This window comes from Ranitomeya imitator, chromosome 3, assembly GCF_032444005.1.
Source record: "Ranitomeya imitator isolate aRanImi1 chromosome 3, aRanImi1.pri, whole genome shotgun sequence".
In the NCBI taxonomy this organism is placed as follows: domain Eukaryota; kingdom Metazoa; phylum Chordata; class Amphibia; order Anura; family Dendrobatidae; genus Ranitomeya; species Ranitomeya imitator.
Genome location: NC_091284.1, coordinates 656,284,330 through 656,356,418, shown reverse-complemented (window position 1 = coordinate 656,356,418; position 72,089 = coordinate 656,284,330). Strand labels below are relative to the sequence as shown.

Below are 72,089 nucleotides of genomic sequence, written 5' to 3'. Positions count from 1 at the left end.
GGGAGCTTTCTAGGAAAGTTCCCACGATCTAGGAACAGCCAGCAGAGGGCGCCTCACCGCAAATGCAGGTAAATATAGGTCAATGACCTACTTTACCTACATTCTCCGGGGTTTGCAGACATGAGCAATGTTGCATTAGCAAAGCTCGTGGCTGCAAAATATTTTAACCACTTCAGATGGATTTACATCGTTGGACTTTACAGATCTGCGGAAGGTAAGGATATTGTTGGTTTATTATGTTTTTTTTGTTACAGAACGAGGGTCTTCAGTGATTGGATTGGGCGTTAAATAAAATATTTAAACAACCTTTGTTTTTATTTCACTAAAATATTTTTTAATAATGCGTTTGTGTATTTTTTTAACCCTTTACTAGTATTGGATTAATAATGGAGAGGTGTCATAATTGACACCTCTCCATTATTAATTTGGCTTAATGTCACCTTACAATAGCAAGGTGGCATTAACCCTTCATTACCCCATATCCCACCGCTACACGGGAATGGGAAGAGAGTGGCCAAGTGCCAGAATAGGCGCATCTTCCAGATGTGCCTTTTCTGGGGTGGCTGGGGGGCAGATGTTTTTAGCCAGGGGGGGGGCCAATAACCATGGACCCTCTCCAGGCTATTAATATCTGCCCTCAGTCACTGGCTTTACTACTCTGGCGGAGAAAATTGTGCGGGAGCCCACGCCAATTTTTTCCGCCATTTAACCCCTTAATTTACTAGCTAGAACGGGCAAATTTTGCACATACACACTACTAACATTAGTAGTGTGGAATATGCAAAAAAAAAGGTGATATGAGATGGTTTACTGTATGTAAACCAGGTCTCATATCATGTCGGGTTTAGGAAGGAGAAAGCAAAAGCCGGTAATTGAATTACCGGCTTTCTGCTATATCGCGCTGGATGAAATATTAATATATATACATACAGTTAGGGCCAGAAATATTTGGACAGTGACACAATTTTCGCGAGTTGGGCTCTGCATGCCACCACATTGGATTTGAAATGAAACCTCTACAACAGAATTCAAGTTCAGATTGTAACGTTTAATTTGAAGGGTTGAACAAAAATATCTGATTGAAAATGTAGGAATTGTACACATTTCTTTACAAACACTCCACATTTTAGGAGGTCAAAAGTAATTGGACAAATAAACATAACCCAAACAAAATATTTTTATTTTCAATATTTTGTTGCAAATCCTTTGGAGGCAATCACTGCCTTAAGTCTGGAACCCATGGACATCACCAAACGCTGGGTTTCCTCCTTCTTAATGCTTTGCCAGGCCTTTACAGCCGCAGCCTTCAGGTCTTGCTTGTTTGTGGGTCTTTCCGTCTTAAGTCTGGATTTGAGCAAGTGAAATGCATGCTCAATTGGGTTTAGATCTGGAGATTGACTTGGCCATTGCAGAATGTTCCACTTTTTGGCACTCCTGGGTAGCTTTGGCTGTATGCTTGGGGTCATTGTCCATCTGTACTATGAAGCGCCGTCCAATCAACTTTGCAGCATTTGGCTGAATCTGGGCTGAAAGTATATCCCGGTACACTTCAGAATTCATCCGGCTACTCTTGTCTGCTCTTATGTCATCAATAAACACAAGTGACCCAGTGCCATTGAAAGCCATGCATGCCCATGCCATCACGTTGCCTCCACCATGTTTTACAGAGGATGTGGTGTGCCTTGGATCATGTGCCGTTCCCTTTCTTCTCCAAACTTTTTTCTTCCCATCATTCTGGTACAGGTTGATCTTTGTCTCATCTGTCCATAGAATACTTTTCCAGAACTGAGCTGGCTTCTTGAGGTGTTTTTCTGCAAATTTAACTCTGGCCTGTCTATATTTGTTATTGATGAATGGTTTGCATCTAGATGTGAACCCTTTGTATTTACTGTCATGGAGTTTTCTCTTTACTGTTGACTTAGAGACAGATACACCTACTTCACTGAGAGTGTTCTGGACTTCAGTTGATGTTGTGAACGGGTTCTTCTTCACCAAATTAAGTATGCGGCGATCATCCACCACTGTTGTCATCCGTGGACGCCCAGGCCTTTTTGAGTTCCCAAGCTCACCAGTCAATTCCTTTTTTCTCAGAATGTACCCAACTGTTGATTTTGCTACTCCAAGCATGTCTGCTATCTCTCTGATGGATTTTTTCTTTTTTTTTTTCAGCCTCAGGATGTTCTGCTTCACCTCAATTGAGAGTTCCTTTGACCGCATGTTGTCTGCTCACAGCAACAGCTTCCAAATGCAAAACAACACACCTGGAATCCACCCCTGACCTTTTAACTACTTCATTGATTACAGGTTAACGAGGGAGACGCCTTCAGAGTTAATTGTAGCCCTTAGAGTCCATTGTCCAATTACTTTTGGTCCCTTGAAAAAGAGGACGCTATGCATTACAGAGCTATGATTCCTAAACCCTTTCTCCGATTTGGATGTGGAAACTATCATATTGCAGCTGGGAGTGTGCACTTTCAGCCCATATTATATATATAATTGTATTTCTGAACATGTTTTTGTAAACAGCTAAAATAACAAAACTTGTGTCACTGTCCAAATATTTCTGGCCCTAACTGTATATGTGTCTACTGACATATATATATATATATATATATATATATATATATATATATATATATATATATATATAGACAGTATATATGTTTTGGTTTTTTTTGACACATGGATCCCTTGTATAGCCGTATGTCGGTTTTGCAAGCCTGCGATAAAAACACGCAGTACGGATGACATACGGATTACATACGGAGGATGCCATGCGCAAAAAACGCTGAAACACCCTGCCTACGGAGGAGCTACGGACCACTATTTTCGGGACTTTTCAGCGTATTACGGCCGTAATATATGGACCGTATTTTCATACGCTGAGTGTGAAGCCGGCCTTATGCATTGTACATATCATTACAACACAATTAAAACTAGAGCTTTAGTTACAGAGGAAAGGGCAATATGTATTAAGTATTCAGATATCTGGAGCAAGTCTGATTGTGGTGTAAAGTCGAACCAGATAGAACTGTCATTTCTGGTATTGAGACTTACTAAAAATTGCTCTGGCTCATTAAAAACATTCAAAAACACTTGCTGAATACACTTTGTATGCAATTTTCAGTATGTCCGATTTTCAGAAATGATAGGTCTACCTGGTTTGGCTTTACTTTACACCACCATCAGACTTAGTCCAGATATCTGAATTCTTGCTAGGAGTTAGGGAAAATTATTTTTGAGGGTACTATTGGCATGTGACTAGGGATGAGTGAACGTGCTTGGTGATACTCAGATATCACTTGAGTATCTGGATGCTGGGATGTGCTCGCCACTCAATGAGCATTGACTGGCGCTCGGATTTGAAGTTCGAATTCCTGCCCCACATTGGCACCTGCTAAGTAGCCAATAAACGTGGGGATTGCCTGCCAGTCACTGTAATGCAATAGCCATCTTAGTAGTGGCATTACTGTGATTGGTTGGCCGCATTATCTCATCAGAGGTTATGAAATTACAGGAACCACCACTCTTGGTTCACTGGCACCATTGCACAGCTCAGGGACAGTTCTTATTAGAAGAAGAGAGTAGTTATCCAGAACTGTGTGTGCACAGCTTAACTAATCAGAATCCTCTAGTGGTGATACTGGTGCTGATGATGAACCATCATACTAACAGCTTGCTAAGGGCTTATCTTATGCTTTGCTGTTTTTATATACATTCACATACATTCAGGACAGTTGCAGGAGCAGGGAGAGTGGTAGAATACTTCCTCTAGGCAGGGCTTAGGGCTTTGCAGTCCGTTGCTAAATTTATAATCATCTTATTCGGACTTATATGTAGAAATAGCCAAAACGTACAGATCCAGAATAAAATAAAATTATACAATGCTTTATTAATAAATAATTAAAAAATTACAACAATGCAGTATAATACAAAAGCGCCCTATCCAAAGGTGGGATGCTGAGTAACTATATTCCGTTTTAAAGACCCATATCAAAATCAAGTATATTTCATTTGGTAAGTATTACAGTCTACGCTATCTGCCTCATTGCAGGCTACCTCAGTATGCACAAATACATTGAATATATATATATGTAAGCAGAAGCAAAGACCAGATGAGTAGGTACCTTGCAGCAAATACAGCGTCCCACCTCACTCCAACGCACGTTTCGCAACCAGCTTCTTCCTGGGGCGAAACGTGCGTTGGGGTGAGGTGACCACATTCTTATTTTGGGGAATGTGAAAAAATTGACTATATTGTCATTCACATAGTTTAACGTGCTTAGTGTTACACTATGGTAATATATAAAACTCAAAAAAATTCAAGATTTTTTTGTGGATTGAATTAGTCATCCATAGAGCTTAGCGTGGTTAGTGTTACATTATGGTGGTATGTAAAACTCACACAAAAAAGCAGTACTGCAATTTCATATATTTCATGTGTACATGCCATAGCATTAGAAAGTGCAACTTTATTTGTTAGTTTACTATGGATATAGAGTCTCTTTGGCATCTCCCACAAACATAGCATGGCCGCATGCCAATATTACCTTCAACAAATAATTATACTAAAAAACAGCCATACAAAATTATCAAGTTTTTGCATTTCACAGGCGCTGAGCTGCAGTGTCCGGAACTCCCATAAAATTGAATGAGAAATGAAGTAACACTCGGCTATTTCTGTTGCACCTCTTTCTGTGGCTGGTAGTAGACACTGTTATTTTTTATGTTTGTGTTTTTACAATTTACATTAAAATTATTTATTATGCTTTGCTCATATGGCACCATCATTCATATTTTACAGACCTTATTGACACTGTCCTGTCCCTAATGGGGCTCACAGTCTAGATTCCCTATCAGTATGTCTTATGTCTTTGGAGTGTGGAAGGAAAACGGAGAACCCAGAGGAAACCCAAGGAAACAAAGGAATAACCATACGAACTCCTTGCAGATGTTGTTCTTGATGGGATTTGAACGCAGTACCGCAGCGCTGCAAAGCACCAGTGCTAACCACTGAGCCACTGTGTTGCTCATATACAATGCTATATTGAAGATTTAAATATACATTCTGTATAGCATTAGTTGAAAAAACAGAAATGAAAGAAAGCATAGCAATATTAAATGAATGCTAAGCTGTCATGTGTTCTTCTGTTTTACCATTTGTTTTTGTATCCTATTAGGTATTACCTGCATAGAAAGAATCTCAATCTTTCTACAGGTTGTATACCGCAATCATAATAAAGATGGAAAATGCCCCATTAAATTTATTTATAATTGTAACACAAAGTGTCATAGTTGGATTTTGTATTAAAATTTCAATAAAACCATTCTAAATGGCTGCAGAATATTTGTTATTTAAGCATTGACAAATGTTACTCGTACACTAAAAAAATCAATTTAACGCCTTAGTGACCGAGCCAAGATTGACCTTAATGACCAGGCCAAATTTTTAAAATCTGACCACTGTGACTTTATGTGGTAATAACCCTGAAATGCTTCAAAGGATCCCACTGATTCTGAGATTTTGGTTTTTTTTGTGACATGTTGTACTTCGTGTTGCAATTTTCCTACTTTGAATTCTTATGCCCTTAAATCAGAAAGTTATGTTACACAAAATAATTAACAAATAACATTTCCCAAATGACTATTTTATATCTGCATCATTTTCTAAACATGTTTTTTTGTTAGTAAGGGTTAAAAGTTGATCAGTAATTTCTCATTTTTCCAACAAAATTTACAAAACCAGTTTTTTTAGGGACCACATCACATTTGAAGTAAATTTGGCAATCTATATGAAAGAAAATACCCCAAAGTGACAGCATTCTACAAAACTGAACCCCTCAAGTACTCAAACCACATACAAGAAATGTATTAACCCTTCAGGTGCTTCACAGGAACTAAAGAAATGTAGAAAGAAAAAATAAACATTTAACTTTTTTCAAAAATTTTGTACTTGAGCCCAGAATTTATTTTCACAAGGTTAACAGGAGAAAGTGGACCACAAAATTTGTTGTGCAATTTCTCCTGAGTATGCCAATATCCCATACGTGGGGGAAATCCACTGATTGGGAATACGGCAGGTCTCGGAAGGGAAGGAGCACTGTTTTTCAACACAAAAATGGCTGTAATCGAGAGTGGACGCCATGTCGCATTTGGAGAGATCCTGATGTGCCTAAACAGTGAAAAAAAACTACAAGTGACCCCATTTTGGAAACTAGACCACTCAAGGAATGTATTTATCATTGTGGTTAGCACAGTGAATCCCCAGGTGCTTCACAGATGTTTATAACGTAGAGCTGTGAAAATAAAAAAAATCACATTTTACCCATGGAAATGTAATTTTAGCCCCATTTTTTATTTTGCAAGGGTAACAGGAGCAAATGGACCCGAAGACTGGTTGAACCATTTCAACTGAGTATGCCAATACCTTATATGTGGAGGAATACTTCTATTTGGCCATATGGCAGAGCTTGGAAGGGAAGAAGCACCGTTTGACTTTTTGAACGCAAAAATAGCTGGAATCGAGAATGGACGCCATGTCACATTTGGAGAGCCCCTGATGCTCCTAAACAGTGGAATTCGCCCACAAGTGACCCCATTTTTTAAACTAGACCCCTAAAGGAATGTATCTAGATGTGTGCCGAGCACCTGGGACCCCCAGGTGCTTTACAGAACTTTATAACGTAGAGCTGTGAAAATAAAAAATCATACTTTACCCATAAAAATGTACGTTTAGCCACCATTTTATTTTCACAATGGTAACAAGAGAAAATGGACATGAAAATTTGTTGTGCAATTGCTCCTGAGTACGCCGATACCCATTTGTGGGGAAATACTATTATTTGGGTGCACAGCAGGTCACGGAATGGAAGGAGCACCGTTTGACTTTTTGAATGCATAAATGGCTGGAATCGGGAGCAGATGCCTTGTCATGTCTGTAGAGCCCCTCATGTGCCTGAACACTGGAAACCCCGCAAAAGTGACCTCATTTTGGAAACAAGACCCCTTGAGGAATTTATCTAGAAGTGTGGCGAGCACCTTGAACCCCCAGGTGCTTCTCAGAAGTTTAATACGTAGAGCTGTGAAAATACAAAATCACATTTTACCCACAAAAATGTACTTTTAGCACCGTTTTTTTTATTTTCACAAGGGTAACAGGAGAAAATGGACCCCAAAACTTGTGCAATTCCTCCTGAGTACGCTGATACCCCATATGTAGGGGAATATTACTATATGGTTGCACAGCAGGTCTCGCAATTGAATTAGCATCGTTTGACTTTTTTAATGCAAAAATGGATGGAATCGAGTGTGGACGCCATGTCGCATTGACAGAGCCTCTGGTGTACCTAAATAGTGGAAACTCTAGCAAAGCATTAAAGATTGAGGGCACCATCGTCAATAATACCCTATGTGCTCAACCCGTGGCATGTCAAATTCTAGACAATACAAAAAGGTAAAGAAGACATGCACACACGCAGGGATCGACAAAAAAATTTACAAATTTTATTTATCCAATGTCATTCACCAAACACCATAAAATTTAAAAACATTTAAAATCACCAAACACGAGATATACCCAAGAAATGAGTCGGGGGAAAAGGGTAGGGAGCATAAGTCCAGTCCAAATATTACATCATAAGCAATATAGCACACAATATCTTATCTGAGTGATTAAATTCAATTTATACCAGAAAGAGACTATAACAATCCTATTATAATAGATTGGTACCCAATATATAGATAGAAAGTGCAAGATGCAGTCTCTGTAGCAGCCTATGCAAACTAAATATCCTAAATGCACAAAAGGTAATCAATGCCCCAAAAATTGAGACATTTTAGCAATGGTAATCACAATCAATAGATGAGCCAGCTATTTTTCCAAAAAAGGAAATTTACAATAAACACCTAATGGACATGCTCACATAGTGCATTTAGCTGTATATACTTACAAATTATGAAATTCAATACAGCTGCAGCATGAGAGCACGCCAGGGCAAAGAGCACTAACATACTGATCCCATTAGATCCCGGAAGTAGTGACTTGCTGTCTATTTTACTTTTGATGGTGTCTGTATCGCTGCGCCTTTGTAAGAGGTATTTGTATATCTTAGTATGCTAAAAAGTCTAGCACTTCGAGGAGTGCTGGGCTCTTATGCCTTCATAACCGCTTGGCTAGTATATGTTCTTAGTAACAATTAATAGTTACTTCAACCTCTGTGGTTATATTGCTCGCCGCATCTGCGCAATGGAGTTGACGCTGACTTACTACCCTGGCAACCATTGCAACCATTGCCCATGCGCACTGGACAATTCCTTGGCCATTTACCCAGCGACTCCCTGTCTGCTTAACTCTTGAAGATGCCCGGCCTATTTTGCCTGTGCATCATAATAGATGCCGCCTTTTTCTCATGCAACTGTCTGGTTAGTATGCGCTCTTAGCAGTAGCTACTTTAGCTCCTGTTGTTATAGGATTCGCCGCATCTGCGCAATGGAGCGGACGCTGACTCATTACCTTGGCAACCACTGCGCATGCGAATTGGACTATCGCTTGGCCAGCAGCGCAACGATCTGCTGTTTGCTTGATTCTGCTTCTGTTTCTATGGCAACTGCTGGTCATGCGCAGTAACTACTTCCGGGATCTAATGGGATCAGCATGTTAGTGCTCTTTGCTCCGGCGTGCTCTCATGCTGCAGCTTTATTGAATTTCATAATTTGTAAGTATATATATACTCCACTGTTTTGTCAGTTTACCACACTACTCTGCCCCTGATGAAGTCACTGAGGTGACGATATGCGTTGGGTTGGTGATATGGGAGCTGGGTCTTGATCCTTCATCTTACCTTCTTCCAGCTAAACGCACTATGTGAGCATGTCCATTAGTTGTTTATTGTAAATTTCCTTTTTTGGAAAAATAGCTGGTTCATCTATTGATTGTGATTACCATTGCTAAAATGGCTCAATTTTGGGGGGCATTGATTACCTTTTGTGCATTTAGGATATTTATTTTGCATAGGCTGCTACAGAGACTGCATCTTGCACTTTCTATCTATATATTGGGTGCCAATCTATTATAATAGGATTGTTATAGTCTCTTTCTGGTATAAATTGAATTTAATCACTCAGATAAGATATTGTGTGCTATATTGCTTATGATGTAATATTTTGGACTGGACTTATGCTCCCTACTACTTCCCCCCGACTCATTTCTTGTGTATATCTCATGTTTGGTGATCTTAAATGTTTTTAAATTTTATGGTGTTTGGTGAAATGACATTGGATAAATAAAATGTGTTAATTTTTTTGTCGATCCCTGCATATGTGCATGTCTTCTTTGCCTTTTTGTATTAAATAGTGGAAACTCCTCACAAGTGACCCCATTGTTATCCATGGCAGGAGTGACGTTTTGGAACACATACTTTGATGAAATGGTCTGCGGTCTGTTTGGAGAGCCTCTGATGCACCTAAACAGTGAAAACTCCCCAAAAGCTACCCTATTTTGGAAACTACACCCCTTAAGGAATTTATTCAGGGGTATAGTGAGCATTTTAAACCCACAGGTACTACACAGAATTTGATAACATTAGGTCATAATATTGAATATTTTCATTTTTTTCATGAAAATGATGTTATAGACCCAAATTTGTAATTTTCACAATGAATAATAGGAAAAAATGGACTCCATAATTTGTGGCGCAATTGGTTATGAAAGCGACGAAACGCCATATGTGGTCCAAAACTTTTGCTTGGGCACATGGCAGTGTTAGGAAAGGAAAGAGTTCTATTTGCCTGGGATAGATTGTGAATGCCATGTCGCATTTGAAGAGTCCCTAACATGTGAGAAAGCAGAAACCTCCCACAATTGACCCCCCCATTTTGGAAACTAGACCTCAGTGAATTCATCTAGGGGTGTAATGAGTATTTTGAACTCATATGTGCCTCACAGAATTTTATAACATTGAGATGTGAAAATATGACATTTTAGTGATGAAAATATTATTTTCGCATTTGTTGCAAATTTGACAAGGGTTAATAGGTAAATATAGACCCTACAATTTATTTCTCCCGAATGTGCTGCTGCCCCATATGTTGTCAGAAATTATTGTTAGGTGACACATCAAATGTGTGAAGGAGAAGGAAGGAGCACTATTTGGAGCACAGATTTTGCTAGAATAGTTTGGGGGTGACAATTGAGGAGTCATGATGATGCCAGAACAGCTGAAAAACACCAAAAGTGTCCTCATTTTAGAGATTGCACCTCTCAATGAATACATCTATGGCTGCAGTGACTATTTTGTAACATCCAATCCAGGCTTTTTTTTTTCTATACTTCTGGATCGCCCCCAGACACAGGGCCACGTGTTTCGGTATCGGGCCTCTCTGGTTTGGTACTGAGGTTGACCCTGCTAAGGGGCGTCCAATAAAGGTGGTGGTTCAGTCTGTCAGGGGTTCGTGACGTCACCTGTGGTGTTCGGTCAGGGTGACCGATGCTGCTATGGGGTCCGCTGGGGTGATGGAATGGCAGCTGGATGGTATACCTTCCCACAGGTGAAGTATGTCCCCAGGGCTTCCCAGTGGTGTAGGTAGCGATGGTGTGAGGTGCAGGTAATAATGAGGACACAGGGTTGCAGTCTCTTTACCTCTTTACTGAAGACTTCAGGATCCTCAATCCAGAGCACGTTTAACAGGGCTATCAGAGACAGGCCGGTCTGATGGGCACTTCCAGAGTTTCCCTTGCAGATGGAAATCGTTGCCTACCACTAGCGCCTGTGTGTTGTAGTCCTACCCTGCTGAGCATTCGGTATAGTCCTCACAACTGCTGTTCTCGTTCGTTCGTTCTCTACAGCTCTCTCTCTCTTTTGTTCCAGATGTTACTAGTTTCTCGTCCCCCAGATATGTTTTGGCTAGGACGCACCCGTATGACGGGAAGGCTTGGAGGTCTTCCGGGACCCTAGAGATGCCCCTCTCCCAATGTTGCCCCCTATGTCTTCTTAGGAAATTTAAGGTAGACAGCCAACCTATAATTAACTGTCCTGCGGAGTTCGAAGTAAGGCCTGAAGTCAGTTACTCCCGCGGTGTTCCGGCCACCGGCTACGCGCCTCAGTAGGATGTTGCCTCGGTCTCACGGCATGACTCCTACTGGTACTCCTTTTTGCTTGATCTCGTTTACACTGTTCCACAATATCCTTCCCTTTCTTATCTCTTTCTTAGGATACCGCCGCAAGGAAGTGCAGGCGCGGCTCCGTAACGTTCTGTTCTGTTCGCTAGGCTCCGGCCAGGTTCCCACGCCTGACAGGGACCCCCTGTGTCTTCTCCCCACAACACCCCCTGCCACGGGATGTTGCCTGAATCCAACCCAGTCAGCTTCTGACTAACTTCCTCCCCAGCCCCTAGTTTTACCAGTGTGAGGAGTGGCCCAATAAATAAAGCCTTTTTCTCCCCCTAGTGGCCGGAGTGTGAAGTGGAATGTGTTCTGGTGATACCTGGTCAGGAGAATTCCTTCAGTGCCATCAGACGTACCATCACTCCCCTTAGTGGCAGAGTGTCATACTGCAACGACCAGATCTCTGGGGCACTGCACTTCCAGTGACAGATAACGAACCTGAATGGGGGCTGGTTTTGTACGGGATAAATTAGGGTTTTTATTGGTAACATTTTGGGGTACAATATATTTTTCGATCGCTTCCAATATATGCTGGGATCACATTCTTGTGTTCTACGCTGTGCACTTACGTTGGCGTTTCCGTGTAAATCCCACAAAATGAGATACAGATGAAACCTTCAACAACACCCCCACCATAATGCAGATGAAAACACTTCATACTCTGTTTGGTGTCTGCTTCAGAGGTATCCATCCTTTTAGGCGTGCACAGACCTGTAGTCGTCCACACTTATGCACAAAGAAGATGCCGAAAATGATGGGACACCGCCGGAACAGAGACCAGCCAAAAGTGATCAGTCCAAGTGAGTGGTTCCATCTGGGTTTTTTTTTTAACCGTGGTTTTTGGGGAATTTACACCAAAACCTGGATGTAAGCGCTCAGAGGAGAACTCAAGATAAATGTGAGCTGAGCCTTATTCTGATTGTTTTGGAGGTAGAATGAACATATACACAGCGGTACAAGAATAACTCTTTGGGTCGATGTAATTACAGTGATACCAGATTTATATAAAGTTTTTTATGTTTTGCTGCTATCACACAGTGAATATACTTTTTTATAAAATGTAGTTTTTTCATTGCCACATTCTGAGAGTTTGTATTTTTTATTTTTTGTGCCATTCACCGTGTGTTAAAAATGATAAGACCCATTTGTTCGTTGGGTCAATATGATTACAGCAAAACCATATTTATTTTGTGTTTTCTATGTTTTGCTATGTTTACAGACTAAAAACAATATTTTACAAAAATGAATTTTCTTTTTGCATCGTCATAATTTGAGAGCTATAACTTTTTAATTTTTTTGCCATATTAGGGCTTGTATTTTTTCAGGACAATTTGGCATATTCATATCTACCATTTATTTTTACATACAATTTTTGATCATTTTTTATTTACTTTTTGTGAGTCACTGTGATGAAAAAGCTACATGTTTTTTATTTATTTTTTATGGTGTAAACTATACTGAATAAATAACATTCCAGTTTTATAGATTGGATCGTTCAAGATGCGTCAATGCCAATTATGTATACTTTTTTTTGTTTATTTTTGTTTTATCACAAACGCTGCGTTTTGAATGGCAAAACGGCTTTTCATGATTTGTGTGCATTTTTTTCTGTGTTTTTTCACTATTTTACTTTTTTTTTTAGCTTTTTTACATTTCCACTTACCGTAGTTCCACTGTGAGACATGTATAATTTTCAGTTTGATCACTGGTCTCATACACTGCAGTACTTGTGTACTGTGCATTGCATGAGACTGTCAGTGTCTCACTGACTGTGAATGTGAAACCCAGCTTATAGCTGGATATCACAGGCCACCATACCCTGGAGTCAACACATGACCTCAGGGTACCATGGCAACCATCGGGACCTGCGATTCTCCTGTGACCCGCTTGTAACCACTTAAATATCACTGCCACGATTAACAGTGGTATTTAAGGGGTTAATCAGCCGGGTCCGATACTGCAGGCTGTCAGTTGGCTTATACAGCTGACACCCGTGAGAATTGCTGCTGCCGAGTAGCACTATACTCTTATTCCTCAGCGCTGTTAAAAAGCATCACTGAGGAATAAGGCCCCTTAACCACCACTGTTAAAAGGCGTATCGACGGTCGTTAAGGAGTTAAGGTAGTTATGCTTTACTTTTCATTATATATTCTAATTTTTTTCATTGCAACTCTATTGATGTATAGCCACATTCTGGTTAGGAGATACATGTGCTTATCACAAAATTAGAATATCATCAAAAAGTCAATTTCTTTCCATTCTTCAATACAAAAAGTGAAACTCATATATTATATAGAGTCATTTCAAACAGTGATCTATTTCAAGTGTTTATTTCTGTTAATGTTGATGATTATGGCTTACAGCCCATGAAAACCCAAAAGTCATTAGCTCAGTAAATTAGAATACTTGATAACACCAGTTTGAAAAAATTATTTTAAAATACAAAATGTTGGCTTTCTGAAATATATGTTCCATAAATGCACTCAATACTTGTTTGGGGCTCATTTTGCATCAATTACTGCATGAATGCAGTGTGGCATGGAGGCGATCAGCCTGTGGCACTGCTGAGGTGTTATGGAAGCCCAGGTTGCTTTGATAGCAGCCTTCAGCTCGTCTGCATTGTTGGGTCTGGTGTCTCTCTTCTTCCTTTTGACAATACCCCATATATTTTGTATGGGGTTAAGGTCAGGTGAGTTTGCTGGCCAATTGTTAGGAGTCAAGTTTCCTCTGCTGCACAGGGGGAATCTCGATCCGTGTCTGCTGCGGTCTCCCATGCTGCATTGGCCGCAGTGAAGCCTGCTCAGCGGAGACGTTGGTCCCAGTGTCTCACTGAGACTGATACTGTGCAGAGGGTTACTGCTGCCTCTCCAGGCTCTGCTATTGTACCCTGCACTGATCTGCGGCGAGCAGGCTTTTCTGGGACTAAGTCCTGCTTTGCACACACTGAGCATGCCCAGGGCAAGATCTCTCAGTGGAGATCTAGGGTCACATGCTCAGATACTGCAGCAACTTCCTTTGGTCCTTCTTGGAAGGTCTTGTAGGTGCTAGGACTAAGTCCTGCTTTGCACACAATGAGCATGCCCAGGGCAAGATCTCTCAGTGGAGATCTAGGGTCACATGCTCAGGTACTGCAGCAACTCCATTGGTCCTTCTTTGAAGGTCCTGCATGTACTACAACTATTTAAGGCTCGCATGGCCGCACAGCCATGCGCTAGTATCTTCTTAAGTTATGTGCTTTGCGCCAGTGTGGTCATGTGTTTGTATGTGTTCAGGGACCCGGCTGAAATAAGCCCCTAGAATGCTGGCACCTCCGGCGAGGAGATTGTGTTTATGTGGGTTCAGGGACCCGGCTGAAATAAGCCCCTAGAATGCTGGCACCTCCGGCGAGGAGATTGTGTTTATGTGTGTTCAGGGACCCGGCTGAAATAAGCCCCTAGACTGCTGGCACCTCCGGCGAGGAGTTTTGTGTGCATGCATGACCACTGACTGCTCTCATTTGGGTAGTTAGCCTGTGCCTCTGTGAAAGTCTAACAGGGCACAGAGCCTTGCTTTCTCAGCTGCTGTGTGAAGCTTACAGAGCTGGTTCATACCGCCATATAGTGGCGCCATTTACTTAGCAGCAGGTTCTTTCCTGCACGGTGGATCCTGGGTTGCGAACGCACCAATCCCATCTAATAAATATATTCGGTGTGTTCCGCCAACCCTAACACCAATCAAGCACAGTGATACTGTTGTATTTAAACCAGGTATTGGCACTTTTGGCAGTGTGGACAGGTGCCAATTTCCATCTCCAAAAAGCTTGTTGGCAGAGGGAAGCTTGAAGTGCTCTAAAATTTCCTGGTAGACTGCTGTGCTGACTTTGGTCTTGATAAAACACAGTGGACCTACACCAGCAGATGACATGGCTCCCTGAACCATCACTGATTGTGAAAACTTCACACTAGACATCAAGCAGTTTGGATTGTGTGCCTCTCTACTCTTTCTCCAGACTCTGGGACCTTAGTTTCCAAATTAAATTTACTTTCATCTGAAAGCAACACCTTTGAACACTGAGCAACAGTCCAGATCTTTTTCTCCTTGGCCCAGGTAAGACACTTCTGGGGTTGTCTATTGGTCATGAGTGCCTTGATTCAAAGAATTCCACACTTGTAGCCCATGTCCTGGATACATCTGTGTGTGGTGGCCCTTGAAGCAATGACTCCAGTAGCAGTCACTCCTTGTGAATTTCCCCCAAATTTTGGAATGGTCTTTTCTTAACAATCCTTTCAAGGCTGCAGTTATCCCGGCTGCTTGTGCACCTTTTTCTACCACACTTTTTCCCTCCAATCAACTTTCCATTAATATGCTTGGATACAGCACTCTGAGAACAGCCAGCTTCTTTAGCAATGACCTTTTGCGGTTTACTCTGCTTGTGGATTGTGGTAATGACTGCGTTCTGGACATCTGTCAAGCCAGCAGTCTTCCCCATGATTGTGGAGCCTACTGATACAGACTAAGCGACCTTTTTAAATGCTTAGGAAGCCTTTGCAATTGTTTTTTTTATTAATTATTTTAATTTTCTGAGATAATGACTTTTTGGTTTTTATTGGCTGTAAGCCATAATCATCAACATTAACAAAAATAAACACTTGAAATAGATCACTCTGTTTGTAGTGACTCCTTAATAATATATTAGTTTCACTTTTTGTATTGGAGAACTGAAAGAAATTAACTTTTTGATGATATTCTAATTTTGTGAGAAGCACACTAAGGACCAAAGTACAGGACCTCAAACTATCAAATCAATCAATGACACAAGTGAAAATAAACTTTGTAATATATCATATTATATATTACAATATATTAATATATTATATTATTATATCATATATTCATGGATAAAATCTGTCTTCAGTGAATACAGACTTTCAATTACTGAGATAGGAGATGATGCTTGGGGCTCATAGGATTCTATGGAGAAATGTTATCTGTCATTTCAGTAGAACTAGCAACAGAATGTCTATGACGGGTTCTAGTCCCACCATATCCATTGAATTTTAAAAAGTACCAACTGCAATCTCCTATCTCAGTAATGGGAAAATCTGTATTCACTGAATACAGATTTTACCCATGAATTGATACTGAAAGATCAATCCAGATGGTGAAAGAAGAACATTTCTCCCATAAGACATATTATAAAGAGGCTTACTTTCATGTCTTGTATTGATTTATAAAATAAAAATTAAAACAATTGTTACTCTAAATCTATTTCTAATTTGTAATTATTAGGCTTTTTTTTCATTCATGCAATCATTTGTATGATCATTGACCCCCCCACCTCCATAAAATTTTCACAATAGTTGGAGATAGGTGGGTATATTTGGTGAAGGTGAGAGGTCGATCTTGCAAGGTTTTCAGCTCAGGATGAAGATGAACATTTTGAAGACAGCCTTACATTGTACAAATCAGAGGTGCATCGAGGTTTTCTGGCACCCGGGGCAAGAATTCAGTTTGGCACATATGTGATTTGTACACTTAGTCAAGTGCCAATGAGCTGCTCTCCCTAATTCTCTCAATGTTCAGTGAAAATCTGAGAGAAGCAGGAAGAACACCTCATTGTCACATGACAGCAAATATGAAAATCACATATGAGTGAAGTGGCCATGTGATGGTTGCTGGAACCTGAAAGCAGAGCTTAATCCTGACAGTTAGGATATTACACGTTGTTTGGACTGGCTACAGGGCTTCATTTTATAATTAAAGGGTGCGTCCAGGTTTGAGATGAAAGTCTGCAGTCATTCTATGTGACTGCAGGCTTCTGAATTCTCACAGCGCAAGCACTGCACACTTTCAGGATTCTCCCTTGCCGGTGGCCAGAGTGGACGGTCATGACAGCACAAGTATGTGATTTGGATACTTCTAGCCACATTCTAACTAGACGTGTCCGGCCTCAGTCAATTCATTTTCATTGAATGAGGCCACACATGTCTAGTCAGCACGTGACCACATGTATGTAAATCACCAACATCAGAGAATTATGATAGCAGTGTGCACTGTGAGAATTCAGAAGTCTGCAGTCACATAGTATGACTGCAGACTCATCACAACCTTGGACATCCCCTTTAATGTTCCTAACAATTTTAAAATGAGAATTAGTATCACAAAAAAAACACATTTACATCCAGGTACCTGATAGATGACGTTGTTTGTGGAGTCGCCTCTTTCTTTTCATCTTCACCTTGTCCAGATGCCATGATGACTCTTCTCATCCACCGGCAGAGCTCGTTTCTGCAGACTTCCATCTTCTCCTGTCTTCTGCAGCACATCCCGACACAACACCCTTAAAGATAGCAGTGTTATTATAATGCTCCGGAATAACAATATCTGCCCTAGGCTGAGCCCCTGAGTAAATAATTGCCCCTCACTTTATTCCCAGCACATAATATGACCCTCACTATCCCTCTTATGGTACATGCCATCCACACTGCCCTCTCTCTTTTCCATACTTCACACTGCCTTCTCATACTGTGTCCCTACTAGAGAGCCCAGTCTCTCTACTGTGCCCCTTCATTACACTCCTCCTACTTGGCATACTGTCTCTTCCTGGCTGTTACCCTCACACTACTCAGTATCTATTCTGTATCCACTCACACTTTCATCCCCCCATACTGTCTGCACACATTTCTAATTGCCTCCTCATGTACATCCCCCCCTGCTAACATACCCCTTTGCTCTCCATATTTCCTCCTCACACATTCCCCCCTCACACATTCCCCCGACTCCCCATACTGTCCTCACACATTCCATCACCGTTGCTCCCAATACTGTGTCAGCACACATTTTTCCCCTCGCTACTGTGTCCACCCCCATCTCCCCACTCACCCCCACAGAATATATCCACTCCCCTTCCGATAGAATAAATCCATCCCCTTCCACACAGAATAAATGCACCCTGCCCCACACATGCTAAATAAATTCCAGCCCCCCCCACGTACACACTGAATAAATCCCACACACTGAATAAATCCCCCCCAAACACACTGAATAAATCTCCCCCACACACACTGAATAAATCCCCCCCACACACACTGAATAAATCCCCCCCACACACACTGAATAAACCCCCCACACACACACTAAATAAACCCCCCACACACACACTGAATAAACCCCCCCCCCACACACTGAATAAATCTCCCCCACACACACTGAATAAATCCCCCCACACACACTGAATAAATCCCCCCCACACACACTGAATAACCCCCACACACACACACACTGAATAAACCCCCCCCCCCACTCTGAATAAACCCCCCACACACACACTGAATAAATCCCCCTCACACACACTGAATAAATCCCCCCCCACACACACTGAATAAATCCCCCCCACACACACTGAATAAACCCCCCCACACACACTGAATAAATCTCCCCCACACAGACTGAATAAATCCCCCCCACACACACTGAATAAATCCCCCCCACACACACTGAATAAATCCCCCCACACACACTGAATAAATCCCCCACACACGCTGAATAAATCCCCCCACACACACTGAATAAATCCCCCACACACACTTAATAAATCCCCCCACACTCTGAATAAATCCCCCCACACACTTAATAAATCCCCCCACATTCTGAATAAATCCCCCCCACACACGTAATAAATCCCCCCCACACTTAATAAATCCCCCAACACACTGAATAAATCCCCACACACACTTAATAAATCCCCCCACACACTTAATAAATCCCCCACACACTCTGAATAAATCCCCCCACACACTTAATAAATCCCCCCACACACACTGAATAAATCCCCCCACACTTAATAAATCCCCCCACACACGTATTAAATCCCCCCACACACTTAATAAATCCCCACACACTCTGAATAAATCCCCCCACACACTTAATAAATCCCCCCACACACTTAATAAATCCCCACACACACTGAATAAATCCCCACACACACTTAATAAATCCCCCCACACACTTAATAAATCCCCACACACTCTGAATAAATCCCCCCAAACACTTAATAAATCACCACACACACTGAATAAATCCCCACACACACTTAATAAATCCCCCCACACACTTATTAAATCCCCCCACACACTTAATAAATCCCCACACACTCTGAATAAATCCCCCCACACACTTAATAAATCCCCACACACACTTAATAAATCCCCACACACACTGAATAAATCCCCCCACACACTTAATAAATCCCCACACACACTGAATAAATCCCCACACACTTAATAAATCCCCACACACTTAATAACTCCCCCCACACACACTGAATAAATCCCCACACACACTTAATAAATCCCCACACACACTTAATAAAACCCCCACACACTTAATAAATCCCCAAACACACTTAATAAATCCCCCCACACACTTAATAAATCCCCCCACACACTTAATAAATCCCCCCACACACTTAATAAATCCCCACACACACTGAATAAATCCCCACACACACTTAATAAATCCCCCCACACACTTAATAAATCCCCCCACACACACTGAATAAATCCCCACACACACTTAATAAATCCCCCCACACACTTAATAAATCTCCACACACACTTAATAAATCCCCACACACACTTAATAAATCCCCCCCACACACTTAATAAATCCCCCCACACACTTAATAAATCCCCACACACACTGAATAAATCCCCCCACACACTTAATAAATCCCCCCACACACTTAATAAATCCCCACACACACTGAATAAATCCCCACACACTTAATAAATCCCCCCACACACTTAATAAATCCCCCCACACACTTAATAAATCCCCACAAACTCTGAATAAATCCACCCACACACTTAACAAATCCCCCCACACACTTAATAAATCCCCACACACACTGAATAAATCCCCCCCACACACTGAATAAATCCCCCCACACACTTAATAAATCCCCCCACACACTTATTAAATCCCCCCACACACTTAATAAATCCCCACACACTCTGAATAAATCCCCCCACACACTTAATAAATCCCCCCACACACTTAATAAATCCCCACACACACTGAATAAATCCCCCACACACACTTAATAAATCCCCCACACACTTAATAAATCCCCCCACACACTTAATAAATCCCCACACACTCTGAATAAATCCCCCCACACACTTAATAAATCCCCCCACACACTTAATAAATCCCCACACACACTGAATAAATCCCCACACACACTTAATAAATCCCCCCACACACTTAATAAATCCCCACACACACTTAATAAATCCCCACACACACTTAATAAATCCCCCACACACACTTAATAAATCCCCCCACACACTTAATAAATCCCCCCACACACTTAATAAATCCCCACACACATTGAATAAATCCCCCCACACACTTAATAAATCCCCACACACACTGAATAAATCCCCACACACACTTAATAAATCCCCCCACACACTTAATAAATCCCCCCACACACTTAATAAATCCCCACAAACCCTGAATAAATCCCCCCACACACTTAACAAATCCCCCCACACACTTAATAAATCCCCCCACACACGTATTAAATCCCCCCACACACTTAATAAATCCCCACACACTCTGAATAAATCCCCCCACACACTTAATAAATCCCCCCACACACTTAATAAATCCCCACACACACTGAATAAATCCCCACACACACTTAATAAATCCCCCCACACACTTAATAAATCCCCACACACTCTGAATAAATCCCGTCAAACACTTAATAAATCCCCACACACACTGAATAAATCCCCACACACACTTAATAAATCCCCCCACACACTTATTAAATCCCCCCACACACTTAATAAATCCCCACACACTCTGAATAAATCCCCCCACACACTTAATAAATCCCCCCACACACTTAATAAATCCCCACACACACTGAATAAATCCCCACACACACTTAATAAATCCCCCCACACACTTAATAAATCCCCCCACACACTTAATAAATCCCCACACACTCTGAATAAATCCCCCCACACACTTAATAAATCCCCCCACACACTTAATAAATCCCCCCACACACTTAATAAATCCCCACACACACTGAATAAACCCCCCCACACACTTAATAAATCCCCACACACTCTGAATAAATCCCCCCAAACACTTAATAAATCCACACACACACTGAATAAATCCCCACACACACTTAATAAATCCCCCCACACACTTATTAAATCCCCCCACACACTTAATAAATCCCCACACACTCTGAATAAATCCCCCCACACACTTAATAAATCCCCCCACACACTTAATAAATCCCCAAACACACTGAATAAATCCCCACACACACTTAATAAATCCCCCCACACACTTAATAAATCCCCCCACACACTTAATAAATCCCCACACACTCTGAATAAATCCCCCCACACACTTAATAAATCCCCCCACACACTTAATAAATCCCCCCACACACTTAATAAATCCCCACACACACTGAATAAATCCCCACACACACTTAATAAATCCCCACACACACTTAATAAATCCCCCCACACACTTAATAAATCCCCCCACACACTTAATAAATCCCCACACACACTTAATAAATCCCCACACACTCTGAATAAATCCCCCCACACACTTAATAAATCCCCCCACACACTTAATAAATCCCCACACACACTGAATAAATCCCCACACACACTTAATAAATCCCCCCACACACTTAATAAATCCCCACACACACTGAATAAATCCCCACACACACTTAATAAATCCCCCCACACACTTAATAAATCCCCCCACACACTTAATAAATCCCCACACACTCTGAATAAATCCCCCCACACACTTAATAAATCCCCCCACACACTTAATAAATCCCCACACACACTGAATAAATCCCCACACACACTTAATAAATCCCCCCACACACTTAATAAATCCCCACACACTCTGAATAAATCCCCACACACACTTAATAAATCCCCCCACACACTTATTAAATCCCCCCACACACTTAATAAATCCCCCCACACACTCTGAATAAATCCCCCCACACACTTAATAAATCCCCCCACACACTTAATAAATCCCCAAACACACTGAATAAATCCCCACACACACTTAATAAATCCCCCCACACACTTAATAAATCCCCCCACACACTTAATAAATCCCCACACACTCTGAATAAATCCCCCCACACACTTAATAAATCCCCCCACACACTTAATAAATCCCCCCACACACTTAATAAATCCCCACACACACTGAATAAATCCCCACACACACTTAATAAATCCCCACACACACTTAATAAATCCCCCCACACACTTAATAAATCCCCACACACACTTAATAAATCCCCACACACTCTGAATAAATCCCCCCACACACTTAATAAATCCCCCCACACACTTAATAAATCCCCACACACACTGAATAAATCCCCACACACACTTAATAAATCCCCCCACACACTTAATAAATCCCCCCACACACTTAATAAATCCCCACACACACTGAATAAATCCCCACACACACTTAATAAATCCCCCCACACACTTAATAAATCCCCCCACACACTTAATAAATCCCCACACACTCTGAATAAATCCCCCCACACACTTAATAAATCCCCCCACACACTTAATAAATCCCCACACACACTGAATAAATCCCCACACACACTTAATAAATCCCCCCACACACTTAATAAATCCCCACACACTCTGAATAAATCCCCACACACACTTAATAAATCCCCCCACACACACTGAATCTCCCCAATACACACTGAATAAATCCCACACACACTTAATAAATACCCCCACACACACTGAATAAATCCCCCCACTGAATAAAAAAACACTGATTAAATCATGACTCCCCCAAACAATGAATAAATATTCCCCAAAAACGCGCCCCACGCTGAATCTTCGGTGTCTTCAGCTCCACAACTACAGGAGCACTTACCCCCAGGTCTCTTCTGTCTCCTGCGCAAGTCACATGACTTGATCACGCTGCTGGCGTCGCTCTGACCCAGCGGTCAGAGCCTCAATTGTACTGGCAGCTGGTAAATGTCTGTGAGTACAATTGATCTCCGGGAGCCGGCGCGCTGCAGCTTCTCTGTGCCGGCAGTCAGCTTGACAGTCGGCACAGAGAACAGCTGACTCCCAGTGCGGGGGCGGCAGAATGCAGCCGCCGGGGGAGACACTTTGGACCGCCGCATTAGGCGGCCCAACTGCGCCCCCCTGCCGGCTGCGCCCGGGGCACATGCTCCAGCTGCCCCCCCCCCTAGATACGCCACTGGTACAAATCGCAGTAATAAATTTGTTCCTATGTGCACTAATTTTTAACAGTTACATTTTTATTGCTCTTTTTAATAACATGAGTGCCAAGCCAAGAAGATTGTAAGAGGACTTGTCAATTGCTCAAAAAATCAAGTTAAATACCTTGTAAAAATCTCTAAACTTCTCTCATTCAGGAGCTTTTTTGTTTTTTGCACTTTTTCACTTCAATGCAGCGATATTGCTTTTGGAGCGCGGTATGGGAAATTTCTGCTTATATTTTAACTAAACATTTCTTAAGAATCTTCTCTGGGGGGCGTGCGCTTTCACCCCTCCCTCCCAAATGCTGCCAAACTACAGTTCAGTATGCGAGACTGCTAAAGTGATAGATCACCTGTAATTGGCAGTGCCCAGGAGAGAAGACTTTAAAGTAATGCGCAACAGAACTGCGCTCCAAAAGTAATCAATGTGAATATCTCTGCAATTGAGTGATGTAGCACAAAAACAAGAAAAGAAATGCAGAATCAGAGAAGTTCAGAGATTTTTCTAAGGTATTTAGCTAATAAAAACTGCAGCAAGTGAAAGGTCCTCTTTAAGTAAGATAAAATACTTACCGAAATAAAGATAAGTAATTAAATGCAAAAAAAATGGAGAAAAATGGATCAGAAAACTACAATAAAGTTTATTAGATTACATTAAACATCAAAGTTAAAAAGGATCCAGATAGTGGAGCTGTAGATTATATACATATACTTAAATAAATACACTGATTACAAACTTATTTAGCTGGGCATGATTCATAAATAAGATGATATACAAAGTTCATAAGGTGCCGCCTTAAGTAAGTAGAAAACTGTTGTGGCGCTGCTTCATACAGAAATAGTAAGGGTAAAATTGTTTCTTTACATTCTAGTTAGACATTTTATTATGTTTATTCCAATTAGTTCATTAAAAGGGATATATGGCCTTATGTTAAAAGTCTGCAGTCACTCTATGTGGCTCTGGACTTCTGAATCCCATGCTCGGCCTCATTCCATTCACTGGTATTGAGTGAGGTTGAACACGTCTACTCAGAATGTGGTCTGAAGAATGTAAATTGCGTGACTGCTCACTCTTGCCGGCAATACCAGAGAATCTTGACAACGTGCAGCACACATGCTGTAAGGGTTCAGAAGTCTCCAGTTATATGCAGGGCAGCACAGTGGTTGGCACTTTATGCTTGCAGCGCTGGGCTCCTGGGTTCAAATCCCATTCAGGACAATGTTTGTATGGGTGTACTATAATTTCCTCCTAAAAGCCAAAGACATACTGATAGGACGTTTATATTGTGAGCACCAATAGGGACAGATGGTGAAATGCACTTAAAAATTAACAGCGCTATATTAGCAAGCAAAATAAGTGAGTGATTTCAGACTTTTATTAGAACATAATAAATACTGTTAACTTTCTTGTTTTATGTCAGTGTAGAAACTTTGTATTATTACTTTGCACTTTAGATATAGTCCTCCATACAGTATTATGGTCACCACATAGTGCTCCATACAGAATAATGAGCACCATGTATTGCTCCATACAGAATAATGAGCCCCATATAATGCTCCATACAAAAAGGATGAGCCCTATAGTGGGGAAAAAAGTATTTATTCAGCGACCAATTGTGCAAGTTCTCCCACTTAAAAAGATGAGAGATGCCTGTAATTGACATCATAGTTAGACCACAACTATGAGAGTCAAAATGAGAAAACAAATCCAGAAAATCACCTTGTCTGATTTGGCAAGATTTATTTTACAAAATATGGTGGAAAATATGTATTTGGTCACCTAAAAACATGCAAGATTTCTGGCTCTCACAGACCTGTAACTTCTTCTCTAAGAGGCTCCTCTGTCCTCCACTCATTACCTGTAGTAATGGCACCTGTTTAAACTTGTTATCAGTATAAAAGACACCTGTCCACAGCCTCAAACAGTCACACTCCAAACTCTACTATAATGAAGACCAAAGAGCTGTCAAAGGACATCATACACAAAATTGTAGCCCTGCACCAGACTGGCAAGACTGAATCTGCAATAGGCAAGCAGCGTGGTGTGATGAAATAAACTGTGGGAGCAATAATAAGAAAATGGAAGACATACAAGACTGCTGATAATCTCCCTCTATCTGGGGCTCCACACAAGATCTCACCCCATTGAGTCAAAATGATCACAAGAACGGTGAGCAAAGATCCCAAAACCACACGAGGGACCTAGTGAATGACCTGCATAGAGCTGGGACCACCGTAACAAAGGCTGCAATCAGTAACACACTACGCCACCAGGGACTCAGCTCCTGCAGTGCCAGAAGTGTCCCCTTGTGTAAGCCAGTACATGTCCGGGCCCGTCTGAAGTTTGCTTAAGAGCATTTGGATTATCTAGAAGAGTATTGGGAGAATGTCATATGGTCTGATGAAAACAAAATAGAACTGTTTGGTAGAAACAAAACTCATTGTGTTTGGAGGAGACAGAATGCTGAGTTGCATCCAAAAAAAACATCATACCTACTGTGAAGCATGGGGGTGGCAACATCATGCTTTGGGGCTGTTTCTCTGCAAAGGGACCAGGACGACTGATCCATCTACATGAAGGAATGAATGGGGCCATGTACCGTGAGATTTTGAGTGCAAACCTCCTTCCATCAGCAAAGGCATTGAAGATGAAACGTGGATGGGTCTTTTAGCATGATAATTATCCCAAGCACACCACCAAGGCAATGAAGGAATGGCTTCGTAAGAAGCATTTGAAGGTCCTGGAGTGGCCTAGCCAGTTTCCAGATCTCATCCCCATAGAAAACCTTTGGAGGGAGTTGAAAGTCCGTGTTGCCCATCGACAGGCCCAAAACATCACTGCTCTAGAGGAGATCTGCATGGAGGAATGGGCCAACATACCACCAACAGTGTGTGCCAACCTTGTGAAGACTTACAGAAAACGTTTGACCACTGTCACTGCCAACAAAGGATATATAAGAAAATATTGAGATGAACTTCTGTTAATGACCAAATACTTATTCTCCACCATAATTTGCAAATTTTCAAAATAAATCTTGCCAAATCAGACAAGGTGATTTTCTGGATTTGTTTCCTCATTTTGACTCTCATAGTTGTGGTCTACCTATGATGTCAATTACAGGCCTCTCTCATCTTTTTAAGTGAGAGAACTTGCACAATTGGTCGCTGCCTAAATACTTTTTTCCCCCACTGCATATATTGTTCCATACAGAATAATGAGCCCTATATATTGCTCCATAGAGAATAGTGAGCCCCATATAATGCTCCATACAGAAAAATGTGCCCCATATAATGCTCCATACAGAATAATGAGCACCATATATTGCTCCATATAGAATAATGAGCACCATATATTGCTCCATACAGAATAATGAGCCACATATATTGCTCCATACAGAATAATGAGCCACATATATTGCCCCATGCAGTATAATGAGCGAGAGAGAGCTGTAAGTGATGTGTGACTTCTGCAATCAAGTTAGGTGCTGAAACTGTTCACCATTAACATCCAGACACTTCTGATCTTGTTGACCTACTGCACAAATAACTTTAGATAGCGTCCACAGGGATTGCTCTGAGTGACTTTTCAATTTCTTTGATTCTCCTGAAGGCCACATGCGGGATCTAGCAATCATGCGTTTACATATATCTTTATAATATATATACATATATGGATCTACAGACTTTATATACAGATTAATGAAAGTACACTGTACACAAACAGGTTGCATAGTAGAAGGTATATAGCATTTAGCTTATAATGAAATTGTGTATCTTTAGTCCTTCTGATTACGGAGACAGCTACTACTTTATAGATATGAAACAGATTTGTGTGCCAAAATTATTCCCATCCCGAACATGGGAAAAAAATGTGTCCGGGTGGCAGGAGGTGCAGAGTGTGATATTTTGACTCTTGTCTTCTATGGTATCATCCTGAATATTCTGTGGTAAAATGCCACCACGTTCCAGTAGGATTCTTCAGGGGGAAAAAAGAAGAAGAAACAAAATCAGATGAACGAGACCATTCACTTTATATTAGCTTTACTTTAAAGTTGATCAGTATGAATTAGGGTTGAAAGGAAACTGACTGTCGTGCACCTCTTATCACGGGAGTGGCACTGCTTGGTTAGCCCATTATTAGCCCCTCTGCATTTCGTACAATACATACTTGATAATTTAACTGTTTTTGTGTACCTTGTATTGTGCTCTACTAACATAATAATGTCAGTTGCAGAAGACTTGAGCTGCAGGGGGAGCACTTTGCCCAAAACAGCGCATGTGCAGCTCTGTGCGGGGCGCTAAAATTTGTTGTCCTATTCTGCTAATATTTATTAGCATATTGAGTGCTATACACTTTATAAATATAAATTAGCAGGAATACTGCATAAATTAACTGCAGACTTGTGAGACAGATTAGGGACAAAATGTTTTATACCCTTTGTATGTAATCTAATTAATTGAAATAAAAGTTACATTTTATCGTCTTCTAGTGAAGGTTTATTTGGGGTTCTCACCAATTTGGAAATTATATATATATATACAGTGGGTACGGAAAGTATTCAGATCCCATTGAATTTTTCACTCTTTGTTTCATTGCAGCCATTTGGTAAATTCAAAAAAGTTCACTTTTTTCTCATTAATGTACACTCTGCACCCCATCTTGACTGAAAAAAAACAGAAATGTAGAAATTTTTGCAAATTTATTAAAAAAGAAAAACTGAAATATCACATGGTCATAAGTATTCAGACCCTTTGCTCAGTATTGAGTAGAAGCCCCTTTTGAGCTAGTACAGCCATGAGTTTTCTTGGGAATGATGCAACAAATTTTTCACACATGGATTTGGGGATCCTCTGCCATTCTTCTTTGCAGATCCTCTCCAGTTCCATCAGGTTGGATGGTGAACGTTGGTGGACAGCCATTTTTCTCCAGAGATACTCAATTGGGTTTTGGTCAGGGCTCTGGCTGGGCCAGTCAAGAATGGTCAAAGAGTTGTTTTGAAGACACTCCTTTGTTATTTAAGCTGTGTGCTTAGGGTCATTGTGAACCTTCGGCCAAGTCTGAGGTCCAGAGCACTCTGGAAGAGATTTTCATCCAGGATATCTACTTGGCCGCATTCATGTTTCTGTCAATGGCAACCAGTTATCCTGTTCCTGCAACTGAAAAACACCCCCATAGCATGATGCTGCCACCACCATATTTCACTGTTGGGATTGTATCGGGCAGGTGATGAGCAGTGCCTGGTTTTCTCCATACATGCTGCTTAGAATTATCACCAAAAAGGTCTCATCAGACCAGAGAATTTTATTTCTCATAGTCTGGGAGTCCTTCATGTGTTTTTAGCAAACTGTATGCGGGCTTCAATATGTCTTGCACTGAGGAGAGGCTTCCCTCAGGCCACTCTGCCATAAAGGCCCGACTGGTGGAGGGCTGTAGTGATAGTTGACTTTGTGGAACTTTCTCCCATCTCCCTACTGCATCTCTGGAGCTCAGTCACAGCGATCTTGGGGTTCTTCTTTACCTCTCTCACCAAGGCTCTTCTCCCATGATTGTTCAGTTTGGCTGGACGGCTAGGTCTAGGAAGATTTCTGGTGGTGGTTTTTGGAGTCCATTGTGCTCTTAGGAACCTTGAGTACTTGCCACAATTCTGTCTCTGAGCTCCAGTTCCTTTGACCTCATGATTCTCATTTGGTCTGTTGTGCACTGTGAGCTGTGAGGTCTTGTATAGACAGGTGTGTGTCTTTCCAAATCAAGTCCTATCAGTTTAATTAAACATAGCTGGCCTCCAATGAAAGAGTAGAACCATCTCAAGGAGGATCACAAGGCTTGAGAAAGGATACTATATCCGAAACGTCGCCACGCCATTCAGGCAGTAAAGTCCACTTTTTTTCAAATTATTTGTCCTGCTTTCTCTTTTTTTTACTCTTTTTTTACTCTCTCTCCCTATATATACTAGCTGAAGAGCCCGGCGTTGCCTGGGCATAGTAAATATCTGTGGTTAGTTATAGCACCTCACGTCTTTAATTTTCCCATCATGCCTCTCATTTTCTCCCTAACACCTCTCATTTTCTCCCCTACGCCTCTCATTTTCCCCCTCACTGCTCTTATTTTCCCCCTCACTCCTGTCATTCCCCCTAACACTTGTCATTTCGACCTCACATCTGTCATTTTCCGATCACTCCACTATTTTCCCTCACTCCTCTCATTTTGCACTCACACCTTTTCATTTTCACCTCACACCCCTCATTTTCACCTCAGTATATACATGTTTGTCATCTCCCTTATATAAAGTATACACCTGTATGTCTTCTCTTGTATATAGTATATACCTGTATGTCATCTCCCCTGTAAATAGTATATACCTGCTGTATGTCATCTCCTCCTGTATATTGTATATACCCATGTGTCATCTCCTCCTATATATAGTATATACCTGTATGTCATCTCCTGTATATAGTATATACCTGTATGTCATCTCCCCTGTATATAGTATATATCTGCTGTATGTCATCTCCTCCTCTATATACCTATGTGTCATCTCCTCTTTTATATAGTATATACTTGTATGTCATCTCCTCCTGTATATAGTATGTACCTGTAAGTCATCTCCTCCTGTATACAGTATATACCTGTGTATCATCTGCTCCTGTATATAGTATATACCTGTGTCATCTCCCCCTTGTTCACATCTGGCAGCTGTCAATTTGCCTCCAACACTTTTCCTTTCACTTTTTCCCCATTATGTAGATAGGGGCAAAATTGTTTGGTGAATTAGAAAGTGCGGGGTTAAAATTTCACCTCACAATATAGCCTATGATGCTCTCGGGGTCCAGACGTGTGACTGTGCAAAATTTTGTGGCTGTAGCTGCGACGGTGCAGATGCCAATCCCGGACATACACACATACACACACACACATACACACATTCAGCTTTATATAGTAGATATTAGATATATCTCCCTTCAAAGACCATCATAGTTCCTCCACTATTTTCGCTATCTTTATCTATTTGGCTTTATTTTAAAAACACATATGACATGCTTAACATGGCTCTTTTAAAAGAATTTTAGGACAGACCATGAATATTTATTCGGTGCATGTACAACTTGTGGCATCACCAATCAGCACAATAAAGGACCTGCTCATCCAACACCAGGCTTACCTGAACTACATCAAATCTAAAAATCAACGTTAAAACATGCATAGCAATAACGTCAAGGACAAAGCATGATGTAGTAGGCACAGGAAAGAGAAACACGAACCTTAGTTTAATTTTGAGCACAGAAGACTTAACAATGTTCTCTTAGCTCAATAAAACATTTTTTCCCTGGAGAACTTTGGACATGAATTATTGACACTGGCTAAAAATATAGCATTCTGATTCCTCCCCTCTAGTACATGACCCATTTACAGCAGTTTTCTGACACTGAAGGGAGCTTAAACTTGTTAGTGTTAAATACAGAAACATTCCGAATGTATTTCCTACTAACTCAGTTATCTGCATAAAGCAGTAAAACATTATTGGTCATTCCTTGTGCATCTACCCAAGTTCCCTTGTTAATGTATAATATTTTCACTATCCTCCCTTTTCATGGGAATTATAACCATGTGTTGCTCTAAAACTACTATATACAGTAGCTGAAGCCACCAGTTCTGTGTAATAAGGCTGACATAATGATGAGCAGGACCATTTTTTTGTTGTTATCTATCTGTAGGGGCAGAGACCCTGAAGCCAGCGATGTGTCATTTACTGAGCTGCTTGGTGCAGTTTTGATAAAATCACTGTTTTCTCTGTAGATTTAGCAGTTCTTTGAATTCTGGCCTCACACCACTGATTGGCAGCTTTCTGTTTGCCCTGTACATTAGCAGAAAGCTGCTAATCAATAGTAGGGGCGGTGCTACACAAAGCAGGTGACTAGAAGGCACAAGACACTTAGTCCTATAATGATAATCTCCTGCTTATAAAACACTGATTTTATTGAAACAGCAACACATAGTCCAGTAAGTGAAACATCTTTGGATTCAGGGTCTCTTCCCCTACCTTATGCTGCTCTCAGATTAAATAGCAAAAACTTGCTGACAAATTTTTTTTAAGGAAAATCACCTTTATCTGAACAATGCGGTTAATTTGAATACATGAAACAAGGACTGACTTACCGTGTTGCTCTTCTGATATCAACATATGGATTTGGGGACTCAAATTGTCGCACACAATAGGGGTCAATGTCATAAAAGGCCTTGGCTTCCTCTTGTGTTAATGTAAAGCAGCATGGTCCAACAGATGGGCCCAGGACTACTAGGATGTCCTTCACATCACTCCCGTACTCTGATATCATGGCGTTTACAGTGGCCATAGAGACTCCTAACAAGGTGCCTTTCCAGCCTAATAAAAATACACACAAGTTTTGATTGTAGTTATATGAAGAACAAACACTTGACATTTCCTATGCTCTGCAGTATGTTGCTGGTGGTGTTTTTAATTAATGATCAAAAACTGATCTTTATACCAATACTAGATATGCACTATGCAGGCAAGAGTATGACACGCTTTATAAATCAGCATTTATTCTGCCAATATCTTAGGCAGAGTAAGCTATATACAAGTACCGGCTGTGTACTTCTTTCATTGTCCCACAAAACAAGCACATTAACGTGCCCAAATAATACAATCATAAGTGACTATATAACCTTGATGTGTGATCGAGGGCGCAAGCGTTGGGTCCCTAAGTCATTAGGGTCAGTGGCATCTCAATGACACAATAAGACAAGCTGCAGACCCAGGACGAGCTCTGTCTAGAGATAGCACACTGCTTCCCTCTTAGGGTACCGTCACACTAGACGATATCGCTAGCGATCCGTGACGTTGCAGCGTCCTCGCTAGCGATATCGTCCAGTGTGACAGGCAGCAGCGATCAGGCCCCTGCTGTGATGTCGCTGGTCGGGGAAGAAAGTCCAGAACTTTATTTCGTCGCTGGCTCTCCCGCTGACATCGCTGAATCGGTGTGTGTGACGCCGATTCAGCGATGTCTTCGCTGGTAACCAGGGTAAACATCGGGTTACTAAGCGCAGGGCCGCGCTTAGTAACCCGATGTTTACCCTGGTTACCATCGTTAAAGTAAAAAAACAAACACTACATACTTACCTACCGCTGTCTGTCCCCGGCGCTCTGCTTCTCTAGTCTGGCTGTGAGCGCCGGGCAGCCGGAAAGCAGAGCGGTGACGTCACCGATCTGCTTTCCGGCCGCTGTGCTCACAGCCAGACCAGAGAAGCAGAGCGCCGGGGACAGACAGCGGTAGGTAAGTATGTAGTGTTTGTTTTTTTACTTTAACGATGGTAACCAGGGTAAACATCGGGTTACTAAGCGCGGCCCTGCGCTTAGTAACCTGATGTTTACCCTGGTTACCGGCATCGTTGGTCGCTGGAGAGCTGTCTGTGTGACAGCTCTCCAGCGACCAAACAGCGACGCTGCAGCGATCCGGATCGTTGTCGGTATCGCTGCAGCGTCGCTTAATGTGAAGGGGCCTTTAGGCTAGGTTCACACATTGCGGGTTTTTGTTTTTTTTTTCAGCTTTTTTTATGCAAATTGAAAGCAGTTTTTCACAGTACCATCAAAAGCTATGACATTTCAGAAATCTCATGCACACACTTGTTTTTATTTCAACTGAATGAATGGGAAAACTGCAGCATTTTTTTTTATATCTGCAACATGGCAGTTCTGCCAGCGTTATTGCAGCAATTTTTTTCACCCATAGAAGGTAGAAAACGTTTTAAAAAAACACAACGGCGTTTTTCACAGTGTTTTTATGACATTTTGGTGAATAAAACAAATTTCATAAAACATGTACTCTAGCTAAAACACACATGTAACTAGTTACCAAAAACACTGTAAAACTGCATAAAAAGACTTCAAAAATGCTGAAAAACAGGAGAATTGAACACAGCTTTTTTACTGTCAATCGAGACGGTTTTCACTGCAAAAATGCTGCATGTGAACATAGTCTCATAGACTTCCAGGTTGTTACTTTTTTCTATAATATACATTTTGATATTTTACAAAAGAACAAGGGGTAAGGTGTCTCCTTGTGGAGAGTGACATACCAGCTACTTCCAACAGGTGGTGCTATAGAGTTCAAGTCCTCTTTTTCTCTGAAGAGGCAATTTGCATATTACAAAAGAACATTACATTATATCTATGAAATCTCATATTGCAAACCTTTAAATTAAATTAGACAGTGGTTGACGTGGAGTATAAATACTTCAGACTCTGCAGTATACAAACTGCAGCCTAACATCCCCCAAGTAATGGCCTTAAAAAGTGAATATTCCTACAGTAAGACAGAGCCTTCCATTGTGACTTCGTCATTGTGCAGATAGTTCATTTAGCTTCCCAACAAACCACAGTACATGGGCCCATGTCTACATTTATTTTACTTACATAGCACCAACCTAATCCACGGCGTTTTACAGATATGAGAGGCATTGATTAAAGATTTCCCCTGACCTGAAGTGGTGCTGAAGTGGTGTGTGGTTTAATGGACTCAGTGGAATGCAGAGCAGTCATCAAGTTCCTTTACTTGAACACAACAAAGGAAACGTTCTATGAGATGAAAGAGGTTTTTAGACTTCAGTGCAAACAGCTCCAATTCGAGGGCGACCCCACTCTGTTGATGAACACGCCATCCAGCAAGTGGAGGTCATCATTTTGGAAAATCGTCAGGTAGCCATTCGCCAACTAGCCCAAAATGTCAAGATTAGTGTAGGGTCTGTGGAAAAAATCATCCAAGACCATCTTCACATGCATAAGGTATCGGCTCGCTGAGTTCCCCGGCTGCTCACACCTTTCCAGAAGCAGGAATGAGTCAAATGCTCTATTGACGATGTGCCATGGAAAGCAGGAGGACTTTTTCAACTGACTGATCACACAGGATGAAAGCTGGATACCTCGCTACGATCCTGAGACTAAAGTCCAGTCGATGCAATGGAAGCATCATGACTCAACGCCTCCAAAGAAGGCACATGCCCAACCCTCGGCAGGCAAGGTCATGCTCACAGTATTTTGTGATCAGCACGGAGTAGTATTGATGGATTTCCTAGCAAAGGGTACCATGATCACTGGGGCATACTATGCTTCACTGCTGCGGAAATTGCGAAAGGCCATCAAAACCAAGAGACGTGACATGCCCACCAAATGTGTCCACCTTCTGCAAGACAATGCAACAGTTCACAACTCACACTTTACCCAAATGGATGTCTGCTCCCGTGGCTTTGAAATTCTACCGCATCCCCCTTATTCATCCGACCTCGCACCATTGGCATTCCACCTCTTTCCAACAATGAAGTTATTTTTGAAGGGCAAGCATTTTCCAGATGATGCGACTCTAAGTTTCGAAGACAAAACGTGGCTTTTGGAGCAACCTGTCGACTTCTACAAGCGAGGAGTTTACAATTGCTTAAAGAGATGGAAGAAGTGTGTGTCCTTAGGTGGCACCTATGCAGAGAAAGACTAATAACTGTGCCAAGTTTCATTGCTCTCAGTCCACAGGAAGTGGGTCAGGGGAAATCTGTAATCTCCTCACTGGGCTTTACAATCTAAATTTCCTATCAATATGGCTTTTGAGTGTCAGAGGAAACCCACAGGCAGATGTTGCCCTCGGTGAGATTTGATCCCTGTACCCCAAAGCAACACTGCTAACCACTGAGCCACCATGCTCTTCTGAAAGAAACCTCTGCTATGGTGACTGAATGTGTATTTTAAAGCACCACTCCAGCAGAGTTTTTTTTTCAGTGCTGAAGTGGCGCTTTAAATGTAAGCCTTGTGCTCCCTGTCATATACTCACCCTCCAGCATCTTCACTGTTTTTGGGCACCGTACTTGTCCCGCGAAGCCATATTGTGAGCGCAACTTCTGACTGGCCGGAAGTCAGAAGCTATGTCACAAACTCTCAAAGCAAGTTTGAGAGCGAGAATGAGGCTCTCATAGAGATGTATTGAAAAGTGACCCGAGCGCACTTCATGAAACACTAGAACAGCCGGCAGGTCACTTTTTGCCAGAGACCGACGGAAGTGATGCTGGAAAATTATGACGGTGGTGGTAGGTGAATATGAGACTGAGGCAGGGAAATTACATTTAAAGCACCACTCCAGTGGTGCAAAACAGGAAGGAAAAAACGCTGGAGTGGTAACCAGAATTTACATGTCCAACATTTTCAAAACAGTTGTACAGCGGCAAGCAAGCTTACAAAATAATAAGCAAAACACTACTTTTATTTACTCTTTCTTCAACTGCCACCACTCCAGCTGTTATGGTGCCTAAGGCTGGTTTCACATTTGCGTTTTTTGCCGCTGTGTTTTAGCGCAAAAAACCTCATGCGTTTTTTTTCTATACTTAACATTAAAAACGCATGCGTCTTTTTGCATGCATTTTGCCGCGTTTTGACGACGCATGCGTCATTTCTATGCTTGCGTTTTGTTACAGAAATGCAACCTATAGTAATTTCTAGCGCCGTTTTTTTGCGGCAAAAAAACGTATTGCTGTCTATGTAAACGCATGCGTTTTTAAACACATGCGTTTGCATGCATTTTTAAACGCATGCGTTTCAATAGAAAAACGCAAGAATAATAATAATAATATAATAATAATAATTTTTATTTATATAGCGCCAACATATTCCGCAGCGCTTTACAAATTATACACACTGAATACACGAATACACACTGATAAGCCACCCCCCAACCCTAACCCTAACCCTAGGGATCCTAACCCTAACCCTAGGGATCGTAACCCTAACCCTAACCCTAAGGGTTAGGATCCTAACCCTAACCTAAAGGGTTAGGGTTAGGATCCCTAGGGTTAGGGTTAGGATCCCTAGGGTTAGGATCCCTAGGGTTAGGATCCCTAGGGTTAGGGTTAGTATCCCTAGAGTTACTAGGGATCCTAACCCTAACCCTAGGGTTAGGATCCCTAGGGTTAGGGTTAGGATCCCTAGGGTTACTAGGGATTCTAACCCTAACCCTAGGGTTAGTATCCCTAGGGTTAGGGTTAGGATCCCTAGGGTTAGGGTTAGGATCCCTAGGGTTAGAATCCCTAGGGTTACTAGGGATCCTAACCCTAATCCTAACCCTAGCTATTTCTGTTTATAGTGGGTTTTCTAGTTGATTTTGATGATTGGCAGCTGTCACACACTTCTCATCATGCGTTTCATAAATGCAAACGCAGGAAAAAACGCATGTAAACACGTCAAAACGCCGTGTTTTTTTACCACATGCAAAAATGCATGCGTCTAAAAATGCAGCGTTTACATGCGTTTTTTGCACCACCTGCGTTTGCGTTAAAAACGCTGCGTTTTTTAACGCAAATGTGAAACTAGCCTAAGACAAAAGCTAGGATGAACCATGCCCAAAAGTGGGCCTTTGGTTGTGCTGGACTTAAATGTTCCCAAATTTCTCTCATATACATTGGTAAGTATGAATTACATCACATCCATTGGTCACATGATCGCAACAGCCAATCACATGCCTGAGCAATCACATGCTGTAAACGCAAGTGTCACCACTGAAGCCAGTTATTGACAGCAGTCATGTGACCACTGGATGTTATCTCTTCCCTGCAAGACAGTTGGAAATCACTGGAGCAGGACAAGTAATATTATTCTATAGCAATTCTTGCTATTGGACACTTTTTTTGACAACCCTTTTGTGACAGATGGAAGCTGCATTGTTGATTTAGAATCATTCATCAACTTTAGGGGTTAAAATGGTTATAGAAGACAGGTAGTGGTTAGCTCAGCCCCAGGGGATATTGGGAAAGTTGTTATTGTGTCCTGGACATCCAAGATGAAGGTGTGTGATAGAGAGTCTCCAGTCAGACTGAAATTAGACAAGCTGTATAACCCAGTTCTTCCTGGGAAGTGATTGCTGTAGTCATAGAAACAGTCAGGATAGCCAGGAGCATCTTTATTACCTCAAGATAGAAGATAGACCTGAGAGAGCTACAGAACAAGACTCATCCCCCTCCTCCCACCTCAATGCATTAGAAATTTACAGTTCTGCTTAGGTTAAGACAGTGTGTGTGAATAAAAGTTATCTGTAAAGAGACTATCATATATGTTGATGAAACATTGCATGAAGAGAAGTGATTTTGTGTGATGAAAAGAAGGTTGAATAAAACCCCGGTGATCGACTTAATCTCTGAACTGTGTCATAGCTGTGTGCCTGTAAGGTGTTACCTTACCTTTACTGTGAAGAATTATAACTAATGGTTGTCCTGAGTAAGATTTCCCCAGAATTCCAAAAATAACTCATGTTTTCTTTGTATCGTCTTCAAATACTGAGTGGCGTGCATGCAACATTTTACTAGAAGAAGTTCATGTTCATTTTCACCGCCAGTAAAATGACTTTGTGCTAGTTTTGGTTACAAAAACATCTTGTTGAGATTATGAGTAAACATGATTCATGCAAGTTTCCAGGATTCAGATCCAAAAGAAACATTCAGATTATTCATCCTACAAGATTGTATTGGTGAGAAACATATACTGTATATGGTCAGGAGCCCAGTGATCATATGGATGTGTGCGCAATGTAAAGAATCCAGGAGACGGCAAGTCATACATGTTGTGTATCATAGCTAGTAACAGGGAACTGAAAGGCCATCAAACTGCATTTGCACATCTATAGCGCCACCTACTGTATGACCAGATGCTGCACATTTACAAATGAAATAAAGAATATTTTACGCTGTGTTCTGTCAGACCTACATGGATTTATTTCAGTTCTCTGTTATTTTTAACCTTTGTCTTTGAGACTAGTTCTATAACAGAAAATATTCTAGCAGTGTAAAAGACTACAGGTCGATACATCAAAATGGAAAAATTGGCGTAAAACACTTTTTAAAGCTGCAAAATTTTTGCACAAAGTGGAGTTGCACAAAAAGTTTCAGGTTTTGGCGTTTTCAGTATGAAGCAGCTCTACTGAAATAGACATAGCTGGGGAGGATCCAGGGTGGGTTACGCCAGCCTGTCAAATTCAGCAAAAGGTCAGGCGTATCTTACACTAAAAAAGTTGCTCCAGTACCTGAATGAAGTAACGTTTCTGGCGAGGTGCACAGAGCCGCATGCCACTGAGAAGATGCGCCAAATTAATTTAGTGATGCGCCCCCTCTTAATGAATTAGACGCATCTTGTTACTGCACGCACTTCATTATGACTTGCGTATGAAGCACCAATCTTAAAGAAGCGGGGCAAGAGTAAGAGTGGAGCGACACAGTGACATTGGTCATGGCACACCTTGCAAAACCAGACATCATAGTATGGTCATCCTTTATTGCAACATAATAGAAGTAAATGTCACTTTGCCACAACCGTAAGATGGCACATCCTGTAGGTTTGGGCTTTTTGTGACTTGTATACTGCCGTTAAGTGAACTTGTGAGTAAGAACACTAGCACAATTACTTTCATGATGTGGTAATAAAGCATTGTGTAATGCTATCACTGGAACCCTGCATGGTGTCCCCTTCTCCCTCCATGCTGGGAAGCCGGCTTAGGCCGGGGTCACTCTTGCTAGTGCAAAGCGAGAAACTCGCATCAATACCCGGCACTGCCGCCGACAGTCGGGACCGGAGCGTGCGGCTGCATAGAAATACGTACATGCAGCCGCACTCTCCTCTCTCCGGTGTGGAGACCCTCGGAGTGCTCCTACTACTCCCTGGTGGGCTCTCCGCAGTTACCGGTGGCGCACCAGGTCCACACGTGCTTGCGCTCCCCAGCTCTTAAATGGCCAGCGTGCATATAGTAAATGCTCTCATTCTGTAGATTACAGGTATTTAATATAATGTGTTTACCTGCAAGATGACTCCTAGCCAATTGATGGGAGTCATCCTGTACAACAGACTCCTTCTTCCTTAGGGATTCACCAAGAAACAAGTTGAGTTATTAGGTAGTTGGTCTTCTACCAGTGCAGTTGTGAGGTCCCCTGTTCCCACTGTCCTTAACCTCAATCCCTGGTCCCTGTGCCATCAGTGTCCTGAACCCGAATACCTGGTTCTGGAGAGCCAGATCCTGAACCCGAATCCCTGGTCCCAATATAACCAGTGTCCTGAACCAGGCTCCCCTGGTCTCGGTGCGGCCAGCCCTGTCCCCTGGTCCTGGAGAGGCCAGTCATGAATACGAAGTACCCTGAACCTGGCTCTGCCAGTCCTCGTCCCGAAGTCCCCTGGTCTTGATGCGGCCAGGGTCAGAGCGTTTTACCCTGGTCCAGGAGTAGCCAGTCTTGTTCCCGAAGTCACCTGGTCCCAGTATGACCAGTCCTGTTCCTGAAGTCCTCTAGTCCGGCCAGTTCCTGACCATTGCCCCTCCGGCCCATGTGTGGCCAGTCCCTGACCCAGAATCCTAGACCGGTGTGTCTGAACATAGCCCTAATCAGTGTCAGCAAGCCTAACCCCTGGGGTAGCTGCAGTACCGGGATCTGCCTAGAAGCGGTACCTGGTGGCTACCTCCAGCCCAGACTGTCTCCATCATCAGGAGGTCCAGAGAACACCAGGTAATCACTTCCTAGGTAGGCCAGATCCTGTGCCACGGTGGGCCCACAAATCCACATGTGCCACCGTTTGTTGTAACACATTGCCATACTGCTGTCTCTGGCAGCCTGACTTGACGTTGCCCAAGCAGCCATGTAGCCCAATCCTTACTCTTGCACCACAGATAGCCCCGGTCTAATGGGAACTTACCAGAATGGGCTGCCCCACACGCCTTTTTAACTGGATCACAGAACAGGATTGGTATACAGTCTGCTCCTGGCGCGGCTATCGTCACACCTTTCTGGTTGGTTACTATCCCATCATAGCAGGGAGGCTCCGGTTTTCCCATTATCCAAACCTTCTGAGCATGGTCAACCTGCAAGAAGAAATGTAAAATTGGCTAAACATGTAATGGTTACCACCAGGTATCCAATAATAATTTCCTTTAGCAATGTAACACCAACATATTTCCCAGCTCTCTTCACAGATTGCCATTGTTCACGTTAGTCCCCGTCTCACACTAGACCAAATAGACAAAAGTTTAAAAACTTAATTTTGTCAGCATATCCTGCCACAACTGAATAGAAAAATGGCAATATCTCTGGTAGTAAAGTGAACCTAAATGAGCATGTGTTGGTTTTTGCCTAGATTCTAAATAAATAACGTGATCATTGTTTTTCTACCTCATTTTTTGCAACAAAATAATGGCTGTTGGGTAATAAGACACAAACAGATTGCTTACACAAATGCAACCTTCGGGCATTACTGAGGCTGATTGTCTTCTTCATGAAAGATTAGTTAAAATTAGTTATGTAAAAGCCAATCTAGCTTCCATCCCTTCAACTAGATAATCAACAAAATGGTCATTTTGTGGTCGTAATTGCAAGACTAAATGCAGAATTTCAGTCTTGTAATCACAGTGATGTGTGCCATGAGATGGAAATTCTCAAAAAAATCATGCAACAAAAGACCTCTGCCTGCGTCTTGCTGCTGCGCAACTATTTTAGAACTATGATTTTCCTGTAAAAAAATGTTGCACACAAGTTTCAGTAGCAAGTGATGTGCAAAACTCATATGAACTCGAGTGTGGGAATTTTTCTGAATATTTTCTCACACTCGAGTTCATCTGAGGTTATACCAGCAGGGGGCGCAGCACCGCAAGTCTAGGTAGCTACGTTCCCCTGCTTTCCATTCATTCGCCAGTTTTTACAGGCAGGGGCGGCTGCATTAGCAGGCTCCTGCTTGTAAAATTGTTTAACCCCTTCAGATGGATTTACAGCGTGGGACATGACAGTAACAGCGGAAAGGTATGGGATATTGTTGTTTTTTAATTTTTCCATTTTACAGAACGAGGGTCATAATTTGGATTAAGAGTTTAATAAACTATTATAACACCCCGTGTCTTTATTTCAATAAAATACTTTTTTCCTAATGTGTGTGTGTTTTATTAACCCTTTACTACTATTGGATTAATAATGGATAGGTGTCTTATTGACGCCTCTCCATTATTAACCTGCCTTAATGACACCTTACAATAGCAAGGTGACATTAACCCTTTATTACCCCATATCCCACCGCTACACGGGAATGGGAAGAGAGTGGCTAAGTGCCAGAATAGGCACATCTTCCACATGTGCCTTTTCTGGGGTGGCTGGGGGCAGATGTTTTTAGCCAGGGGGGCCAATAACCATGGACCCTCTCTAGGCTATTAATATCTGCCCTCAGTCACTGGCCTTACCATTCTGGCGCAGAAAATTGCGCGGGAGCCCACGCCAATTTTTTCCGTGATTTAACCCTTTATTTTAACAGCTAAAGCCCCCAAATTTTGCACACAGACACTTGGAACATTATTAGTGAGGAATATGTAAAAAAATAAGGGATATGAAATGGTTTACTGTATGGAAACCATGTCTCATATCCTGTCGGTTTGGGAAGGAGAACGCAAAAGCCGGCTATTGAATTACCGGCTTTTAAGCTATCTAGCGCTGTATTAAATATAAATATATATATACAGTGGGGCAAAAAAGTATTTAGTCAGTCAGCAATAGTGCAAGTTCCACCACTTAAAAAGATGAGAGGCGTCTGTAATTTACATCATAGGTAGACCTCAACTATGGGAGACAAACAGAGAAAAAAAATTCCAGAAAATCACATTGTCTGTTTTTTTAACATTTTATTTGCATATTATGGTGGAAAATAAGTATTTGGTCAGAAACAAACAATCAAGATTTCTGGCTCTCACAGACCTGTAACTTCTTCTTTAAGAGTCTCCTCTTTCCTCCACTCATTACCTGTAGTAATGGCACCTGTTTAAACTTATCATCAGTATAAAAAGACACCTGTGCATACCCTCAAACAGTCTGACTCCAAACTCCACTATGGTGAAGACCAAAGAGCTGTCAAAGGACACCAGAAACAAAATTGTAGCCCTGCACCAGGCTGGGAAGACTGAATCTGCAATAGCCAACCAGCTTGGAGTGAAGAAATCAACAGTGGGAGCAATAATTAGAAAATGGAAGACATACAAGACCACTGATAATCTCCCTCGATCTGGGGCTCCACGCAAAATCCCACCCCGTGGGGTCAGAATGATCACAAGAACGGTGAGCAAAAATCCCAGAACCACGCGGGGGGACCTAGTGAATGAACTGCAGAGAGCTGGGACCAATGTAACAAGGCCTACCATAAGTAACACACTACGCCACCATGGACTCAGATCCTGCAGTGCCAGACGTGTCCCACTGCTTAAGCCAGTACATGTCCGGGCCCGTCTGAAGTTTGCTAGAGAGCATTTGGATGATCCAGAGGAGTTTTGGGAGAATGTCCTATGGTCTGATGAAACCAAACTGGAACTGTTTGGTAGAAACACAACTTGTCGTGTTTGGAGGAAAAAGAATACTGAGTTGCATCCATCAAACACCATACCTACTGTAAAGCATGGTGGTGGAAACATCATGCTTTGGGGCTGTTTCTCTGCAAAGGGGCCAGGACGACTGATCCGGGTACATGAAAGAATGAATGGGGCCATGTATCGTGAGATTTTGAGTGCAAACCTCCTTCCATCAGCAAGGGCATTGAAGATGAAACGTGGCTGGGTCTTTCAACATGACAATGATCCAAAGCACACCGCCAGGGCAACGAAGGAGTGGCTTCGTAAGAAGCATTTCAAGGTCCTGGAGTGGCCTAGCCAGTCTCCAGATCTCAACCCTATAGAAAACCTTTGGAGGGAGTTGAAAGTCCGTGTTGCCAAGCGAAAAGCCAAAAACATCACTGCTCTAGAGGAGATCTGCATGGAGGAATGGGCCAACATACCAACAACAGTGTGTGGCAACCTTGTGAAGACTTACAGAAAACGTTTGACCTCTGTCATTGCCAACAAAGGATATATTACAAAGTATTGAGATGAAATTTTGTTTCTGACCAAATACTTATTTTCCACCATAATATGCAAATAAAATGTTAAAAAAACAGACAATGTGATTTTCTGGATTTTTTTTTCTCAGTTTGTCTCCCATAGTTGAGGTCTACCTATGATGTAAATTACAGACGCCTCTCATCTTTTTAAGTGGTGGAACTTGCACTATTGCTGACTGACTAAATACTTTTTTGCCCCACTGTATGTGTCTCACTGACATATATATATATATATATATATATATATATATATATATATATATATATATATATATATATACATATATATGTGTATATATATATATAGAGAGAGAGAGACTGTATATATGTTTTTATGAATATTTGAGCCCATGGATCCATTGTATGTCCGTTTTGCAAGCCGGCAAGAAAATTTCGCAGTACGGATGCCATACAGATTACATACGGAGGTTTACATGCGCAAAATATGCTGCCACACCCTGCCTACGGATGACATACGGATCACTGTTTTGGGTTCATTTCTGCGTATTACGCATGTAAAATACGGACCGTATTTCCCTACGCTGAATATAACCCCAGCCTAATATAACTTGTTTTTCTGCTCTTTCAGGATACATCGGTGGCTTATCTACAGCATTACAGAATGCTGTAGATAAGCCCCTGATGCCGGTGGCGGCAGCTTATAGGGCCAAAATGAGGTGACAGATTCCCTTTAAATTCTATAGCCAGGGAGTTGTTTTTGACTTGTGACCTGCGGCAGAAAATCCAACATTTGAAAACATTTGCAACTCTGTATCGCTGTGACAGGAGGTGGCAGGTTGCAATGAGATACCATAGGAAATCATTAGACGTGACGTCACATTTCGCCGTGTAACCCGAATTTAGGGCTTGCTCACACTAATATTCAATGTTTTATCGGATAGCGCTTGGACCAATGTTATGCTATCGGGCAGTGCAGATCTGCAATTTTTTTTTCATTCCAATTCGACATGAGAAAACAATCTCAAAATGCTGCCAGTGGTTCTGGAATTTGAATCACGAGCACCAATACAAATGTGCATGTGAAATGCTGGACTGCACTCGGATGTCATCCGAGTGCAGTCCGTCATCCACGAACATAGACAATGAAGAAATTAGGTTCTCCGTCTTCTCCACATCTCTGCATGTAAGAAAACCAGAAGACACTCAGATGACCCTGGGCTCAAACTCTGGCACAGTTTGATCCAAGTGACATTAGCATAATCGGTCCAAGGTGACTGACACAAAAGTACTTTAAATATATATTATGAAACAACAAGTTCAAAGTGTGGAGAATAGAATTAAACCTAAATGAGGCAATAAACCAGTCAATAGGATACATATCAATGTGGTCCTAGGGTCAAACTAGAAGCAGAGCCATAGCTACCTTCACAGGGACGTACGTCTGAGGGTCAAATCCTGCAGCTTTTCCAAGACGGCGGAAGTTTTCTGCAACAACCCCCTTGGGATCTCTTCTTTTTGAACTGCTGAAAAGATTTAAGGAGCTGAGGGTTGGTATATAAGATACGCCACCACATCGCGTGCTAAACCCGTGAAGAAAAATATCCTCTGTAGACAAATAAGTACATAGAGAGAAATGAATGCATGGAAATGAACCCTGAGAATGTTATAAAAAGGTTTTATTATATTTTATGTAAATCTCTTCAGAAATGTTCATCAGAGAACAGTATAATAGAAGATATAGACAGAATATTTCCTTGGCTGATTTTTCCCAATTCCATCTATGACACCTACCTAAGACAAACTTGATTCCAGTCAAACAAATCTATGGTAATGGTAATTTGCCTTTTAGGAAAAATGCTATTCTGATACTCAGGTAAGACAATCATTTCTCCAGTCGGCTTTATTTAAGGAATACACAGTCGCCTTCCTTTTGCGATTTTTACTGTACTTATTCTGAGCATAAAGAATAACTTGATCTGATAAATATCAATCATTTCTGTCCATTTCCCGCAGTATAAGTGGAGGCTGGAGGGCTCCAAAAATGGAAAAGAAATTATTGACAGCTTTATATCGCCATCTACAGGATATTAGGAAGAATGCATCCAGTCTCTGCTAACCAGTGCTTTATTCAAATGGGGACCATAGCTGAAGAGAATGTATAGGGAATAGATAGCAGATGCACCTGTGCCCTGGTGACTAAGTGGGACCAAACCTCTCTGACATAAATTACAACATTTTTGACTGGGGTTCCGAAGCTTCAAGTTATGCCTCTGTGTGCAGATATTTTGGACAGTATCATAAATTGATCTGTTGTATATCCTTTTAATCACAATATTATCTCTTAGTATTCTGTAACCCAGGTAAGGCATAGGTTTTGGTATAAACATTATGTTTAGCGGGGTCATTTTTTGGCCCAAATCCCTATTCTACAAAATTGGTGGCTATGGAGTCCAGACAGAAATACCAGAAATACTGCAATAGGACTCCAGGATCCTTTTATAGTGCACTTAGCTCACTGGTGTTATTAAGAATATGCAAGATAAAAAATAATGTTAGTTGAAAAAGGACAGTTCTTCTGGAATAAGGATGAACATAGCTGTATGAGCATTGCTTCCCGAGTAAATGCAAAAGGTAAGATTACTATAAGAAAAGAAAGAATTAATGCTAGAAAAAGAGAGAAAACATAGAGAATACATATAGAAGTTTGTATACTGGTGTATATATGCTACATTTTTGGTGAAAGTTGGACAAATGGTGGCACCCTGACCCCACCTAGTCCCCCCTACACTTTTTTTGTAACTTTTGAAAAACGTCAAGAAGCAAAATACAATTGCGAACTGTAACACAAATAAGGCATGTGCGCTAAATTGCAACTTTCTTTTAGGCGGGATCAGACGAGCGTATGAAAAAAGTGTCCAAGCTCCATTCAGATAACTCAGATGATTTTCATCCATATTGTCCTACGTGTGTCCGGTTTTTACGACTGTGAGATATTCATGTGGCATCCATTTTTATAAGTCAACATTTTCAAATGGACATGATATATTGTCAGTACTGTTGGTATTGTTGGTATAGTTGGTATTGTCAGTACTGCCGGTATTGTTGGCATTGTTGGTACTGTCAGTACTGTCGGTATTGTTGGTATAGTTGATATTGTCAGTACTGTCGGTATTGTTGGTATTGTCAGTACGGCCGGTATTGTTGGTATAGTTGGTACTGTCAGTACTGTCGGTATAGTTGTTATAGTTGGTACTGTCAGTACTGTCGGTATTGTTGTTATAGTTAGTATTGTCAGTACTGCCAGTATTGTCGGTTATAGTTGGTATTGTCAGTACTGTTGGTATTGTTGGTATTGTCAGTACTGCCAGTATTGTTGTTATAGTTGGTATTGTCAGTACTGTCGGTATTGTTGGTATAGTTGGTATTGTCAGTACTGTCGGTATTGTTAGTATAGTTGGTATTGTCAGTACTGTCGGTATTGTTGTTATAGTTAGTATTGTCAGTACTGCCAGTATTGTCGGTTATAGTTGGTATTGTCAGTACTGTTGGTATTGTTGGTATTGTCAGTACTGCCAGTATTGTTGTTATAGTTGGTATTGTCAGTACTGTCGGCATTGTTGGTACTGTCAGTACTGTCGGTATTGTCGGTATAGTTGGTATTGTCAGTACTGTCAGTATTGTTGTTATAGTTGGTATTGTCAGTACTGTCGGTATTGTCGGTATAGTTGGTATTGTCAGTACTGTCGGTATTGTCGGTATAGTTGGTATTGTCAGTACTGTTGGTATTGTTGTTATAGTTAGTATTGTCAGTACTGCCAGTATTGTCGGTTATAGTTGGTATTGTCAGTAATGTTGGTATTGTTGGTACTGTCAGTACTGTCGGTATTGTTGGTATAGTTGATATTGTCAGTACTGTCAGTATTGTTGGTATAGTTGGTATTGTCAGTACTGTCGGCATTGTTGGTACTGTCAGTACTGTCGGTATTGTTGGTATAGTTGATATTGTCAGTACTGTCGGTATTGTTGGTATAGTTGGTATTGTCAGTACTGTCGGTATTGTCGGTATAGTTGGTATTGTCAGTACTGTCAGTATTGTTGTTATAGTTGGTATTGTCAGTACTGTCGGTATTGTTGGTATAGTTGGTATTGTCAGTACTGTCGGTATTGTTGGTATAGTTGATATTGTCAGTACTGCCAGTATTGTTGTTATAGTTGGTATTGTCAGTACTGTCGGCATTGTTGGTACTGTCAGTACTGTCGGTATTGTTGGTATAGTTGATATTGTCAGTACTGTCAGTATTGTTGGTATAGTTGGTATTGTCAGTACTGTCGGTATTGTCGGTATAGTTGGTATTGTCAGTACTGTCAGTATTGTTGTTATAGTTGGTATTGTCAATACTGTCGGTATTGTTTGGTATAGTTGGTAGTATCAGTACTGTTGGTATTGTTGGTATACTTGGCATTGTCAGTACTGTCGGTATTGTTGGTATAGTTGGTATTGTCAGTGCTCTCGCTATTGTTGGTATAGTTGGTATTGTCAGTACTGCCAGTACTGTCGGTATTGTTGTTATAGTTGGTATTGTCAGTATCTGAGGGAAGACCAGTGCCGTAGTCATAGCGGAGGATTGCGGTATATTGGTGGCCTGGCCTCCCATCACATATATACAGTGTCCATTACTCATCATCAGGGGCGGATTATGAGGGCAATCTGGGCGGTAGCCCAGGGCTCAGTGGTGTGGGGGGCCCTGGGCTACCGCTGAGATTGACCTCGGCCGCCATCAGGGCATTACTGCCCTGACTGGCGTATGAGGCACGGTGGTCAGAGGGGGCCCGCATTGGGCCCCGTCTCATCTGCCCACCAGGCCCCTACCGGCACTTCGGCAGTTTAACGCTATTGATGTGCCCGCATTTCAATAGTTAACGTCAGCTGCAGCGCACACGTCGCCGGCGTCTGTCATGATTCAGCTGCGTGGAGGGAGCTTCGCCGCAGGAGCGCGGCCAGGTGAGAATAACTTTTTTTTTAATTGAGAGCAGCGATCTGGGGGGCCCAGGGCAGAATGCTGGAGACACTGGGGACAGAGATGCTGGACACATATGAGGGTAGAGATGCTGGCCACAGATGGGGCAGAGATGCTAGACACAGATGGGGCAGAGATCCTGGACACAGATGGGGGCAGAGATGCTGGACACAAATGGGGGCAGAGATGCTGGACATAGATGGGGCAGAGATGCTGGACACAGAAGGGGCAGAGATGCTGGACACAAATGGGGGCAGAGATGCTGGACACAGATGGGGCAGAGATGCTGGACACAGATGGGGCAGAGATGCTGGACACAGATGGGGCAGAGATGCTGGACATAGGTGGGGCAGAGATGCTGGACACAGAAGGGGCAGAGATGCTGGACACAAATGGGGGCAGAGATGCTGGACACAGATGGGGCAGAGATGCTGGACACAGATGGGGCAGTGATGGCGGACACAGATGGGGCAGAGATGCTGGACACAGATGGGGCAGAGATGCTGGACACAGATGGGGCAGAGATGCTGGACACAGATGGGGTCAGAGATGCTGGACACAGATGGGGCAGAGATGCTGGACACACTGGGGGCTGAATGCTGGACACACTGGGGGCAGAATGCTGGACACACTGGGGGATGAATGCTGGACACACTGGGGGCAGAATGCAGGACACACTGGGGGCAGAATGCTGGACACACTGGGGTCTGAATGCTGGACACACTGGGGGCTGAATGCTGGAGACACTTGGGGCAGAAATGCTGGAGACACTGGGGGCAGAAATGCTGGAGACACTGGGGGCAGAAATGCTGGAGACACTGGGGGCAGAAATGCTGGAGACATAGGGAGCAGAATGGAGATATGGGGCAGAATGGAGATACAGGGCAGGATTGGAGACAGATCGTGCAGGATCATGGGGCAGTATTGGATCATGGGGCAGGATGGATACAATGGAGACATATGGGGCAGGATGGGGAGATCACATGGGGCAGAATGGATACTCATGAGGGCAGGATGGGAGAATATATGGCTGAAGCCAGGAATGAGACAAACAGGGGCCAGGATGGGGAATATTATTACAATAGGGACTAATTTAAGGATATTATTACTGCAGTGATGTATTTATTTTATTTTTTGAGTATACGGTTTTAAATGGGGGGGGGGGTGGTACTGTTACTGTGTAGAGTGACACTATGTTGCCTCTTTTTCTTCATCTGGTGTAATGTAGAAGTTGGGAAAAATTAAGTAACGTGTTCTGCAAGCGGAGCTCGAGATAACTGCTATTTCCTGCAGAGATGAACCCTGGCTGGAAGAAGTGATGACGGTCTGTGCTGGATGAAAGATGAAGGACTTCACCTAGAGACATCACTGGTGAGTCAGTGTGTTACCTATACACTGACACTATACACTGTATACTATATACAGAGCTCCTGTGTATAATGTCACCAGTGATCACTGTATAACCGCTACACAGACACTGCATACTAAGTACAGATCTCCTGTGAATACTGGCACTTACGGTGAGAGTATTGTGGGGGGGTTTTTATTACTGATCAGTATTGCAGTATTAGGTCATTATGTGGTGGTAATATGTGGTCTGGACATGGTGTTGTGGTATTTGTTCCTTGTATGTGCTATTTGGTCACTATGTGGTGGTAATATGTGGTCTGGTCATGGTGTGGTGGTATTTGTTCTTTGTATGTGATATTATTCGGTCACTGGTGGTAATATGTGATCTGGTCATGGTGTTGTATTTGTTCCTTGTATGTGATATTATTGGTTATTTTTAAAATTTAAAAATAAATAAAAATATACATATTGTATTGTATTGCATATTTTAACAAAGATTTAATAGGTTAGAATAGAGTAGAGCCCGGCCAAAAGTGTCTACCGTGTAATGGTGGCGGCTTGAAAAATCTTTTGACCAAAAAGCTGCCGGTTATACAGTATGTGTGATCTGGTGATGGGAACTGTTAACATGTGATAGGAGAGCAGTGGAGTTTCACTCAGCAACTATTTTTCTGGAATAATTTAGTTCAGGTATATGATGACCCCATCGCATGACCCCGTCACATGATCGGGGGGCCTGCAGAGTCTGAACACCCCTGCTCGTCATACCTGCGATTCCAGGTTCAGTATCATCAGGGTCTCTTCTCTGTTGCAAGAGACACTTTGTTATTGGTTTTGTATGAATTGAGACACAGTCCTTTACAACTTTCAACTGAACAACTTTACTGACTTCAGGACAGTGCTATATCTGAAACTATAATGTATCCCATCTTACATACATAGTAACATAGTAACATAGTTAGTAAGGCCGAAAAAAGACATTTGTCCATCCAGTTCAGCCTATATTCCATCATAATAAATCCCCAGATCTACGTCCTTCTACAGAACCTAATAATTGTATGATACAATATTGTTCTGCTCCAGGAAGACATCCAGGCCTCTCTTGAACCCCTCGACTGAGTTCGCCATCACCACCTCCTCAGGCAAGCAATTCCAGATTCTCACTGCCCTAACAGTAAAGAATCCTCTTCTATGTTGGTGGAAAAACCTTCTCTCCTCCAGACGCAAAGAATGCCCCCTTGTGCCCGTCACCTTCCTTGGTATAAACAGATCCTCAGCGAGATATTTGTATTGTCCCCTTATATACTTATACATGGTTATTAGATCGCCCCTCAGTCGTCTTTTTTCTAGACTAAATAATCCTAATTTCGCTAATCTATCTGGGTATTGTAGTTCTCCCATCCCCTTTATTAATTTTGTTGCCCTCCTTTGTACTCTCTCTAGTTCCATTATATCCTTCATGAGCACCGGTGCCCAAAACTGGACACAGTACTCCATGTGCGGTCTAACTAGGGATTTGTACAGAGGCAGTATAATGCTCTCATCATGTGTATCCAGACCTCTTTTAATGCACCCCATGATCCTGTTTGCCTTGGCAGCTGCTGCCTGGCACTGGCTGCTCCAGGTAAGTTTATCATTAACTAGGATCCCCAAGTCCTTCTCCCTGTCAGATTTACCCAGTGGTTTCCCATTCAGTGTGTAATGGTGATATTGATTCCTTCTTCCCATGTGTATAACCTTACATTTATCATTGTTAAACCTCATCTGCCACCTTTCAGCCCAAGTTTCCAACTTATCCAGATCCATCTGTAGCAGAATACTATCTTCTCTTGTATTAACTGCTTTACATAGTTTTGTATCATCTGCAAATATCGATATTTTACTGTGTAAACCTTCTACCAGATCATTAATGAATATGTTGAAGAGAACAGGTCCCAATACTGACCCCTGCGGTACCCCACTGGTCACAGCGACCCAGTTAGAGACTATACCATTTATAACCACCCTTTTACACACATTTTCCCCCAGACCAAGCATTCTCATTTTGTGTACCAACCTCTTGTGCGACACGGTATCAAACGCTTTGGAAAAATCGAGATATACCACGTCCAATGACTCACCGTGGTCCAGCCTATAGCTTACCTCTTCATAAAAACTGATTAGATTGGTTTGACAGGAGCGATTTCTCATAAACCCATGCTGATATGGAGTTAAACAGTTATTCTCATTGAGATAATCCAGATCTTTATCTTGTGGCTAAACTTGGTACTACACTTTCCCTATGACAAACAATGAACATCTTCTTATACAAAGCAGTAGTAATAAATATGTACACTATGAAACATACACAAATATAGGCCAAGGGAATATTAACACTAAAGAAGGGAGTGGAGTATCACACTGTTCGGGTATGCCCCTTACAAGTACTGTCGGTATTGTTGGTATAGTTGGCATTGTCAGTATTGTGGGTATTGTTGTAATAGTTGGTATAGTCAGTACTGTTGGTATTGTTTTTATAGTTGGTGTTGTCAGTACTGCCAGTATTGTTGGCATAGTTGGTATTGTCAGTACTGTCGGAATTGTTATAGTTGGTATTGTCCGTACTGCCGGTATTGTTGGTATAGTTGGTATTGTCAGTACTGCCAGTATTGTTGGTATAGTTGGTATTCTCAGTACTACCAGTATTGTTGGTATAGTTGGTATTGTCAGTACTGCCAGTATTGTTGGTATAGTTGGTATTGTCAGTACTGCCGGTATTGTTGGTATAGTTGGTATTCTCAGTACTACCAGTATTGTTGGTATAGTTGGTATTGTCAGTACTGCCAGTATTGTTGGTATAGTTGGTATTGTCAGTACTGCCAGTATTGTTGGTATAGTTGGTATTGTCAGTGATGTCCGTATTGTTGGTATAGTTGGTATTGTCAGTACTTTCGATGTATAGTTGGTATTGTCAGTACTGTCGCTATTGTTGGTATAGTTGGTATTGTCAGTACTATCGATGTATAGTTGGTATTGTCAGTATTGTCGCTATTGTTGGTATAGTTGGTGCTGTCAGTACTGTCGGTATTGTTGGTATAGTTGATATTGTTAGTGCTGTCGGTATTGATGGTATAGTTGGTATTGTCAGTTTTCTTGGTATTGTTGATATAGTCAGTACTGTCGGTACTGTTGGTTTAGTTGGTATTGTCAGTGCTCTCAGTATTGTTGGTATAGTTGGTATTGTCGGTACTGTCAGTATTGTTGGTATAGTTCATATTGTCAGTACTATCGGTATTGTTGGTATAGTTGGTATTGTCAGTTTTCTCGGTATTGTTGATATAGTTGGTAGTATCAGTACTGTTGGTATTGTTGGTATAGTTGATATTGCTAGTGCTGTCGGTATTGTTGGTTTAGTTGGTATTGTCAGTACTGTCGGTATTGTTGGTATTGTCAGTTTTCTCGGTATCGTTGATATAGTCAGTACTGTCAGTATTGTTGTACAGTTGGTATTGTCAGTACTTTCGATATTGTTGGTATTGGTAGTAATGTTGGGGCTTTTGGTATAGCTGGAATTGGTCACTGTTGCTTTTCTGTTTTCTTTTTTTTGTCCTTCAAAATTGTGGCAAAAAAATTGCGATTCTACTATGATAAAACATGGTTGCCATGAGTGAATGCAGCCTAACCATCAATTAAAAAACATGTTATAGTTGCTCCAGGACTGTTGTATGCCCAGTTCAGCTGGCCTTACCCTTAAGCTGTGTATAAGGGGGGCGCCAAACTGAGTATTTATCACCAGGTGCAGGAAAACCTAAGATTGCGCCTTTTGCAATGAGAACTGTACTCTTTGCTGACAGCTTTCTTGTGAGGCTGCCATCTTCATGAGCGAAGGAATTTTTGCTCCTATGTGTACCTACACTGTAACCCTTTGTCTATTTAATTGGGGTTATTTTGTGCAGGATGTGTCTCAAATTTTCCAAGGATGTGGTCCTCGCTTTGAGCCCCTGAGACAAACCACCTTAACAAAACCATTGCAAAGCAGACAAATTAGTTTCCTGTTCTGGGCTATTTAGCATCTGCTATTCTATGTACAATAGGAATGTGCTATGGTGTTACCATTATATAACCCAAAGATTTCCTATCTTTGTCACTATTAATCATCCATGCTCTCTTTTCCACTTCTCCAACCGGACAACTTGTCCGAAGATCATTCTCAGTGAAGTTTCCCTGATATTTCAATGGCAGTACCTTTGTCCTATCTAGGATTACTAGCTTAACCCCTTTCTGACATTAGACGTACTATCCCGTCGAGGTGGGGTGGGCCCGTATGCCACCGACGGGATAGTACGTCATAGCGATCGGCCGCGCTCATGGGGACTAACGCAGCTGACATCCGGCACTATGTGCCAGGAGCGGTCACGGACCGCCACCGGCACATTAACCCCGGGCACACTGCGATCAAACATGATCGTAGTGTTCTGGCGGTATAGGGAAGCATCACGCAGGGAGGGGGCGCGTTGCTCCGAGGGTCTCTTACCTCCTCCTTCCTGCAGACCCAGATCCAAAATGGCCACGGGGCTGCATCCGGGTCCTGCAGGGAGGTGGCTTACAAGCGCCTGCTCAGAGCAGGCGCTGGGAAGCCTCCCTGCTGTGCATGGGGAAAAAAAGATATATATATATATATATATTATTCCCATAAATACATTTCTTTATCTAAATTTTAAAAAAACAATAAAAGTACACATATTTAGTATCGCCGCGTCCGTAACGACCCGACCTACGTAACTGTCCCACTAGTTAACCCCTTCAGTGAACACCGTAAAAAAAGAGGCAAAAAACAACGCTTTATTATCATACCGCCAAACAAAAAGTGGAATAACACGCGATCAAAAAGACGGATATAAATAGCCATGATACCACTGAAAACATCATCTTGCACCGCAAAAAACGAGCCACCATACAGCATCATCAGCGAAAAAATTAAAAAGTTATAGTCCTCAGAATAAAGCGATGCAAAAATAATTATTCTTTCTATAAAATAGTTTTTATCGTATAAAAGCGCCAAAACATAAAAAAATGATATTTATCACTGTAATCGTACTGACCCGCAGAATAAAACTACTTTATCCATTTTACCAAACGCGGAACAGTATAAACACCCCCCCCCCCCCCCCTCCTGAAAGAAATTCAGGAATAGCTGGTTTTTGGTCATCCTGCCTCACAAAAATCAAAATAAAAAGCAGTCCTAAAATGTCACATGCCCGAAAATGTTACCAATAAAAACGTCCCGCAAAAAACAAGACCTAACATGACTCTGTCGACCAAAATATGGAAAAATTATAGCTCTCAAAATGTGGTAACACAAAAAATATTTTTGCAATAAAAATCGTCTTTTAGTGTGTGACGGCTACCAATCATAAAAATCCGCTAGAAAACCCGCTATAAAAGTAAATCAAACCCCCTTCATCACCCCCTTAGTTAGGGAAAAATAAAAAAAAATTAAAAATGTTTTTATATCCATTTTTCTATTAGGGTTAGGGCTAGGGTTAGGGCTAGGGCTAGGGTGAGAGCTAGAGTTAGGGTTAGGGCTAGGGTTAGGGTTAGGGCTAGGGTTAGGGTTGGGGCTAGGGTTAGGGCTACAGTTAGGGTGGGGGCTAAAGTTAGGGTTAGAGTTGGGGCTAAAGTTAGGGTTAGGGTTGGGGCTAAAATTACGGTTAGGGTTTGGATTACATTTACGGTTGGGAATAGGGTTGGGATTAGGGTTAGGGGTGTGTCAGGGTTAGGGGTGTGGTTAGGGTTACCGTTGGGATTAGGGTTAGAGGTGTGTTTGGATTAGGGTTTCAGTTATAATTGGGGGGTTTCCACTGTTTAGGCACATCAGGGGCTCTCCAAACGCGACATGGCATCCAATCTCAATTCCAACCAATTCTGCGTTGAAAAAGTAAAACAGTGCTCTTTCCCTTCCAAGCTCTTCCGTGCGCCCAAACAGGGGTTTACCCCAACATATGGGGCATCAGCGTACTCAGGACACATTGCACTACAACTGTTGGCGTCCAATTTCTCCTGTTACCCATGGGAAAATACAAAACTGGGGCTAAAAAATAATTTTTGTGGAAAAAATATTTTTTATTTTCACGGCTCTGCATTAAAAACTGTAGTGAATCACTTGGGGGTTCAAAGTTCTCACAACACATCTAGATAAGTTCTATGGGGGGTCTACTTTCCAAAATGGTGTTACTTGTGGGGAGTTTCAATGTTTAGGCACATCAGTGGCTCTCCAAACGCAACATGACTGTAACAACTCTGCTGACATCACGTCATGGCCTCACATCTCTCACACTATCTTACCCACTGCTCCAAGCCATGATGTGGTTTCTGTTTCATGCCAGCTCCATGTTCTGTGTCTCTGCTCTGTGCATGCCTTATGGCTTTGTGTATAGGGGGCCGGCGCCTGAACTCTCTGGTTCTTATAGGAATCAGGTGCATCTGTCTAATCAGTTCCTGACCAATTACCAAGAGGCCTCCTGTATATAGTGCAGCTCCACCCTGTGGTCTGGGCCTGTGCAATGTTTGTTTCTTGCTTCTGAGTTTGCCAGGCCTTGCTCTGAGTTTCTCCCTCGCTGGAGGCTTTTCTCTGTGCTATTGCCTTGATCTTGTAGTCCGCCCTCCAGGAGGCATTATATCCTGGTCCCTGTCTTTGTCCCTGTGTCTTTGTCTTTGTGTCTTGTTCCTTTGCCTTGTCTGTACTTAGTCTTATCTCTGTCTCCTTGTCTGTGGCTTCCTTCCCTGCTGTGTCTTTCCTTGTGTTCTCAGTCTGCTTACACTCTGCACTCTTACGGCTCTGCCTGCTCTGTATCTTGGTAGCTTTACCGCTGCTCCGCACTCTTGCGGTTCTGCTCCCTTCTACTCTGCTCCGCTCCCGTTGCTGCAGAAACCTCTTTCTGCAGTTCCTCTCTGCAATTCTTGCGGTTCCACTCTGCTTAGCTTCTGCAGTATCTCTTGCTGCATCTTCTCTTCACATTCTTTGTGGCTCTGCTCAGCTTTTGTTGCTACACTATCTCTTGCTGCTTTTCCACTCCTATCTGCAGTCTTGCACTCCTCTCCTGTGTGAACAGGTCCCTACCTGTTTCTTCATACCTCATTCCTTTCTACCTGTTACTTCATATTTCATATCTGTTCCTGCACCTCCAGTGTGAACAGGTCCCTACCTGTTCCTCCAAACTACATATCTGTTCCTGCACCTCCAGTGTGAACAGGTCCCTACCTGTTCCTCCAAACTACATACCTGTACCTGCACCTCCAGCGTGAACAGGCCCCTACCTGTTTCTCCAAACTACATATCTGTACCTGCACCTCCAGTGTGAACAGGCCCTACCTGTTCCTTCATATACCACATCAACCAATCCTGTGTTCCTGCTGTCCTAGCCAGTCCTGTGTTCTCTGCCGTGTCTCTGCCAGCCTACTCGTCTGAGTTCCAGCCGTGCTCTCCTGCCAGTCCTGCCTAATGCCCGCACCAATCCTGGTGTTCCTGTCTCCCAAGTGGGATCAGCAGCCACAGCCAGACACCACCCTGGAGTTGCACCTGGCAGCTGCCTGCTGCACAAGCCTGTCCTCACCATCAGAGGCTCCAGTGAAAACCCAGGCAGCTGTCATAGTCACGCCCCTTCCAGGGTAGCCTGGTTTGTGGCTCAGTGGGGCCACAAACCCCCGAGCTCACGCCCTCCAGTCAGGGCGGGAGCGTGACAATGGCGTCCCATCTCAATTCCAGTCAATTTTGCATTGAAAAGTAAAATGGCGCTCCTTCCCTTCCGAGCCCTCCCATGCGCCCAAACGGTGGTTTCCCCCACTTATGGGGTATCAGCGTACTCAGGACAAATTGGACAACAACTTTTGGGGTCCAATTTCTCCTGTTACCCTCGGGAAAATACAAAACTGGGGGCTAAAAAATAATCCTGTTACCCTTGGTAAAATTAAACAAATTGAAGCTGAAGTAAATTTTTTGTGAAAAAAAGTTAAATGTTCATTTTAATTTAAACATTCTAAAAATTCCTGTGAAACACCTGAAGGGTTAATAAACTTTTTGAATGTGGTTTTGAGCACCTTGATGGGTGCAGTTTTACAAATGGTGTCACACTTGGTTATTTTCTATCATATAGACCCCTCAAAATGACTTCAAATGAGATGTGGTCCCTAAAAAAATGGTGTTTTAAAAATGAGAAATTGCTGGTCAACTTTTAACCCTTATAACTCCCTAACAAAAAAAAATTTTGTTTCCAAAATTGTGCTGATGTAAAGTATACATGTGGGAAATGTTACTATTTAAGTATTTTGTGTGACATATCTCTGTGATTTAATTGCATAAAAATTCAAAGTTGGAAAATTGCAAAATTTTCAAAATTTTTGCCAAATTTTTTTTTTTTTTTTTTTACAAATAAACGCAGGTAATATCAAAGAAATTTTACCACTATCATGAAGTACAATATGTCACGAGTAAACTGTGTCAGTATCACCGGGATTCGTTGAAGCGTTCCAGAGTTATAACCTCATAAAGGGACAGTGGTCAGAATTGTAAAAATTGGTCCGGTCATTAACGTGCAAACTACCCTTGGGGGTAAAGGGGTTAAAAGAAAAAACATTTCTAACCCCCCTTAAAATAAAGTGAGCAAACATCCTTAAATATCTATTAGCTACCACTTTAAAAAAAAGTTGTTATTGGCTGGCTTACATGTCAAAAATTCAGTTAGATTTTTGAGGCCTAGAGTCCCATCCTCAAATATTGCATAATACTTGTGGCAATTTGGCAACTAAGTAACGTGTGGCAATTTGGCAACTAAGTAACTAAGCCACTCTTAATTCTTTTCTTTACAGTATAAGAATCTGTATAAAGCTCTGCAGAAGAGATTGTTATTAGAGGTTGTCTAATTTTGAGATCTGTGCAGTTAGTTCTTCCATAGGGTTTTTCTTGCTACATCCCTATATGTTGTCCTTTTGTAATATAAGTGAGAATGTAAATCTGTTCGTCCTCAGTCCCGTCAGTAGCACAAGGCTCCCTCCCAATAATATTATTGGTCAGTCTGCTTATAAAAAATGAAATACACATAGGGGTAGGGTTTAGAGCCCCCTATATAGTGTTCAGATGTCAATAATAATTTCCACCTGTCTGATCAGCTTGCAGGTCGGAGAATATCCTCCCCCACCATCCAAGGGCAAACATATCATTGGTGCAAAGTGTGCACACAAAGAGGGGCCCATATACTTTCGTCTGTGTCCACCAGCATCTGTTGTGCTGCTGACGGGTCTAAGGGGGAACAGATTTACTTTGTAAATCATCACTTACAGTATGTTTATTATCTTGTGTTTAGTTTGTAACTTTTTCTATTACTGAAGATATTTGGAGCTTGGGTCAGCTTCTGATTGTAGGAGAGGTGTTCGCGTGCAGCATTCACATCACAGGGATCTTTTATTAAGAAGAAGAAGAAGAAGATCCGGTAGATTAAATGTAGCAAGATGAAGGAAAACTAAGCAAAATAATAAATCACTTACGGTATTTCTGTAATAAGCACAACAACAATAGACTTTTACTGGCAGTGCCCTGGCAGGTCGGCCAATGAGTCTTGGTGTATTTACAGGAAGAATTATGTGGCCAGGTAAACCAGTTCTGTAATTAACTACTAAAGCTCAGTTACCAGCAAGGGTTAGACAAAAACACATTGCGGATGACATGATGAGTCTGGAAGCAATAACACTTCTTCTGCTCTACCTTTGGTTATTCTTAAACTAATCTATAAGATATTGTCCAACATCTACTGCTTAAACAGAACATACAGACCCCAAATCATCAAGACCAGCATTGTTCACCCTGGTCTTGATAAGGGGCGGGCTGAAGTCAGGCCCTCCTGATTCATGCTTCTTCATGAATCTTAAGCATCTAACGAGTGGCATCTGCCTCCGAGGGCCATGCCAGAAATCTTACTTCAGTTAGCTACTGGAGTGCGATTTCTGGCATAGGAAATGTCATAACTCTGAGTTGCACCTACGTTTTGTATCTTCTCAAAGCTTTTACACCAGAATTCTGGAGTGAAACCTTTGCTGAATCTGCCCATTGTATTCAAACTACATTTACCTGGTATTTTCTGTGAATTAAGAATGACCAGATCGCCTTTCAGGCTCGGGAGGCTTTGTAGGTATGATTTGATGGTTCTCCTTGCAAGTTTTTCAGAATCCTCACTGGTCAATTTATTCTTTTCTGGCTCTGTGCCACATTGTTGTATAATGTCCCCATTGTCAGGATGTGCATTGAAATATTCAAATGAGAATTTGTACACAGCAGTAAAAAGTTGGTCAACGTATACATCCATTTCTAGTTTCCTCTGCTGTGGTAGAATAATAAGTGCAGCACTTTTTCTCAGTTCATCTATTTCGTGTTTGATGGTATACAGTATAGCAGCCATATTTGTGTCTTTCACAATCTTATATCCATTTTTCAAACTATCAAGGTCCATTTCTGGTATGCCAAAAAATGCTTCTGACTTGTTTTCCTTATATATAGGATCCTGGTGGCACATGAAGTAAGTCAATGGTATATCGGTGCCATAGCGTTTTTGACTAATACTCCAAATGTGCTGTAAAACATTGTCATTGTTAAGACTTTTACTTTTATGACATCCAAAGTCAAAAAGGTCTATGAGTACAACTTCTTCCATGCAAGTTTCTTTAACCATATTTGTCCTAAAATGATTAAAGGCAAAATTTTGATGATTATGAAAATAATATAAGTCATATTTAATATGCAAATTGCCTTTTCAGAGAGGAAGAAGACTTGAACTCTACAGCACCACCTATTGAAAGTAATCTTACGAGTCATTATCAACCCTTTAACGAGTCTTCCGATATGGCTAAAGGTATCTTCACACATAAGGATATCGTTAAGGATATCGTTGCAACGTCACGCTTTTTGTGACGTAGCAACGATCCCGCTAACGATCTCGTTATGTGTGACAGCGACCAACGATCAGGCCCCTGCTGGGAGATCGTTGGTCGCTGGGGAATGATCAGGACCTTTTTTTTGGTCGCTGATCACCCGCTGTCATCGCTGGATCGGTGTGTGTGACGCCGATCCGGCGATGTGTTCACTTGTAACCAGGGTAAATATCGGGTTACTAAGCGCAGGGCCACGCTTAGTAACCCGATATTTACCCTGGTTACCATTGTAAAAGTAAAAAAAAAAAAAAACAGTACATACTCACATTCTGATGTCTGTATGTACTGTTTTTTTTTTACTTTTACAATGGTAACCAGGGTAAATATCGAGTTACTAAGCGCGGCCCTGCACTTAGTAACCCGATGTTTACCCTGGTTACCCGGGTGCTGCAGGGGGACTTCGGCATCATTGAAGACAGTTTCAACGATGCCGAAGTCTTTCCCCTGATTGTTGGTCGCTGGAGAGAGCTGTCTGTGTGACAGCTCCCCAGCGACCACACAACGACTTACCAACGATCACGGCCAGGTCGTATCGCTGGTCATGATCATTGGTAAATCGTTTAGTGTAACGGTACCATTAGGATAAAAGCCAAATCAGCATCTCAATTTGCAGACACGGTGTTTCTGGGTATTGCCCCTCATCAGTGCTAAGTATGAGAAATTATTTTGCTGGGTGAGAAACAAGTCATATTAACATGAAAAATTAGCTTTGCTTTATCAATCACTTCAAACAACAAAGGACAAAGTACAGATGGTAGTATATCTAGTAGACCGTACAGACAATAGTATATGTAGTAGACCTCCCTGTGTTTTGGAAGCTTTTATTTTGAGCTCCAATCAGTTTTCTGTTCCACATCATTTGGTGCACATACAACCAGGATAAGAATATGTAAACTAAATAAACACTAAAACGCCTCACTATACTCAATATTTTCATTATTGATTTTGAACCTTTACTCCACATTTATTTTTGCCCATGATACCTATGTAATCATCTCCTGGGGTCATATTATCAGGTTACATAACTTCTCTCTGTGTGCTCTAGAAATCCTTATTTTAAGGACTCAAGCTTCCCAACAAATCATGACTAAAAACTCACCTGATCAAGCTTAAATTGTGGACTAAGCTCTCCGTCAAATCAGCATGTCACTGACAAGACACCATTGTGTCATGGACTCATGTTCTTTTCCCCAGAAATATCCAGAGGAAGACCATATTTCACAATCTGAGAGGACATCCCTTTTCTTTGGATTTTTTTTTGTTTTCACTTTCAGCAGAGAGACACCAGGAAGTGGTTTACACAGTCGTTGCTGCATTTTTATTATTATGAAATCACAATTTAATAGCTTATACTTCAAAAAGACGCTGCTGCTAAGCCTCTTTAACCCTTCTATCCAACCACTCTGCTGGACTAGGATGAGTAGGTTTCTTGCTAAGCCTAGGGCAGCCAACTTTTTACTATCTTTTCCACAGCCCACACTGACCCAGCAAAGACTCCAAAAGTCTTACTATCAGCTCACCATCTCTTAAAAGCAACACTTGGGACTAATTTTAAAGATCACTTTGAGTCTCTGGATCTCCCAGTCCATTTCTCTAGTCCACTGGTAGAGTCTCCATCATTTTGCATACCTCATACTGACTTTACTTGGGTCAGTTTGCTCAAACCCATGCAGCAGGTCCCTTGCGCTAAGCATTGCTTTTTTATTACCAGTGTCGGGCACTGCATGGGTCACATTGGCAGAGTCTGGCAATGCAAAATTAACATATAATAAGAAACATAGACAATTTTCTGTAAGGGGGAAAGAGATTATTCATTTCCCCCCTAGCAGACGGGCCTAAAAAATCATGTAGAATTGTCTGTGCCTCCATTATTTCATTTTTCGACACAATCCTGGGCCATTCTGCAGCACTGATACAGTATGTCATGTCGTAGGTTCTATAATTACAAATAGGCTTCTGTTCCACCAACCTTATGCCACTTTTGAAGAGAAGAATAGTAAGTTCTACTGTTACAGGTTGTTGTTAATACAATAAAAAAAACTACAGAATTTTTATACGTACTATTTATTTAAAATGTGTATGTAATTTAATCTAGAGTAATATATCAAAATGGAAGATTTTTTGCATTAATCCAAACAAACTGAGCAAATGTAATAAAAATGATATAAGTAAATGAACAAATGCCATTGTAAACTAAACAGGCAACCAGATGAACACAAATAGTTCTCATGTTATAGTATAATCCATGAGACTGGTAATTACAGCACAATAAAAGATTGAACTAAATATTCCTTGTCTGATAAGTTCCTCTAAACACTGCGGATAATAATGGTTGCTTACCTTCTACAATCCATACTCAGCACTAAAGCCATATTTCACAAAAAGATAAAGAAGAAATTTATAGCGGGTAGTCACACCAATGTTGTCAATATTGATGTCCCGATATTGGCAGTTGGCAAAGCTTCACAGGCGTATTGGGGGCATCAGATGTGCATGTTCCAAAAACTTTCCTAGCACACCTCCAACTCGATTGCTACAGGACAGTGTTTGGAGAGCATTCCGTCACTGAAAACAATATTATGACTGCAGATATCATCATCTATGCACAGACAGGCACATAGACTGTAAAGGTGCCGGCAGAGCCAACATGCCCCTCTGATATGCACCATTTTCAGGAGGTGGACAACCAGACGCAGTTTACTTCGGTAGGAGTACTTGCCTGAAAATGATGCACATCAGAGAGCATATTTGCTCTGTTGGCACCATTACAGTCTATGGTCCTGTCGGAGCATATGACCAAATTTCGTTTTGCAGAGGGTTCAGATATATGTCCAATGAGGCCACCAAGCGTATCCTAAACGCAATGTGGAAACACCCTTATCCATATATCTCATGAGATGCCATTTCACTTTCGGACTTGTTTATTCTTGTCAACTGGCAGCAGATATACCGTATTTACAAATATCTTTCATAAAAGGGTTGCCCACTACTTGAGCAACCCCTTCTCAATGACTATATTCCCCCTTAAAAAATAAAACAACCCTTACTCACCTCCGGTGTCGGCGCCATTCCCGCTACACTGGTGATCAGGCACTGGTTCTCGCCTGTCATTCAGCAGCTAAGTGGTTGCTTCACTCTCTCTTCCTTCAGATGAAACTGGTAACAAGAAGCAGTGAGAGTTGCTCTTCTCTGACCTCTGACAAATGTCAATAATGTCTGAAGGAGTAAGAATGAAGTGGCCACTTATTGGCTGCCAGGCTCATGTGGCATAGCAATGTTCCTCAAGTCCCCGGGACCAGTCGCCAATATTGCTGGAATTACGTTGGCACTGGAGGTGAGTAAAGGCTGTTTTTATTTTATAGTGATTGAGAAGTGGCTGTTCGAGTAGTGGACAGCCCCTTTAAACAATCACTGCATTCAATCTATCCATTTTCTGTCTATATTATATACATTGCAGGAGCAAAACATTCTAAAAGTGTCAACATTAATTCTTCAGCAAAACCCATTCATAGTCGGTTTGGATGGACATGCATATGTTCTGAATGGGGACAGCGGAGTAAGCAACTGCTACACACTGCTGGAGGTGTCTTTCTTCAAAAGAAAATCATCAGGCAATAAAACTTAACAGATGTAACGGAAGAGTCAGGAGATCTCCATACTCATAAGAGAACCAGATAGTCACACCAAAATCAGCAAGTTTGGCCAATTTTGCTATTTTGCGTAAGGCCACCATTAAGAACCACTCTGTTTTATTTCACTACCAGATAGGTATCAGTAATGTATGTTCCCTGTGTGTAGTAAAATAATTACCGGTTGCCATCTTCTACTTTTCCCAATGCTGTTATGATCCTTTTCTGCACCCCGTAACTGGAGTTGTGACTGGTCAGATCACTACAGTGTTTGCTGGACAGACCAGAAGTTACTTCTTAATGTAGGCAGTGTTCCCCAAATCCGGTCCTCAAGAGCCACCAGCAGATCAAGTTTTCAGGATTTCCTTAGTATTACAAAGGTGATGGGATTCTTGGTCCTACAGCTGATGCAAGTATCACCTGTGTAATACTAAGTTGGTGGCTCTTGAGGACCAGAGTTGGGGAACACTGATAGGTGTATGAGACTCAGAAAGAAGGTCTCATAGACTTACACTGAGATAAAATAACAACTAGTAGTGAGTTCCAGCCAGCTAGAGCTTCCATCAAAAGATGGCAAAAAAGGACCATCTCACTCGCACTGATACATGTCTATTTCAGATGGTCAGCACTTCATTCATTTATTTGACAGTTCCTGCAGGAGTAAGCTGAATAGATATATACATATTAGATGGAAGATCCTGGAGGGCAAGAATTAAATAATACATTGTGAGCACATTACTACTGATGACTGCTCTAAGTTGACTTATCCAGCATGTGTATATCTTTGTTCCGTAGGGTTTGCAGCACATTCAGGTTCACCTGTCGTAGAAAGTATTATGTATTATTCAAATGCTTAACCCTCAGGGAAGCTTAACTTAATCAGAAAGCACAACTGCAAGAGGAGGTTAGCATAATACAATATTAGGATTTCTGTCTACATATAAGTAACTGTATTACATCCAAATCAAGTTGACGGTGAATCCTCACATGCCTGAGAACGCAGAGACCGGCATTATTCTGCCTTATTGTATGATCCCCAAACTCCACAATTCTTCCTAATAGGATCTTCTGATTTCAGCAATAAACCCCATATGAGAAAGTTGTGTGACTTACCGATCTTTGACATGCAGATCCGTAGCTGTGAGTGAGTGCAGAGTTTACTTCCTTAATGCACAAGAGTTATTATTGACACTGTGGACACGTAAAATCCAGTCTCCTCCTCCTTTACTCCCTCAACAGCTTCAGACAGCTATGAGTTGATTGCGTAAGGATGAATGTAGAATTGCTACACAGTCACATTCCCGAGACTTTCGTCTAAAATGAAATGACAATGTAATTCAGGTAAACACTTGAGCACTATAAGTTATTTCCTGGATTACATTGAAATTTCTTGAAAAACTACACTGAATTTTCCTTCAAATAAATTCTAAATTTACTTCACCCCTTAGTGACCGTGCTACCTTGTACATTGATGACCAAGCCTCATGTTCCAAATCTGCCCAGTGTCACTTTTTATGGTAATAACTCTGGAACACTTTAACGTATTCCAGTAATTCTGTGAATGTTTTTTGCGACATGTTGTACTTCATGTTAGAGGTAAATTTTAGTCGATACGATTTGCGTTTATTTATGAAAATATCGAATATGTGACTAAAAATCGGAAAGTTTTGCAATTTTTGAAACTTTACATTTTTATGCCTTTAAATCAGATAGTTATACCACACAAAAAACGATAGTAAATAACATTTCCCATATGTCTATTTTACATCTGCATCATTTTTTAAAGATTTTTTGTTTGTTAGGAAGTTAGAAAGGTTAAAAGTTTATCAGCAGTGTTAGGGTTGGCGGAACGCACCGTATATATATGTATAAATAGGTGCGTTCGCAACCCGGGGTCCACCGTGCAGGAGAGGAACCTGCTGCTGGCAAATGGCGGCGCTATATGGCGGTATAAGGGAACTCTGTTAACTCCACAGATTCGCTAGAAACAAGAAACTGTGCCCTGTTAGTGTCACAGGGGAACACAGCTAACTGCTGAGCTGATGGCAGTCAGTAGTCACGCATCAGCAAAGCACACAAACACCCCTCACCGGAGGTGCCGGTATTCTAGGGGCTTATTTCAGCCGGGTCCCTGAATACACACATATAGGCGCGACCACAAATAACAAGCTCATGACATGAGGTGATACTAGCGCATGACCGTGCGGCCATGCAAACCTTTTATAGCTGCAGCAGCTTCAGGACTTTCATAGGGAACCAATGGAAGATGCTACAGTACCAGAGCAACTTCAGGACCTTCCTAGAGGACCAATGGAGGCTGCAGCAGTACTTGAGCATGTGACCCCTGACCTCCAATGAGAGGTCTTACCTTGGGCATGCTCAGTGTGTGCAAAGCAGGACTTAGTTCCAGAAAAGCCTGCTCGCCGCTGACCAGTGCAGGCTACAACAGCAGAGCCTGGAAAGGCAGCAGTAACCCTTTGCACAGTATCAGACCGAGTGAGACGCTGGGACCGACGTCTCCTCTGAGCAGGCTCGACTGCGGCTGATGCAGAATGGGAGACCGCAGCAGACATGGTGCGAGATTCCCCCTGTGCAGCGGCGGCAACTGGACTCCTAACAAGCAGTTTCTCAATTTTACAACAAAATCACTTTGTTAGGGACCACCTCACATTTGAAGTCACTTTGAGGGGCTACTTGACAGAAAATATGCAACAGTGACACCATTCTAAAAATTGCACCCTCTCAAGGTGCTCAAAACCACATTCAAGAAGTTTATTAACTTTTCAGGTTTTTCACAGGAATGAAAGGAACGTGGGAGAAAAAGATGAACATTTTACTTTTTCTCACAAAAATGTTACTTTTATTTTTTATTTTCAGAAGAGTAACAGGAGAAAATGAACCTCAAAATTTATTGTGCCATTTCTCCCAAGTACCCCCATATGTCTGGGAAAACAGTTAGTAGGACAGTGTTTACTTTTAAATTTTGGTCAGCCTTTGTTTTGATTAGGTATTGTTCAATTTCACACCTTGGTCAGCCAATGTTTACTTTTCACTCATCACTAATTTAATTAAACTCTACTAATCCTAATTAAATTGTACTAAACCTAAACTGCTATTCTCAGGTGAGAACAAGACATTATGGATTAAGTTTGGGAAAATCACAAAAATAAATGGGCTTCACAAACTGCTATGCCTGTTTTTTTCGCTAAAAATGCAGCAAGACCTAATACCTGTGTTTTTGGTGTGTTTTTGCACTTACTCATTGCTTTCTATGGATGAAAAAACGCTGAAAGATGTGACATGTTGCAGTTTTCAAAAGCGTAGGAGTTTTCCAATTCAGCTTATAACTTTTCCTGGTACTGTAATATGCAGCTTTTAATTTTGCTGCAAAAGTGCAACGTGTGAACATAGCCTTGAAGTATTGCAACGTATCCATGAAAATGCTATATGGATGTTCTGTATAGTAATCCATTTTTTTCTCCCCCTGGATATACTTGAATGAGTGAGTCTGACCCGACATACGTAAGAAACTAGTGCATGCTGCAATATTTTTCACATGTAGATTCAGTCAGTGAAAAAAATGCTCATCTGAACAGTCTAGTTATATAACATTAATTCTGGTGCTCTATATGTTATGTCTGTCTATTCACTGGTCTATTTTTCTGGCAGCTTTTGATAGAAAGACGCCACTATGTTATTTATGGAAGTTTTTGAAAAATACACCATCAATGAATACTGGACTCCTTAATTTAATCCAAATGGCCCCCATTATTATTAAACACTATTAGTCCTTGGGTCTGACATTTAAAGCGTAGGATGTTAAGGTACCTTCACACTAAACGATATCGCTAGCGATCCGTGACGTTGCAGCGTCCTGGCTAGCGATATCGTTCAGTGTGACACGCAGCAGCGATCAGAATCCTGCTGTGATGTCGTTGGTCGGGGCTAGAAGGCCAGAACTTTATTTGGTCGCTGGATCTCCCGCTGACATCGCTGAATCGGCGTGTGTGACGCCGATTCAGCGATGTCTTCGCTGGTAACCAGGGTAAACATCGGGTTACTAAGCCGCTCTACTTTCCGGCCGTTGTGCTCACAGCCAGTACAGAGAAGCACAGCCAGGGATTCAAACCAGGGATTCAAGCTTGAGGAGGCTAATTTGCATATTCCAGGTGCCTTCTGGGAAAAGCGAAGTCTCCCTAAGCTAGAAGATCGTTGGGTACAGCCGGGACCAGCTGCTTGGAAAGCATCGCCAAACCAGGGATTCAAGCATGAGGAGGCTAATTTGCATATTCCAGGTGCCTTCTGGGAAAAGCGAAGTCTCCCTAAGCTAACAAACAACTGGCTAAGACGATGGTGCAGACAACAAGGATTCGGATTCCTGGACCACGGTGTGAATTACTGGTACGATGGACTCCTCGCCAGAGATGGACTACACCTCAACAAACCTGGGAAACACACATTCGCCAGAAGACTCGCTACACTCATCAGGAGGGCATTAAACTAGAAGAAGAGGGGACGGGAAGAAAAACATTAGACTTGAAAAAAGAAGACCCAGGAAAACATACTCAGATGGGAGGTAAGAACATTTCTAAAGCAATCCACAGCGAGGAGATTGGAACAAAACAAAATCCTCTAAACTGCATGCTCGCAAACACCAGAAGCCTGACAAACAAGATGGAAGAACTAGAAGCAGAAATATCTACAGGTAACTTTGACATAGTGGGAATAACCGAGACATGGTTAGATGAAAGCTATGACTGGGCAGTTAACTTACAGGGTTACAGTCTGGTTAGAAAGGATCGTAAGAATCGGAGAGGAGGAGGGGTTTGTCTCTATGTAAAGTCTTGTCTAAAGACCACTTTAAGGGAGGATATTAGCGAAGGAAATGAGGATGTCGAGTCCATATGGGTCGAAATTTATGGAGGGAAAAATGGTAACAAAATTCTCATTGGGGTCTGTTACAAACCCCCAAATATAACAGAAACCATGGAAAGTCTACTTCTAAAGCAGATAGATGAAGCTGCAACCCATAATGAGGTCCTGGTTATGGGGGACTTTAACTACCCGGATATTAACTGGGAAAGTGAAACCTGTGAAACCCATAAAGGCAACAGGTTTCTGCTAATAACCAAGAAAAATTATCTTTCACAATTGGTGCAGAATCCAACCAGAGGAGCAGCACTTTTAGACCTAATACTATCTAATAGACCTGACAGAATAACAAATCTGCAGGTGGTTAGGCATCTAGGAAATAGCGACCACAATATTGTACAGTTTCACCTGTCTTTCACTAGGGGGACTTGTCAGGGAGTCACAAAAACACTGAACTTTAGGAAGGCAAAGTTTGACCAGCTTAGAGATGCCCTTAATCTGGTAGACTGGGACAATATCCTCAGAAATAAGAATACAGATAATAAATGGGAATGTTTAAGAACATCCTAAATAGGCAGTGTAAGCGGTTTATACCTTGTGGGAATAAAAGGACTAGAAATAGGAAAAACCCAATGTGGCTAAACAAAGAAGTAAGACAGGCAATTAACAGTAAAAAGAAAGCATTTGCACTACTAAAGCAGGATGGCACCATTGAAGCTCTAAAAAACTATAGGGAGAAAAATACTTTATCTAAAAAACTAATTAAAGCTGCCAAAAAGGAAACAGAGAAGCACATTGCTAAGGAGAGTAAAACTAATCCCAAACTGTTCTTCAACTATATCAATAGTAAAAGAATAAAAACTGAAAATGTAGGCCCCTTAAAAAATAGTGAGGAAAGAATGGTTGTAGATGACGAGGAAAAAGCTAACATATTAAAGACCTTCTTCTCCACGGTATTCACGGTGGAAAATGAAATGCTAGGTGAAATCCCAAGAAACAATGAAAACCCTATATTAAGGGTCACCAATCTAACCCAAGAAGAGGTGCGAAATCGGCTAAATAAGATTAAAATAGATAAATCTCCGGGTCCGGATGGCATACACCCACGAGTACTAAGGGAACTAAGTAATGTAATAGATAAACCATTATTTCTTATTTTTAGGGACTCTATAGCGACAGGATCTGTTCCGCAGGACTGGCGCATAGCAAATGTGGTGCCAATATTCAAAAAGGGCTCTAAAAGTGAACCTGGAAATTATAGGCCAGTAAGTCTAACCTCTATTGTTGGTAAAATATTTGAAGGGTTTCTGAGGGATGTTATTCTGGATTATCTCAATGAGAATAACTGTGTAACTCCATATCAGCATGGGTTTATGAGAAATCGCTCCTGTCAAACCAATCTAATCAGTTTTTATGAAGAGGTAAGCTATAGGCTGGACCACGGTGAGTCATTGGACGTGGTATATCTCGATTTTTCCAAAGCGTTTGATACCGTGCCGCACAAGAGGTTGGTACACAAAATGAGAATGCTTGGTCTGGGGGAAAATGTGTGTAAGTGGGTTAGTAACTGGCTTAGTGATAGAAAGCAGAGGGTGGTTATAAATGGTATAGTCTCTAACTGGGTCGCTGTGACCAGTGGGGTACCGCAGGGGTCAGTATTGGGACCTGTTCTCTTCAACATATTCATTAATGATCTGGTAGAAGGTTTACACAGTAAAATATCGATATTTGCAGATGATACAAAACTATGTAAAGCAGTTAATACAAGAGAAGATAGTATTCTGCTACAGATGGATCTGGATAAGTTGGAAACTTGGGCTGAAAGGTGGCAGATGAGGTTTAACAATGATAAATGTAAGGTTATACACATGGGAAGAAGGAATCAATATCACCATTACACACTGAATGGGAAACCACTGGGTAAATCTGACAGGGAGAAGGACTTGGGGATCCTAGTTAATGATAAACTTACCTGGAGCAGCCAGTGCCAGGCAGCAGCTGCCAAGGCAAACAGGATCATGGGGTGCATTAAAAGAGGTCTGGATACACATGATGAGAGCATTATACTGCCTCTGTACAAATCCCTAGTTAGACCGCACATGGAGTACTGTGTCCAGTTTTGGGCACTGGTGCTCATGAAGGATATAATGGAACTAGAGAGAGTACAAAGGAGGGCAACAAAATTAATAAAGGGGATGGGAGAACTACAATACCCAGATAGATTAGCGAAATTAGGATTATTTAGTCTAGAAAAAAGACGACTGAGGGGCGATCTAATAACCATGTATAAGTATATAAGGGGACAATACAAATATCTCGCTGAGGATCTGTTTATACCAAGGAAGGTGACGGGCACAAGGAGGCATTCTTTGCGTCTGGAGGAGAGAAGGTTTTTCCACCAACATAGAAGAGGATTCTTTACTGTTAGGGCAGTGAGAATCTGGAATTGCTTGCCTGAGGAGGTGGTGATGGCGAACTCAGTCGAGGGGTTCAAGAGAGGCCTGGATGTCTTCCTGGAGCAGAACAATATTGTATCATACAATTATTAGGTTCTGTAGAAGGACGTAGATCTGGGGATTTATTATGATGGAATATAGGCTGAACTGGATGGACAAATGTCTTTTTTCGGCCTTACTAACTATGTTACTATGTTACTATGTTACAGCGCCGAGGACAGACAGCGGAAGGTAAGTATGAAGCGTTTGTTTTTTTTACTTTTAGGATGGTAACCAGGGTAAACATCGGGTTACTAAGCGCGGCCCTGCGCTTAGTAACCCGATGTTTACCCTGGTTACCGGCATCGTTGGTCGCTGGAGAGCGGTCTGTGTGACAGCTCTCCAGCGACCAAACAGCGACGCTGCTGCGATCCGGATCGTTGTCTGGATCGCTGCAGCG

The 72,089-nt window shown here is 41.8% G+C and overlaps 1 protein-coding gene across 2 annotated transcripts; it reads right to left on the bottom strand.

The window, feature by feature from the left end:
* Positions 1-24,107: 24,107 nt before the first annotated feature.
* Positions 24,108-65,490, bottom strand: LACC1 (laccase domain containing 1). 2 transcript variants are annotated; one of them, XM_069758251.1, is made up of 6 exons: positions 65,436-65,490; positions 59,837-60,441; positions 44,793-44,974; positions 40,205-40,370; positions 31,642-31,867; positions 24,108-27,462 (listed from the first exon to the last, which is right to left on the bottom strand). In XM_069758251.1, exons 2-6 carry the CDS (start codon positions 60,432-60,434, stop codon positions 27,291-27,293), a joined length of 1,344 nt encoding a protein of 447 aa, XP_069614352.1. In that variant the 5' UTR covers positions 60,435-60,441; positions 65,436-65,490; the 3' UTR covers positions 24,108-27,290. The 2 variants fall into 2 exon arrangements, with proteins under 2 accessions (XP_069614352.1, XP_069614351.1); XM_069758250.1 differs by lacking the exon at positions 65,436-65,490 and adding an exon at positions 65,046-65,141.
* Positions 65,491-72,089: the final 6,599 nt, after the last annotated feature.

Excerpts from the sequence above, each read along its gene's own strand:
- LACC1 (XM_069758250.1), bottom strand. The coding sequence starts at position 65,131 with ATGTGCTGCAAACCCTACGGAACAAAGATATACACATGCTGGATAAGT. Across the intron at positions 60,442-65,045 it reads AGTAGTAATGTGCTCACAAT|GACAAATATGGTTAAAGAAA; the intron begins GTATTATTTAAT and ends TAATCATTTTAG. Across the intron at positions 31,868-40,204 it reads GTGTGGGGCAGCCCATTCTG|GCTGGAAAGGCACCTTGTTA; the intron begins GTAAGTTCCCAT and ends TATTTTTATTAG.